This window comes from Rhinolophus hipposideros (genome assembly GCF_964194185.1).
Source record: "Rhinolophus hipposideros genome assembly, chromosome: 2".
Taxonomy (NCBI): domain Eukaryota; kingdom Metazoa; phylum Chordata; class Mammalia; order Chiroptera; family Rhinolophidae; genus Rhinolophus; species Rhinolophus hipposideros.
The window spans coordinates 46,822,062-46,883,476 of record NC_138048.1 but is presented as its reverse complement, the minus strand read 5'-3'; the positions used below and the strand labels follow the sequence as shown (position 1 = coordinate 46,883,476).

The 61,415-nt window shown below is 39.7% G+C and overlaps 1 protein-coding gene across 1 annotated transcript; it reads left to right on the top strand.

Annotated features, from left to right (window-relative positions):
- The first annotated feature begins 14,127 nt into the window (after positions 1-14,127).
- On the top strand, positions 14,128-33,895 carry LRRC58 (leucine rich repeat containing 58). Its single transcript, XM_081063183.1, has 4 exons — positions 14,128-16,299; positions 24,229-24,357; positions 24,993-25,270; positions 28,132-33,895. The coding sequence occupies exons 1-4, from the start codon at positions 15,800-15,802 to the stop codon at positions 28,338-28,340; spliced, it is 1,116 nt and encodes a 371-aa protein (XP_080919309.1). The 5' UTR covers positions 14,128-15,799; the 3' UTR covers positions 28,341-33,895.
- Positions 33,896-61,415: the final 27,520 nt, after the last annotated feature.

Sequence of the window (61,415 nt, the reverse complement as noted above, 5' to 3'; positions counted from 1 at the left end):
ATATGCACATCGTAAAAACATCCAATTGTATCAAAGAAAATACAATGAAAAAAATGTACCCTCTTAGAGGGTTGTACATTTATAAATTTGCTTGTAATTGCCAACTGTCCTTCAAAGGTTGCACCCAGTTACATTTGAACCAAAATTACATAAACTGAGCATGTCTATTTTCCTACATATTTTACAAGCACTGTGTCTTCAAACTTGGGGGCCTCTGATAGAGAAAATAATTAGACAGTTACATTTAGGACAGTGGTTGTTACATTTAGGACAGTGTAGGACAGCCATCTAAGATTTACCCTGCCCTGCAACGCTGGGCTTTTTCTTAATATGGGCTTAATAAAGCAACGCTCATTGCTTTATTTTTAATTATCTCATTCCTTTTGTAAAATTGAGCATCTTTCCATGAAAATGTCCTTGTTGTTTTCTTTCATTCTCTTTGCTCATTTTTCTATTGGTTATTGGCCTTTTCCTTATTGGTTTCTAATAGTTTTGTAACCCTGTAAAAAGATATTTTACATATAAGGAACATACAGTTCATAAAGTTTAAGGAACTTGTCTAAAACCACACAACTAGCAAGGAACAGAGTCAGGATTCAAACCTGGGTCTCTCTCAAACTCATTCTACTTTGCCACAATATTTCCCTTTACTTAAAGGTCATCAATGTGAACTATTAATTCCTAATTAGTGTTCTCTATTATGTAATTGCTGATCACATATAAATAATTCATAAGTTTCTTCATTTAGTTCTAATAACAAATTGCATGTCCTCTTGCTTGGGTTTCTTTTAAGTAGATGTGTGAATGAAGTTCAGGTCAGGCCTCTGAAGTTCCCTGAAATGTGATCCCCAGTCCAACTTGTTCTCCCCAGAGATGATACATCCAGGAATCATGCCAGTCAGTCTGGGTCCCCCAGCCACCTCAAGCATACACCTCAAAGGTTTAGCCTGGTGAAAACTTACCTTCGGAATGCACATGCCAAATCTGTACAACTGCAAAAATCTCCTGGTGTGCCTTCTTCCTGTGTCATCCTATGAGGAAGTTTTAGAAAAAGACATATGTCCTATTTCCATGGAAATTATTTTATTACCTAAATCCTGTGATTCAAAAAATTTTGGTTTTGAGCCAATTAAAATCTCTGGTTCCTGGGCAGTTTTCTGTCTTTTCTCTTACGTGCCTTTTCTCCTCTCTCCAAGAACCTAAGCTTGATTCCGACAAGGCCCAGCCGCCAGGAAAGACATTGCCCTGCTCCCATATCTCCTTGCTTTTTGTATAGAACAAAGGAGGAGAATCTGTACAAAAAGCGTGGAGAAAGGAGAGATTTGGAAGGTGGAGTTTAGGAATAACAAAGACCCTGAAATCAACTGGGCAAATCAGAAAATTTCAAAAGTTAGTCTCACCTTTATATTTCCAAGATGTCAAGCGTTTGTCCAATAATGCCCAGAGAAGGCTTTTACAAACACAATAATCCCATAATCATTTTTAGGGATGTCTCTTTCTCAAGTTTTCCTATGTGTCAGCAAAGTGCCCGTGTGAACATTGTTACCAGAACCCAAAAATTCTGGCGTAGCGAAAACCTGCTCTGTCCTGAACTCTCCAAGTTGTCTGCCACTGAAGCACCACATCAGGAAAATATACACAAAGTAGATAGCTCATCAGCCCTTTAACTGTCTTTCATTTTGCAGTGAAGTTTTTTTTTTAATTTTTATTGGGGAATATTGGGGAACAGTGTGTTTCTCCAGGGCCACCAGCTCCAAGTTGTTGTACTTCAATCTAGTTGTGGAGGGCACAGCTCAGCTCCAAGTCCAGTCACCATTTTCAATCTTTAGTTGCAGCAGGCACAGCCCACCATCCCATGCGGGAATTGAACCAGCAACCTTGTTAAGAGCTCACGCTCTAACCAACTGAGCCATCTGGCCACACCCACAGTGAAGTTTTTAGTTTACCAGTGAACTTAACATGTGAGAGGCATAGGCCAACTAAAAGTGAATTGTATAATTAAACAGAATTAGAGAGAAAGAAACAAGACTTCAACATAAGACTTAAGACAGACAAAATAGGGGAGCTCCTATAATTTTAGTCAACATCCAGCACACTGGTCCTGTTACCCCCTTACTACTTTTCTGTTTATGGCAGATAGGCACCTAGGACAAGAAGGATTTCATCCACAAGAGAAAGCCAGGAGCTCCGGGCAAGACAGTGGTTCTTGAGCGGATGTGATTTAAATCTCTTAATAGCAGTCAGATGTAGAAGGATACTTTCTCACTGCAAAAAAGAAAGAAAACATAGCAGGCTGGAAGTTTGTATCAGAGACAAACCCTGCATTCAGCTACAGTATATTTCTGAAAACTACACAGGAAAGAAAAGTGAAAAAATGAATTCGCTCTGCTCCTCCTAAGGGCAGCAGCCCTTAAATAACTCATTCACCTCTAGCAGTCCTCCAGTTGCCAGGCAAAATCCTGATTTACTCATTCATTAATTTAACAATACCGTTTGGGGAACAATTAGAGAAGTCAAAAGAGAAAAGGGATGTGAATGGGCTATTTCCTATCAACTATCAGAGAGAGAAGGGAAACAGAAAGAAAATGGGCCCAGGGCCTTGGAATCTGTTAGGTTTATGGGGCTGAGACACAGGTAAGTGCAGCTGATGTCATCAGTCAGCAAATCGCACCACTTTCCAGTACACTCTGGAAGGAACTCATCCCAGGCCAAGGGATGACTGCAGTCTGCTTAGTAGCTTGGGAACCCGCCCCGGAGGAGAATGCCGGGGAATGCTCCTGATGTATCCTGAGAAAAGGAATAAAGACGTCCTGCGTTTCCATTTCAAGCTTCCAAGTTATTTTGCATCTCTGAGGCCATGATGATAAACTCAGGAATTAAGAGCTAACAACACCTATTCGAAGGTCCTACTGTATGTCAGGAGTCAGAAGAGAGAGATAGGGGAGCATGGTTTCTGCTTGTGAGGGATTCGCTGTCTTGTGACAAGATGAATAATAATGAATTTCAGCAATGCAATAAGTTTGCAAATACAGTATGTTTGAGGTGCTATCCAGGACAGTCACCTGCACTCCTCCAGGGGTGCCAGTCACATTAGTCTACGTATGTGCAGAGCCAGAAGCACCCTGGGATTGTAATATGCATAACCTGAGCTACAGCACGTGGCTGTCTTGCTTCTTTCTCCGGCTTTTACACCATCACTCAAAAGAATCTGAAGGGAGACCCAGATTTCCTCGAGCTCCAGATAAGTCCGCTCCACCCTGGCCTTCACACCTCCATCGCAGAGTGAAGGGAGGACGTCAGAACTCTGTGTGCTCCTGACAACCCCCTCACCATCTCTCCTCCCACATTTATGACTCTGCCAGCAGGGTCTGCCTTGAGACCACATCTAATCTCATTAAGCCTTTTTCCCTACTCAGGTTTTACCCCACAAGAAGCCTAAGACCTCCAGTATATCCTTCATCCCATGGACACTGAGTCCCACAGGCTCTGTACCTTCCTTTTTCTGACTGCATTTCCGACCCATTCCCAACTTTCTGAACTCTTCTACGGTTCCCTCTGGAACTTGCTATCATTCATCAGCAAACTCCTTCTAGTCTCAACTTCTTCTGTTAATCCCTTCCTTAGCCCCTTGCTCAGACTGAAGTCTAGCTCTCCTCTGAGGACACTTCCCCTCGAGCACTGTCACATGGTGCAGGTTTTCTTTCCAACATTCTTCCTACACTTGGGGTAGATGACTTCTTTACTTCTCATTACAGCTTCCAGATCATTTTCCTTCCCTCCTCTCTACAAACCTCTAGCTTAAAATCTCACGTCATTCAACTTTTCCGTGCACTACCCTTCTACGTAACAGTCTTCTAGTCTCCCCACTACCATTCTTTGATTTTTAGCTGCTGGCTCTGTGCAACTGTACATTACTTCTGTCATACTTCTTGGTGTCACTATCTCATACTCGTATTTAACCTCTTGGATGCCTCATATAGGCATGTGACAATAAGAACAATTACCTTGCAGCGTTGAGGCAAGGAATTAAAATGAAATACATAGAATGTCAGGCACGTGGTGAGAGGCTGATAAATGGCAACTATAACTATTGGGCCTGTTACATCATAAGGCTGATGTCCTTAACAAAGGAACAAAAGCCTCATCAATAGTAACAATCACATCAATCAGGGTGAAAGCTGTCAGTCTCTGAAGTGTGTGGTATCTTTTAAAACCCAAAGAGAATCCACCTCACTAACTTCTCCTGCCCTAGGTTACAAGCTTATGTTCCCCGATGTTTCTTTAAATCTCCAAAGTGCCTGATACATTTGGCATTCAGTCAATATTAGTGAGTGATGACTTCTCTGCAGTGAAATACACCCTGCTTTTATTCACTCACTTGGGTATTTGTGGATGATTCTGAAGGCCTGGTAGTTCATGTCTGTCTGTTATGCGGCAGACGTATTTCTCATTCAACTTGACAGGGTATTTTCGGACAGAGAAGACCTTGTAGAAGCCATTCATCTGCTCATGTAGGACCCCACGCACTGTCGTTACTTGGGTCCCTCTCTGCCGGGCCCAGCCACATCACATTGGGTATGAGGTGCCAGCCCTTGAAGACGCATGGGACCATGTCTTCATCACCAATCCTACCAAACTACCTGGGGCATTTCAGAGTCTGGTTGAAAATAAATAACAAAACAATTGGTTCCTTTTTTATTTCAGCCCCAGGAGGATGGGCCTATCAGACCTCTTGCCCCCCTGAATTTTTACATTATCTCTTAAGTAGACAACACTTCTTGAAGTTCACTGTAGTTAAAATTTTGAAGCAGGCACGGTGAGAGAAAATCAGGAGACAGGTATGCTCCTGCCCTCCAGGTCTCACCTACCACTGTTGTGTTTACTTTTTGAATCTTCCCCTTTGGCAGATTCATTTCAAACTCTCTGATGACCTCAGATACCCTGCTGAGAATCACGGAAGATAACAAATGATTCTCACCCTCATCTTCCAATCTGTTCTAATTCCTTCTCTGGAGGCATTCTGCCATGCCTGCCTCCACCCCCATGAGATCTCTGGTGGGAAGAAGTCCACTCTCTGTGTAATTCTGAAAAAGGCAAGGATCCCTGGGGCACTGTGGAGATCCACTGGTCCAGTCCAATCCTGTATTTTAATAGTGAGAAAATGAAGCCTAGAAAAGCTAAATGAGTTGTCCAGATTTATCCACAATTAGCACTGGGCCTCCTGAATCCCAGTGCAGAGCTCTTCTCACTGAATTACACATCATATCTCAGAGTTTTGATGTAGGGATATTGTTATTTAACATTTTGGTTTTTCACTGTTAATATTTACTTGGTGAATTTGGGATAAGTCCGGTGGGTTTTTGTTTTGTTTTGTTTTTTATGTGTTGTTTGCTTGTTGGAATGATAAGTACAGATATAGCAACTTTGGTTCAGAGCAATATTTTTAGCTAAGATGAACAGACATTCCAAATACCTGACTCTCATTATGGAAATGAGAAGAGCCTATAATAATTTGAGTAGATGAGAAAAGGTGAGAATATCAGAAGAGAAAACTTACAAAGCATCCCTATGAATAGACACAGAGCTTTAAACCAAGTTCATCCAATAAATTTCCTTACCTTCTACTATTAGCTTAATTGTACTTTCGCCTCTTCCATGTGGTGTGCTGGCTGAGCACTGGTAGATAGCTTCATCCATAAAATCCACGTTTCTTAGTAAAAGTGATGGAGTTCCCTCAGAAATTTCAGCCTGATCCATGGAGACTCTTCCCTCATAGAAGGAGTTTTAGTTCTCGAGTTGGTCTGTGTCATTGAGAAACTAGTAAACCAACTTAGAGAAAACTTCAAAAAAATCATAGTGCCTAAAGAAGTGGTAATATTCTTTACCATTTTCTACCTCACATTCCTCTTGGATGTGTTATCTTTCCCAAGAAAAGTCAAGATTTCCTGTGCCCTCCACAAAGGAGAAATGGCAGGAGAGGGTAACATCAGTGAGAGGGTGGGCCCCCAACTCTTCTATCAACACTGAGAAGGTGAAAAAAGAAATGAAGTTAGTAAAGTACTTATAAAGATCAGTAAACACTGTATCAGGTAGGGTTTAAAGGTAAAAGATACAGATAAAAAGAAACCACTGTAGCTGTTTTTAGCGGATAAGAATTGAGTACAGGGACTTCGACATTACAAAATCACTGGAAGACTGGAGGTATGAGCCCAAAAATGGCCATTGCAGGTGAGACTTGCAATGTGTGTGTTCTGTCCTTCCTGTATTATGCTAGGCTCAGAACAATGCTGTTTCCTAGTTCCTACTTCAATATAAAGATTAAATGAATGAATTCAGGAAAAGCTCTTAGAATATGTCTAGCACATTGAAAACAATAAGTGTTACCTGATATATTAGTCAGGGTTCTCCAGAGAAACAGAACAAACAAAATCTGTACAAAGAGATCATGTGATTATGAAGGTAGAAGGCCCAAGACCTGCAGTGGTCAAGCTGGAGACCCAGGAATGCGATGGTATCTTTCCAGCCTAAGTTTGAAGGCTCAAAACTAAGAAAAGCCTGTGTTGCGTTTTGAGTCTTGCTCAAATTGTTGCCATTTGTCTGCTATGGTTTAATCAAGAAGCAGTAGATTACAGTTATAAACAAATCTTAGTCTGAAGATGTGTAAATCCAAGTTCTAGTTCTAAGTCCCTCCCACTAGTTATTTGACATGAGGCAAGTCACTTAATCTCTCTGAGTTAGTTTCCTTCTGTGTAATTAGGATAAGAACATCTGCTCCAGGGTTATGAAATACCTTGGGATTGTAGGGACTATTTTTATAATGACATGGTTCATTTTTCCAGAGGGAGAGAAGTAGTAGATCAGATAAGTGGAGCCTTACTTAGTAAGCTGCCCCTATTCCCAATTTCTCATAGTATGTAGCTTACTCATGAGGAGTCCTTGATTCTAGCTTTTCGGGTTATAGTCAGGAGGTCTTGCTGCAGCTATACCCTTTCTGGCCCCAACGGAAAGGGTCTCAGACTCAGGAATCCAAAGACTTTAGCCAGCATATCATGAAACATGATCTACTGATGACGTAATTCGTAATGTAAGAGCCAACTTCTGACTGATGTATCTGCAGATGGTCCTACTTGAATCTGAATAGCTCGTTTATCTCAAGCTGTATTATTTCTAGACCATTTGTGTCTTTAGCTTCCCAAAGCCTAGAAGCCAAGGCAAAAGTTCAGCAAAAGCTAATAATGTGGGAAAACACTGTGAAAACTGTAGAAAGATACTATCTCTAAAGCACCTACTGTAGTACCTAGCACATAGTATTAGGTTATCAATATTGCCATAAAATGTCAGATATTAGAACTAACACACCTTTCTCTTTCTCACCTACATAGACACTCATTCCTTTATTTGGTTGGGCTGTTCCTATGAGTGAATTGCCATCTCACTTTGTCCTACTGCTCCCCTCTACACACACACACACACACACACACACACACACACACACACACACACACACACACACCCCTAACCAAGCATCAAAAAAAGCCAGTAAACGTAATCTGGGTGGACCTTGCACTAACTCCTGAGTACATCCTGAGCCTGAGGTTGCCTTCAAGCTGCTGCTGCTACCTTTAAATGACTAGCAGAGCTGCCGGAGGTCCCTGAGAGATGGCATATGCCTGGAAACTATAAATGCGTGGGATCACTTTGTAGAGTAGTTATATTGCACATTTTGGATACATTTTTTAAAAGAAATTTTTGCATATACTTTGGGTTAGCTGAATTACATTAACATTTTCAACATCTATGTACTGTTCATGCCAACATTTTTGAAGAATTGAGTACAGGGTTATAAAAACCCTGTGTTGACTGCCCATTCAGATTTTTCAGAACAGGCCTGATTTCAAATATTCTGTGCTATTATACTCTAAATCAGCATTTGTCAGAGTCACTTAAAGTTGGGGTGTGGGGGCGTCTAGATTTTGTTGCTGTTGTTGTTAGGGGAGTTCACATTATAGGTGTGAATAAGTGTATATCCAGATAGGGCCTCAAATGGAAAAATAAATTGGTGGGGGCAGGCTTTTCTCATTAAAAAAATAAAAATAGAGTCAACAATAGTAGCTTACAATTTGTATCTGTTATATCTTCCCATCTCTTTTTCACCATTTCCTGAGAAACAAATACAGCATTGTTATTCCCATCAAACAAATGAAGAGACTGAGGTTCAGAGAGATTAAGTCACTTGATTTTTATTAAAATCTCCAATTCACAATTTTTCATCACTATTTCCAAAGCTGTTTCAGAAATACCCACAAAGTTTTTTTTTTGAAAAGTGACTCACCTGCATCATGAACAAAAAGTATGTTGACAGTAACCTAAAAGAAAGACATTCTGTAAGGCACAAAGAGAAAGGTAGAAAACTTGCCTTGGCCAAGAAAGAGTATGGGCCAGCATACCCCAGCCCCGACCCTGCTGACTCTGAGAAGACCCCCACAGATACCACCTCCAGACTCCACCCCCACCAGATGTACCCTCAGAAGACAGAGACTTCCAGCAGCTCAGCATTCCATGTGGGATGTCTACTGAGTCAAGTTCACTCAGGCTGATCCTATGCAGGCGCATTTGACTTGCCATATGAACCTGGAACTCTGTTTCTCTAATATGTAAACCTGCTTCTCTAGGTGAGTCACATTTGAATTAATTTGGCTCAGAGTCTGCCCTGAGACGATATTTGAGGGATCAGTGACAAGTTTTGAGGGGTTAGTGACAAGTTCACAAGCAACTGTCACTGGCCTTTCCAGATGTGGCTGGGGGCACGTCAACAGTGGAGGAGGCATAACTAGTACATACCCAGGTGTCTCTGGGAAGTCATGGAGCGGTGCTTCCCAAATGGATAAAAATAACTGTGGGGAAGGAAAAATCATTTTCCTTCTATGCTTCTAATTTCTTCTGGCTGGTCTAATAATCAAATTGACATGAGACAGATTAACAAGGGAAAATAACCAAATTTATTATATATGTACATATGGGGGGTTCCATAAGAACACGGAACCCAAGGACAAATCAGGCAGTTTGTAGTCACACAGCAACCTAGCAGTCTGTCCCCTCCAATCTTTCCTTAGGGAAAGGTGACCCTGCGGGATTGTCCCTCATTGGAGTTGAGTTTATGCTACTCTAAGTCTCCATGTTTGGTCCTTGTAAGCAGGGTCTGCAGTCAAAGACGGGTAAGATTTCTCACGGGAGAAACAACCTAAGCCAGACGGGACCCCCCTAGGACCCCCATGAGCTAATGTAAAGTTAGGAGGTAGCTGTGCCCCTCCTTCTGAGAAGCTGCTGACACATGCCTCAACTATTGTCCTTTACCCTCAGGTGTAATGGACCCATTAGAACAATAGCATCTAGCCCCTCCTGTTTGGCTCATGGGATAATCTTATCTTGTGAGACTTGTTCCCCCAGGGATTGTATGCACCACACCTTGGTCATTTGGGGGATGGTATGCATAGGTTGCTTTGGGACAATTATGGGATTTGGAATGAATGATTATTGTGTGGTGTAAGAGTTTCGCAGACCCTGCCCCTAATCATGTGATCTCTATTGTAAAAAATCAATAAATACCCACGGTGACCGATTGGGGGCTCCAGTCCCTTGAGGCTGTGAGTCCCTTGGTCCTCTGTGATTTAACTATATTTGAGTCTCTATTTATAATAGTTTAACCCTCGCCGCCTCCCTCGCCTTCCCACGGCTTGTGTTGTGCAGGAGGCAACAGCAGTTGACATTTATCTGCCATCTTGAGCTAAGGAAGAGAAAGGAGAAGTTTGGGACTTCAAATGGGAGGAAGGCAATTCACATGAAAATAGAAAAGCAAATGTTGCATAAATAAATGTTTGCTGGGCCATCTTTAACAATGGGACACAGATCCTATGCAGAGGATTTTCATCAAAGGAGCTTGCTCGGTTCCTCTGTTTATTGAATACTAGTTCATATGAAACAATAGTCATCTATGACAACAGCTCCTCTCCTGGAACAGGTCCCCTAACTAAGTTTTTTTAGGTAGTTAGGGGGAAGGTCAAAGGTTCTTCCTCTTTTGTTTCTTAAAAATAATCAGCTTAAAATAATCAATATCCTAAAAAAGGCATATTTTAGGGTGGCAGTTCTGCTCCCCCTTCCAACTGAGAGGCAGTACTAAACAAGTCAGCCCAGCCAGTGTTGCACTTTAATGGGAATTAAATTAACAAGCCTGGAAGGGGTGGGAGAAAAAGCTCGGGGAACACTCAGTCCCTTTAAGAAGCTGGGATCCAAATGTACATCTATACACAGGTAAAAGCAATCTTACTCATGGGCTGGACCCACTCTCCCTGTCTGGTCTCATCTCTCACTACTCCTCCCACACTTCAGTTTCCAAGGTACCATCCCTAAGGAGCGTTTGGATGCTGTCCAAACGCTCCTTGACTGGCATGTCCCCCATCACCACCACCCTCAATACCCCCACTACTCACTTATCATTCAAAATTCTGCCCAAGTAGCACTTCTTCTCAAAGCCTCCCCTGCTCCATGTCCAGTTCATCACTCCCCTCTCTACATCTTGAAGATAGTTTTGTCGTTGCATGAATCACATTGTACAGCAATTATTTCTTTACATGTTCTTTTGTCCCTTATTATTTCAAAGAAAGAAAGAAAGGTAAGATTATCATATCTTCCAGCATATTTTCCTGCCTCCTCTTCTTCCTATAATCTATTACAGAGAAAAAAGAATTCACCACAATCCTCCAGGCCTATTATACGTCATAATAATAACAACTACATGAGGTGTGATCACAAAATATGGTGAATGTTTAAATAAAAAAACATATTACAGCAAAAGAAAAGACACATTGCCACTAATCCCCCTCAAAATACTCCCTTTGCTTTGAACACACATATCCCATCCTTCTTGCCACATGCTGAAGCAATTCTGGAAGTCCTCTTTTGTGAGTGTCTCTAATTGTGCTGTTGTGGCTGCCTCAAGGTCCTGAATTGATTCAAAACATTTACCTTAAGTAAATTTACCTTAAGTGGTCATTTTACCTTTAGTGGTCATTTTGAACATTTACCTTAAGTGGTCATTTTACCTTTATGGTCATTTTGAAGAGTCAGAACTCTCATGGTGCCAGATCCGGTGAATAAGGTGGATGAGGACACACCGTAATGTTTTTATTTGACAGAAATTGCCGTACTAGAGCCATATGTGACACGGAGCCTTTCTTCCACTGTGATCAGAAAATACAGTGAATACTGCTGCCAAGTGCCACCCAACGGAAAGGCAGGGATCTTCAATATGGGAAGCAGCACGTTGAACCTTAGTAACAGTGTGAGGCAAGTTTCAACTTGTTCGGTGCAGTCAGTCAGGTGTGAGCTATGGTTGAGAAAAGGTGTGTTTTACAGTGTACCATAAATCATCCTCAGTCATGACAATGCTCCGTGTCACACATCGCTTCTGGTATATGGTAATTTCTGTCAAATAAAACACTATGGTGTGTCCTCATCCACCTTATTCACTGGATCTGGCACCGTGCGACTTCTGGCTCTTCCCAAGTCAAAATGATTCAGGACATCGAGGCAGCCATGACAGCACAGCTAAAGACACTCACGAAAGAGGACTTCCAGAACTGCTTCAGAAAGTGGTAAGAACGATAGGATAAGTGTGTTCAAAGTGAGGGGGAATATTTTGAGGGGGATTAATGGCAATGTGTCTTTTACTGTACTAAATTTTATTTAAACATTCACCGTATTGTTTGATCACACCTCATATATCAAATGCTTATGAATGCCAAATTTAATCTTCAAAATAAGCCTATGAAGGAGGTACTATTATTATCTCCATTTTATAAGTGAGGAAACTGAGGCATAGAGAGGGTAAATGATTTATCCAACGTTACACAGAGCCAAGACTCTCACCTTTCAGATTAGCTGAAGCCTGTGCATGCCATCTAAAGTCTGTCCTGACAAACCTTTGCAACTTCACCACACAACATGGAAAATTTCATCACCCAGGGCATCCAGTAAGAGAACAGGAAGCACATGGGCTAATGAGGTAGATGGCTTGTGGAATATTATAATAAGTCTCTTTCCTAGAGGCGTTTTAGACAATGGAGAATATGTGTTCGTGGGTTGAACATTAACAGATACAGAAGACTTCAGAAGAATATGAGGATAAAGAGCAGCCCTTGCCAGTCAATGATAAAATAAAGCCTTTCTAGGGTCAGTGGGACAAGTGGAAAGATTTTTTTGTCAAATCTATCTACTCTAACTAGGAATATGACTAGTGATTGACAACTACTATTGATTTAGGAAATAGCTCCAATGGTATGTATAGTAAAAACGTGTCTAATATGATATAAAATTTAAAAGGTAATATGCCAGCAAGCAGCTACTAGAGCTATAGTTGAGAGAGAGACTGAATGAAAGACAGAGACACTCTGTAGTCAAATGTCATAAAGAAAAGAAGTTGTAGGAATATGCCTTTTCAACTCAATAAAATTTCATTATCTACTTCCAAGATACAAAGTTTTGCATCATTATGAAAGACAGAAATCCTAAAGCTGTCCCAATTCCCCACACGTCAGATATAATCTTTGCTCCTCTGTACTTCCACTGTAGTTTGTACTTTTTTATAGTACTCATTCATTTAATAAAGCTTATTTTTATTCTAACACAGACTGATCATTAAAAATTTTTTGAAAAAATAGAAAAGAATAAAGAAGAATAACAATCACTTTTTAGTCCATCACCCAGACAACCTCTGTTACCACTTTGGAGTATTCTCTTTCAGTCTTTACATGTGTACTTTTTAAGAGAACTCAACTTGTACATATAGTTTAGTGTCCATTTTAATTTTCCTCATGATACTGTTTTGTAAGCATGTTTCCATCATTAAAAAAATTTTTATAACCTGGTCTACTTACTTTTATAGTCTTTTGCATGCAAACCTTATCATCCCTACTAGATCGCAAGATCCTTAAGGGCAGGGCTAGGTCCTCTTTGTCTTCTCACGTCCATCATGGTGTTCCATGTGTCATAAACACCCAATAAGTGTTTATCGCATTAAATGAATTAAATTGAATCTAGTGGAATATTTTTACAACATTTTACTATATGACGGGAAAAATAAAAAAATAAAACATAAAAAAGAAATTCCTATATTACTAAAGATGAGTATCAGCTATGCTAAAACAGACAATTCCAGCAGTGCATGCAGATGTTGCCTCCAGGGCTTGTGCCCTTTCCACCCCGTTTTACAGAAAAGCTATGAGAAGTTATGACCTAGCTCTATGTAGACATGTAAGTGTAAAGGGACCAGATAAAGTTTGGAGTAGATACTTAACCACTTCAGTCATTATCCGTCATTTGGATCTCCAATTCACAATTATGGCCAACAGTTTCTACCAAATAAATGGACTCTATTGAAAGAGTTTACCTGTTATCACAGCTGGTCCCTCTCATCAGCCAGGTGAAAAGCAAGTGAGGTGGAGTCAGGCATGGCTTGGAAGGCACTGTTGTGTGGCAGTCCCCAGGGAGAAGGCTCTGTGATACTGTTATTACCAATCTGTTGCAGCAAAAGCTCAGCAAGAAGCTCCATGAGACTTAATATTCATAATGGCTATATTTGTTGGCTGCCTCCCCACACAAAAAAAGTGTTTGCAAGGAAACCTAGACAGGGTGGCTGAAGGAGAAAGTACCCTTCATTTGGTCTCCCTTCTTTTTTTAATAACATTCGAGTCATAAGACTTATCCTAAAATACAGTCAATGTGACCCAAGAATAACCTAATGGTGAAGTTTTGATAAATGGACAAATATGCCATGCACTTTCCCAATTCCTTGAAATTCATCACTTCCTGTAGAAAATGCATGATGTTCCTTGTTTTACCCTTTGTACTCTCCAGGGCCCCCACTGCCTATCTCGCACTTTCTTCTGCTAACCATAAGACAGACCTCATCATTGTGAAGGTCCACAGCCCAGCAAAGCTCCTTCACCTCCCAGAAGGTTTTCAGAACTCTTCAGCCTGACTGGATAGTTGCAAGGCCCACTTTAGTGGTGGGGGATTCTGCTTAATTTAGACCCATGTGGCCACAAGGAAGAGAGATGTATCCATGGTAGCTGAAATAGAGAGGGTTTTATTATAATAAACAGTAAGGGGATTCTCCCATTAATCTAAACATTTCTTCAAAACCTTCTATGAGATAATTCCTTTTCCATTATTGAGGCTATTTCCATCTTTCCCCATTAATTTCTATAATTTGTCATCTTAATTGTATTTCTAAATCACATTTGAATTCTTTCTTTTTCACATTTTACATAACATTCCTGTCACTTTCTCTTTATCAGATACATTTTTTTAACCATAAAACTCTTATTTTAAATATTTGTGATTTTCACATATTAGGGTTCCTGCCAGAATGTGATCTTGATCCAAAACAAGGCCTAATTTTTTAAAAGGACCCTTTCAAAATAGGTTTCAAAAGCAGGACACTCTATCAGTTTTAAAAATATTCTATCTCTGGTTTAAACTGACAAAGCGTATCCTCCCACAACTATAACTCAACCTGAAATCAAAGTTTGGCCGCAGGTAAGAGGCATAAAGCTTCTCACACAAAAGACTGGCAAGAAAAACGTCATTCTCCTTTTTAGAAGGAAAGCAATTTAATATCATTGATTACACACAATCTCTTAACATTTTTATGCATCTTTAAAAAAAAGCTAAATATTTCTCACATATCTATTCATGACTTCAAAATTATAAAAAAAGTAATTTCAGAAAAGACAAGAGTTTAAGGCAAAACAGAAAATATGTTAATTGAAAGTGCTACATTAAAACCAGAGCCAGGATTTTTCCAGTTCAATTGTAGTTTTAACGTGCCGTAAAATCTCAAGACTTTGTGAGTTCTGAAACTGATCAATTGGTTTGAGCTATCTCAAATTAACAAACCTCCTCGATGGCTCCCAAATTCATTTCCAGCCACTACAATTTAAACTAAAAAACACCCAAGTGCTTCTATAGCTAAAATGGCGAAACGTCCCTACATAATATACGTGACTTTTGTCACGCTTAAAACAAATCCGGTAGGGCAAGCGGGTCAAGAATTATCCGTATTTTATGGATAATAATTTCTTGCTTTTATGGATAAAAAGTCCTTGTTCAAGGACATGAGTCTGTTTAACAGCAGAATTCGAGGTAAGAGCCAGGGGGTTGTAACTTATAGTCGGCATTTTCGCACTTCGAAGTGAGCTTCGTTCCTCTCCAGACTTGAAATTCCTGGGGCTCGCTGTCACGGGCCGGATCACCACGCAACTGCAGTGTCCTCGTGGGTCAGCGCAGACCTGAGGCCGCACTCCTAACCAGGGATTAAGCGGCCGTTGCACCGTGACGCGCGAAAACCCTAATGGCCGGAAAAACAAGCAATCCTCGGGCTGTTTACCGAGGCGACCAAGGACTCCGGCGACAGGTCACAAAACTCCAGGGGCTATAAAGCGCGGCAGCCCAAACCCCGTGGGGTTCAGAGAGCACCTTGACCGCCGCTGCGTCTACGGCCCAGCCCCGCGCCCGAACCCCGCGCTGAACGCCACGTGACACAACGCCCGTCCCCGGAGCGGCGCGCGCACCCGCCGCAGCGCGTCGCGGGCCTCGGCGGGGGCGCGCGAGGTGAGCGTCAGCCCTCGCAACTTCCGACGCGGCCCCGGGTTCAGGTTCCGGGGCGCCGCGGGTCTCCCGGCCTGTGAGTCGCAGGCGGCGCTCTCCGGGCTCCGGGGCCGCGGGCCCTGCGGCTGCCGGAATGGAGGAGGCCGGAGTGGCCGTGACCACGGCCGGGGAGGCTGAACTGAACTTGTCCCGCCTCAGCGTGTCCGCCGAGACGCTGGAGTCGGAGCTGGAGTCGCGCGGCGAGGAGCGGCGCGGCGCGCGGGAGGCGCTGCTGCGTCTGCTGCTGCCGCACAACCGTCTGGTGTCCCTGCCGCGGGCGCTGGGCAACGGCTTTCCGTACCTCCAGCTGTTGGACGTGAGCGGCAACGCGTTGACCGCGTTGGGGCCCGAGCTGCTCGCGCTGCGCGGCCTGCGCACGCTGCTGGCTAAGAACAACAGGCTCGGCGGGCCCGGCTCGCTGCCCAAGGGTCTGGCCCAGTCGCCTCTCGCGCGCAGCCTCCAGGTGCTCAACCTCAGCGGCAACTGCTTCCAAGAGGTGCCTGCCTCCGTGCTGGAGCTGCGCGCGCTGCAGACCCTGAGCCTGGGCGGCAACCAGCTGCAGAGCATCCCGGCCGAGATCGAGAACTTGCGGAGGTGAGCGGGTCTCTGCCGAGGCGGAGGGGCGCCCGGGCGGGGGTCTGGGCGCCTCGGGGCGACAGGCCTGTTCCCGGCGCCGTTCAGTTGTTCCTTTAACTCTTTGGCAGTGAATACTACCCGGGCGTTTCGGGGACTCGAATACGATCTTGTGTGGCAGCGTTTGGTGTGTCGTGTTTGCCCTGTGCAGATTTTCGAGGCAATTTTTCTGTCTTTCTTGGGTCTGAGGGAGTGATCCCAACTGAAGAGCGTCATACACAAACGTAAATCTGAGTTGTCGCTTCCTTGCTCCAAAGTCTGGAGTGGTTTTCCACTCCTGTAGCTCTAACCCTTGCTTTCCACTACTTCCATTTACTGCTCCCTATTCCCTGTAGCCATACCAGCAATGCCGTAGCCCCCCGTTATGGGGGATGGAAGGGGTGATGTTTCCAGGCCCCCAGGGGAGACCTGAAATCTCAGGTAGTGCTGAACTGTGTATACTATGCGTTTTTGTATGTATACGTACTGTGATCAAGTCCAGTCTATAAGCTAGGCACAGCGAGAAATTAACAACAATAATTAAAATAGAACAGTTATCACAATATACTGTAATATAAGCTGTGTGAATGTGGGCTTTTTCTGTTCGCGTCTTCCACCCACAGATTTAATGCCCTTTTCATCTTAACTAAATTAATTAGTTAAGATCTTAACTAGCTAATTAGTTAAGATCTTAACTAAGTTGATTAGTTAAGATCTTAACTAAGTTAACTACATCTTAACTAAGCACTTACCAAGCACTGTGGCCATACCTTATGCAGTTTGAGGTGGGACTGCAAAGCTGGCATGAATTTCTTTTTCCTTCACAATTTCGTAGATGGAAGATTCATTCTTGCCTTAGGTCTTAGCAGTCTTGAGCATATGATTTTTACTTTTCTTTTTAAATAGAGAACTTCCACCTTTTCACTTAAAGGAAGGATTTTACGACTTCTCTTTGGCATATCTGAATTGCCAGCATCACCACTTTTGCACTTTGGAGCCATTATTAAGTAAAATAAAGATTTACTTGAACATAAGCCCTGTGGTACCATGGCAGTTGATCTGATAACTGAGCCGGCTACTAAGTGACTAACTGGTCGGTAGAGTATGTAGCATATATATGCTGAACAAGGGGATGATTCACAACCCAGGTGGGATGGAGCAAGATGGCGTGAGATTGCATCATATAGTGCAGAATGGCTTACAATTTAAAACTTATGAATTGTTTGTTTCTGCAATTTTCCATTTAATATTTTCGAACTGTGGTTGATCACAGATAAGTGCAAATGTGAAAAACAACCACAGAAGAAGGGGACTACTGTACTATTTGTAGAATTCAGTGAGCCATGCAGTTTTTATCAGCACGTGTGGGTGTTCACTAATTATGTGTTCTACATGACCTGTTCCCTTTGCCTGGAGTGTTGCCTACACCTAGAAAACCCTTATTCGTCCTTCATAACCCATCTTGAGGGCCATCTCTTTCTTTCTTTAGTGCTTCTGGACAACTAATTTATTACCTATACTGTGCTTCCTCTGTACTTAATTCATGCCAATATTGAATTTACCCTATTGATTATAATTCCTTGTTTACAGGTCTGCCTCACTTACTAGATTACTCAGTAAATGTGTGTTGATTTAAATGGAAGGAAGAAGCAGAGACACAGGTAGCAAAAGTTCCCTAAAGGTTCTCTGCAGGGGAGTGAAATAAAGCACAAGAGAAAGTGTATTGTCCAAAGTGAAAAAAAAGTGTCTTCCATCTAAAATATTTTCACATCCTTTACTGAATTTTGTGAGATAACAGAATGTTAGAACTGGAAGGGACCTCAGAGTGGTGAAAAGAACATGGGACTGAGAATAAGAACTCGTGGTGTCCCAGCCTTAGGCAAGTCACTTGAACATATTCTGACTACAGCCTCCTAAGCTACAAAAAGGCATTTGGACAAGATGTCTTTTCATTTACTCATCAACAGATATTTATTTAGAACCTACCATGTGTCAGGTGATGAGGATACGGTGTGAACATGATCCTGCCTCATGGAGCTAACATAACTACAAGAGACATTAAACCTCCTTATTTAATTACAACTGTTGTAAGTCCTATTCACATGTACAGAGTGCCTTGAAATGAAATAACAGAGGGACCTGACTTAGTTTGGTTCTTGTGTTTGGTTCTCTAACATTTGAATTGAGGTTTTAAAGGAAGAGTAAGAATGAACTATGAGAGGGTGGGGTGAGCTCAGTCCAGGTAGAAGGAATAGCACATGTGAACCCAGAGGAAAGGAGGACATTGTACTAGAGTATAGTGAGAAAATGGGCAGGAGGGAAAGTGGCAAATAATTATTTGGACCAGACCCCAGGTCATGTCAGATCTTGAAAGACCTGGTAAAGTTTTGTTTTTATTCTAAGTACACTGAGTTTTAAGCACACGTCTCTAGTTGATGTGTAAGAATGGAGTGGGGAGAGGGTGGAGAGATGTGATTTGAGGATTGGTTAGAAGGAGGTCATTCTAGTAGAATGAGAGGTGATGGTGGCTTCTACCAGGGTGATGCTAGGAGAGATAGAAGGGTTTGAGAGAAATTTAGATGCAAAATTGACAGGCCTTGCTAACTTTTAATTTTGGTGTTACACAATTCCACCCTTCTCATTTGAATTTTCTCAATATACTAAGAAAAAATCCAGAGCCAGCATTATTTCCATCACATGGGGAAAGGTGTAGGCAAAAATCCCACTTATTGAATACGTGCAGTAGGCTCTGTTGTAGTGTTTTGAATATGTTTTTTATTTCTCACCATGTCTCTGAGACAAGAGGAAGAAACTGAGGCTCTAAGAGGTTGTCATAAGATCACAAAGCCAGTGAGTGGTGGAACTGGATTTTACCTCTGGGATCTCTAGTTGGATCTCGAGTCCAAACTCGAATTTTCCACAGTGACAGAGCAGGGCTAGAATCTAATCTTTCTGACTTCTCTTCTGTTGCACATGTAATCAAGAGGGTTGGGCAAAGCCGTTGCCTGATTGACCTGATTTTCTGGGCTAATAACAGTTTTTTGGTCGTTGTGCCTTTGCCTGTAATCGTGTGGGATCTTTTATGTCATTTTTTAGTTGTATGCTACATTTCTCTTTACTGATAAGAATCAGTAAAGTTTTAGGCCATGCTCCAAATACAAACTGGTTGAATGTAGGCTAAGAGGGTCATGTCGAAATTTACTCCTAGAAGTAGAAACAGCCTAGGCAGTGGCCTGATTTACCTTATTCTCTTTACAGATGAGGAAACTGAGATTTAGTATCAGTGACTTCCTTGAGACCAGATAGTGACAGTGAGATTCGTGTGATTCAGCCCTCAAAGGCTGCTTACTGCTCATTGCTAAAATAGTGCATTAAAGATTCAAAAGTGTAGAAGTGGAGATTCAGTCACTTAAACCCTAAGGCACTTGTCCAAGAAAACAGTCTTCTCTTAAAATATATATGAACTCCGTAAACCTCATAGGTAACCGTGATGTATATTGTATACTGTGCCATGTTGCTTTTAAAACCAGATCAGGTGTTTTTGGACATTAGGAAGTTATCTACCCTATTTAACAACAATTTTTAAAATACTGCAGAGTATATTATCCATGTAAAGGTTTCCTTTCTCCCCGGCCTTCATTTCAGGACATCTTAACTTTTACTCTCAATTAGCTCAGACATTAACTGAGGAAGGACTTAATAACTAATCAGTCAGTGGGTAACAGACTTTAAGAAAACGAAAGCTTTGGGGCTCTTTTATACCCAGGGTGCTAGACACTGGAAGACTAGGTTTGAGTGCAAGTGAGTTTCTTTGATACCATTTCCCAGTCTTCTCAAGTAATGCCTTCTTTGCTCATGATTCTCCTCTCACCGTTTGCTTGATGTGGTTTTAGAAATTAAAGATGATTGTGATAGAAACAAAGCTAAGTATTAATGCCCTGGAATGTTTGGATGCTAGTGTGTAGTAAGTTGATATCTTATAGGAGAGGTGACTGGACCAGATAACAAATAGGATGTGATAAAGTTTAAATAAAAACACTTTTCCCCATCTAGAGTCACATACTGAGTTTTCCTCTGGCTCTCAGCTTCTTCCCTCCAACTTCTTTCTTTTATTGCCTTAGTTTGGGGCAAGTACCAAATGATGATTTCTCCATTTGTGCTTCTACTTTTGAACATATGTACTTTAAAAGCCTGTGGTGAGTGATGGTATTTGAAAGTGATTCAATATGGGAATTCTGTCTCAAGAAAACTCTTTATCCACAAATGGATGGGTCTTGTCTTTCTGTGTTTCTTTTTCTGTTTTCTGCCTCTGTATACAAACCTCTCTCACTTTAATTTCATCTCCCTTTAACCATGTATATTTTTGTTATATTTAATGTCATTTTTATTTGGGTAGAGAAGCAAAACATTTTCTGTTTATATCTGTGGTTAAAGTTGATTGGCACTAAGAGACCCTAGTGTATTTTTTCAATGAGTCATTGGCCCTTGCTAGAGAAGAGACACCTACTTCAGTATTCCTAAATATTGAAGAAGTGAAACGTTCCAAGAAACAAATTTAATGTTAGTCTGTTAACACTAGACAGGAAGAAAAGGAAGAATTCTTCTCTAAATTTTGTGAATGATTTTCTTGCTTTCTATGCAGAGGGTGCCAAAAAAATGTATACACATTTTAAAAAAGGAAAACTGTATTAAAATTGTAATACTCAATATATACCGATAACAAAAGATGAATACAAGTCATGTTTGACTTCTGTAATTATAAGAAGTGATCAAAGTGGTTACCATCAGCATCCAGACACTTCTGATTACAGCGAACTACTGCTTGAGCAACGTTGACCAAAGTGTCCCCTTATATACATTTTTTTGATACCACCGGTATTTGTCAAACATTGAAAGAATTGTTCCAAGCCTGATTAATAGGCGCAATGCTGACAAACATAAGAACTTTTAAATACTAACAGTTTTGCTTTAAATTGAACAATAGTTGAATGCATTTTTTGAAACAGTGGAGTGTGTTTTAGAAATTTAATTCTCACAAATCATTTAAAGGCTTTTAAGTCCCTAGAACTTTGGAAATTCTTTGTTTCAAAGGGAGAAATAAGCCTGACAGTGTGAATTTAATATGCTGGTTGTGTAATCTGATGAATGATACCCATCAGTTGCAAAAGGGAATTTATATAATTTCGAAATCATGGGCTTGGTTATATTTTAGAACGTCAGATCCTTCTTTGCCAAAGTCATAGTAACTACTAAGGTTTGGCATCCTTTCTGTCTATATGCCTCCCAACCCACTCCAGAGCATTGAGAGAAAAAGATATTGAGTAGTAACTGACCACCAGACACTAATTTCTCTTGGTTCCTGACTTAAATAGAAAGAACAATACTTAAATTTGCTCTCTGACTCACTCTTCCTTTCTTCACTTTTTCTTTTCTCCCTCAGTAGACACTATTGCAAGTTGTTATTTAACTATTGAATCTTTTATAAAAGGACTTCTAAGGTTGCTGATATTTTCCCCCAGGTAGTTTTCTCATTAAAATAATTCTTTTTCCAGGATAGTTTCTGTTTTGGGGGCTCCAAATATTCTATTCTATTCTATTCTATTCTAGTAGCTCTCATCATTGAAAAATAGACATTTCTGAGTAACTGAGCATTAACTTACACCGTTTTTGGTAGGACCAAAAAAGACCTGCCTAGGAAGTTTTTTCACCAGTGCTTAAACATTTACATGTAGAGGAATTCAGTCTTGTATCCAGACAGTTGATTTTTGCTACAAGGTAATATTTGATAGACAGAAAAATAACATTGGAATTAAAGTTGTCTGCTTTTACTAAGCATCATAAATCTAAAAGATTTACACAATCAGAAATAGAAAAAGAGTATCATTAATATATTTTTAAAATGACAAAACTTCGGATTTAAGTTGACTTTTTGAATCATCGCACTTCAAGTAAGGCTGAGATTATGAAATACAGATAAGAAATTCAACAAATGGAAGAAATTATATCAGAAAATACATGTAATAAAGCAATCTGTAAAGGACTTTAAAATAAGTATGTTTCCTAATTTCAGAGAGGTAAAGGAGGGACCTTCATCAATGAAACAAGAATAAGTTTAAAAATTGACAATTATAAAACCGCAATTAGAATTCCTAGAAATGAAAAAAATGTAATTATGAATTCAGGGGGACAAATGGTAGACTGAAGGTAAGCTGATGAGTGAGTCAGTAAGCTGAAAGATCTTACAGGCATTCTCCTGAATGTAGTACAAAAAGATAAAGAAATGGAAAGTATGTAAGAAATATTAAGAGACTTGGAGAATTGATTCTGAAATTCAACCGCTCTTTGGTGGGAATTCTAGAAAGAATAACATGTAGAAAAGGCAATGTGTGAAATAACAGTGTCTGAGACTTTCTCACTGTTAGAGCAGTCTAAATTGATTATCTTGACATATCATAATAAAACTTCAGAACAATAGTATAAATAAAGAAAAAATATCCTAAAAGCTAATAATAATTTAAAAAAAAACAGATTACCTACAAAGGCACAATAGTAATACTGGCTGAAATAAGATAATGGAACAATATCTCCCTAGTGCTAAGGAAAAGTAACTGTCAACCTAGACTTTTATGCCCAGCCAAGCTATTTATTATTCATGAGTGAGGGGGGGAAATATCAGACAAAGGACTCTAAGATTAACAACCATGTTGTGTTCTTGTTGAAAGAACTTCTAAAGGATATACTTGAGTCACACTCTAGAAAGATCATTTTGGCTGTTTTGTGGAAAATAGCTGCTGAAGTGGGAGAAGAGGAGAGTGTGATGGAAAGAGTGGAAGCAGGAAGACCAGACTGGAGCCTAATGTAGTAGTCCAGATGTGAAATCACAGAGATTTGCTTGGTACATCTTTTTCTGTCCCTTTACTTTTAATGTATTGGGTTATTTCTGTTGTAGGTGTAACTCTTAAAGACAGCACACTACTCGATAAAATACAGAATCCTTACTAAGGTCCAAAGGGCCCTCTGATCTGACCTTCCAGGCTACCTTTCTGACCTGTTTAACTATTGCTTGCCTGCCTGTCACCCTGATTTACCCACGCAGGCTGTGTTGCTTTTTCACAACACAAGCATTTTTCCACCTTGGATTTGTACTCAAATCATTTCACTCAGATCTCCATTGAAATGTCATTTATGAGAAAACTTTTATGACCATCCTATCTAGAATGTCACTTCCATCACCATCTAATTTCGTCCCTTTTTCTTTATAGCACTTACAGCTATCTGGAAAAATATACAAATTCATTGATTTATTTTCTGTGTTTCTCACTAAATGGTAAGCTACTTCAGGTGAAAAACTTGGTCTTGGCGTGGCCAGTTAGCTCATTTGGTTAGAGCGTGGTGCTAATGACACCAAGGTTGCCGGTTCAATCCCCACATGAGCTTCTGTGAGCTGCACCCTCATTAAAAAATAAAAAAAAAAGGAACTTGGTCTTATTTCCTCTATATTCCCTAGAGTGGTACCTAGTACATGGTAGGTGTCTGTCTGGTTCACATTTGTTGACTGGGCACTTTACATGATATATAATAATATTCCATTTTAAAGAAGAGGAAACTAGGGCACAGCGAGATTAGTTCTCACACTGGTAAGTGGTGGAGCTGGGATTAAATGAAATAAATACTAACAAAAATAAAACCAGTAGGCATTATTGATAATATTGTCCAATATTGGTGTGTCTTGCCTGCTTACCTACAAGCTCCCTAAGGATTGCATTATTTCTCTACTGACTGTACAGCATATAGCAAATCCCAAGTAAAACATTTGCTGAATAGATGAAATATGTTCACTGTAATAAAGACAATAGGTTATCTTGTCCAGCTTTTGTTTACTCTTTTTTTGTTGTTCATTTATCTTTGCAGCTTAGAGTGTTTATATCTTGGAGGAAACTTCATCAAAGAAATCCCACCAGAATTAGCAAATCTGCCTTCTCTAAATTACTTGGTATTATGTGACAACAAAATCCAAAGTGTGCCTCCTCAGCTGTCACAGTGAGTAGTTTTAGGCAGTTAATATATACAGTAGGGTTTATATGTAGTAAAGAACTTCATGTTTTCAAAGTAAATGATAACATGAGAATTACAGTTCTGAGGTTTGCTGTGAATTGGGTTATTTATTTTTAATGTTACTTTTAAATGCTCTGGTTTACTCCTCAAAATATTTGTGTAGCCTGTTTTCTGCAGTCAAAAACAGAATATTGTTTTGGCACAGATTTCCCAAGTTTTATGGGATTTTGTGGATTTTATATTTGATATGAAACATTTCTGTCCTAATGAGATAAATGTAAAGGATCTTGATTCTGGTTGCATTTAAAGTCATTCCTTTTTTGGGTATCTGAATGATAAAACATTCCAAAAACAATCTTTAAAGCTAGCATTTATATTTCATCTATCACATCAGAATACTCATTCTAAATTCTCTAAGATTCCATGGGCAAAAGTCCTTCATAACATTTATAAATCTGCACTCTGATCTAGTTTCAGCACCAGTTTATTTTATTTCCATCGACCTTAATCTTAATTGCTCATGCTTATGGGGAAATCAAGTACTTCACTTAACTTTCTTGTACTCTTGCTTCAAGTACTCTTGCTTACCGCCGTTGGGTTTTGTGCTGCATTCATTCTAGGTTGCATTCGCTTCGTTCCCTCAGTCTTCACAATAACTTGCTGACATACCTGCCTCGAGAAATCCTCAACCTTATTCATTTGGAAGAATTGAGTTTGCGAGGAAATCCGTTGGTTGTTCGTTTTGTTAGAGATTTAATCTATGACCCTCCGACTCTCCTGGAATTAGCTGCACGGACCATTAAAATTCGAAATATTTCCTACACTCCTTGTGATCTTCCTGGGAATCTTCTTAGATACTTGAGTTTAGCCAGCAATTGCCCAAACCCAAAGTGTGGAGGTAAGTTATATCAGTTTCCTTGTTTCCCATTCATTTAGCTATTTTTAAAATTGATGATCCAAGTTGTTGTTTTTTTTTTCATTAGCTGTCTTATTTCAGAGAAAGTTAGTTAGTCTCTGGTTGCCTCATCCTTTCACCCTTTTACCAGAAAGACATTTCACCCTGTCTGAATTAATTTCTTTCTTTCTCTTTCTTTCTTTCTCTCTCTCTCTCTCTCTCTCTCTCTCTCTCTCTCTCTCTCTCTCTCTCTTTCTTTCTCTTTCTTTCTCCTTCCTTCCTTCCTTCCTTCCTTCTTTCCTTCCTTCCTTCCTTCCTATTCTTTTCATAGTACTTTACGATTCATACACAAGGAAAAGACCTCGAAAGTCTCATCCTGTCTTAGAACTGTCATAAGATGGTAAACACTTTCTTTGAAAAGAAGCACAAAGGAAGCATAAGTCGTCCTAATAGCTTAAAAAGTCTTTCTAAAATGTGTAGCCACCTTTCATATTTATTTGAAGGACATGTGCTTAGAGTCACCATTCTGAGTATCAGGTAGCTTTACAGAGGATGATTCAAGATATATGAGAATGGACTGAATGTGTGCCGATTTCGGAGTGTATCCTGGAATTTTATATTCTTTTAAATTCATGGTTCACAATTTATTGAGTTAAGACATTTGGAGAGAATTAAACAAATGTTACAATGTAAGGCAGAGAAGTAGGAATTCAGTGTACTATTGGAAATCAAAAAAGGGAGAGAGTACATTTAATTACATCTGGAAAACATGAGACGATTCTTAAAGTATGAGTTGGATTTTCATAGGGTAAGATTGAGGATAAGAAACTTTCCAGATGGAGAGTAAAATTGGAGATGAAACAGTATGGGGCAGAATGTTGGATGAGTAATAATTTTGCTTAAATGTACAGTTAGGGTAGTAATGAAAGGAAAGAATAAAAGATACTTGAAGCCAGGTTATCAAAGGGCCTGGAGTGCCAGGGGGTGTGGGTGGGAGTTGGTGACGGAAGGCGGGTCATTCTATTTTGTCTCATGAAAGACTACTACTAAAATAATCCAATCTGATGGGGGTGCAGAAATTTTTTACTGTTGTATGATAAATGTAGGTGCTGAGGAAATGCTACATAATGATGATCAGAGCCATGTGAGATTTTCCCTGGAAGTCCCATCATGTCTTGAAATTATTATAAGGTTAAAAAGGAAAAAAAATGATTTAAGTTCCTGAAAGAATATTAGAAAAAAGACACAATTGGTATAAAAAAGACAATACTCTGAGCCATTTCCGGCCACTCACTCTTAAAAGTAGAGGTTGCTGTGCTGTGCCAGAGCTACTCTCTGTGGTTTTCTTTCCTAAGTTGGCTTTAACAGTGGCAAGGGACAAGATTCACACCAGGCCTTCAGGCTTAATAGGCTGTAGCTAATCTCTTCTTTAAGTCTGTCTTTCCCGGAAGTGGCCCTGTATAAGAATTCTCTTTTTTCTCTTAAGTGGTTTCTTAATCTCTTCAATATACTGATGTCATTTATCGTACAAACAAAAATAAATTAAAAATTAAAAATTTGAGACAATATATAAAATGAACCATTGACGTTTTCTCCTTCAGACTCATTACTGTTATTGAACTCTATACAAAAGTAGTTTTATATTTTGTGAGACACTTTCTTTGTATAGTCTGAGATCTTACAAATGACGGTATTGTACTATTTTAGCTCATGGTAATTCTGTAATGTTTTATTTTGTTACTTCATCTGTTTTCAAGAAGCTAGCACATTTTGGAGGAGGTTTATTATCAATATTGATTGACCAGTTTATTGAATTTATCTACTTTCCTAAATTGTTCAAAGTGAATTTCCCTTTTTAGAAGCTATGAGTTATACTTAATTTATAGGATTAGAAAATTAGAAAGTTAATGGGGAAGTGTTAGGAAAAAAGTAAGTAGAAATCATTATTTCTCCTTTGCTTGGACCCCATCAGATTTTGCCCCTTATGTGCTACACACAGAGTAGTTGGTGTCAGAGGAAACTTAGGTAAGGCATAGAAGTTGAGATTCCTCTCCAGAGAGGTGATGGGACCCAGAATTCTAGATGTTCTGGTTATTCTATAACTATTGTGAGAGCCTTCATGGGTTAGAGATGTGCAGTATCTTTAAGGAGCAGCTGGAACCCTGAGACACAGCAACCTCTGCTTTCTGCTTAGCTCTAGCCATATTTTTACGTACTTAGAGGGCCACAGTTCAGGAGCACTAAATTAGGAATCAGAAGAGCTGATTACTAGTTTCAGTCTACGTAATATTATATAATTGTGTGAAAATCAAGTGAGGCCATTAGTGAAACAGCTTTGAAGCCTATAGATTTAGAGCCTGTGGAAATGTAAGATAGCATTTTGATTCTTTTAATTTTGCTTCCCAATAATAAGAATGGGTACCAAAAGTCGTCTCCTTTCTGCAAATTTAGTGTATAACAACTAATTCTTGATTATTATTAAAGAAGCTTTGTGGGATTTTTTAAGTTTCTTGACTGTGGAGTAGTATCAAGGAGTGGCTTGGTTGACAGAGGAAGGGTACTTTAGGTGTCCTGTCATCTCTATAAGCCGGTGTCCACCCAGTCACCCAGAGAAAACAAAATAAATAAACAGTGCCAGCTCCCTTTAAGATAAATCTCCTGGCCTTCTCCTAGCAGCTAAAATGCCACCCCTGAAGCCTCCCAATATTTCTACAAACAGCTATGGAAACATCTAGTTCTGCTGAAGATTCACAAAAGAGAAGACTGTATGTGACATTTCTACAGAATGCAGGAAAAACGGTTGAAAAAGAAATTGGCTTTTGCTTTATAATGATTACTTTGTACTTCTTCCTTCTTCTCTCCAGGAGTCTACTTTGACTGCTGTGTCAGACAAATAAAATTTGTGGACTTCTGTGGGAAGTACCGCCTGCCCCTGATGCACTACCTGTGTTCGCCGGAGTGCTCTTCCCCTTGCAGTTCTGCCTCTCACAGCTCCACATCCCAGAGCGAATCGGACTCGGAGGACGAAGCTAGCGTTGCTGCACACAGGATGCAGAAAGTCCTTCTGGGCTGAGAACAGTGCTGGGAAACACTTAAAAGACTGAGCAAAGGTGGTTAGAAAAGAAAATAGACTTTGAAGTTATCTAGAAACCATATCTTCATCTTGAATGTCCATAAAAGAGTCGGGGGTGATGTGAAATATTTTGTTTTCGTCCACCCATTCAGCAGGAATGAATCCAGTTCCGTGTTTGGATTCCTTGAATGTAATTCACTCTGAATGGCAGTTTCAGATTTGGCTGACTGCCTGCAATTTTCACTCCAGTTTTGCATGACTCACATAGCAGACTAAAATATTCTGAAGAGCAGTGCTATAATAGACCATGAGTGGTGTAACTTGTGACAGTTGAGACTAAGAAAGAAATGATAAAAGCTGTAATTATTACCAGAGTTGTCGTTGGGGTTAGGTTGAACACTATACCATGATAGAAGTAGCCCTCCTTTGATGTATTGCCCATATGTTGAGATTACAGAGCTATTCAGATAAGCTCACAGATGGTTACATAGGACCCAAACCTTTCTGACCTACTAACTGGTAAAGTGGGGGATATAACCTTATGTGGGATTTTAAAACTCTTCAGTTCTGCTTCTTCATTCTATATGACTTGTTACCTTTAGGTAATCCAGCAATGACTGTGATAGTGCCTTAAGAAATATGCTTTAACAGAACTAGGGAAACAACTGTTTAACATCTGAGCTCATGGCCACCTAACTTCATTTTTTGTTTAAACATGAAGTAATCCCCTATAAATCACTTTTACACTTAATGGGAGGCCATTCTCTTGATCATTCTGTTCATCATAACACAGAATAATAGTTTTTGATTGAAAAATCCGATTTCTTTTGACAGAAAAGAGATGTAAGCTAGTAAAGCTTCTTTATATACGAGTGGAAAACTGATTTAAAAATTTTTAACAATCAGGTATGACTCCATTGCCTGTGTGTATTGAACTGTAACTTTTTCTACATTTTAAAGAAACACTAGAAAAATATTACAAGCCAAATAAAATTGGGGCCAACAATTATTGTGTTTGTACACAATAGAACAATTTCCAAAACCAGTTTAGCCATGGAATATTTTTTGAAAATAATGTATTGATAATATATTTAAAAAATAGATTATACTGCTATACTTTAAGGATATAACTACATTATATCCTTAAAGTATAGCAGAAAAATGACTTCACAGATTAATTGCTATTAGAAATGACCAAATTTTTAATTAATTTTAAATGCAATAAAAATTGAATAATAGTCCAATTATAGGTTAATATTATAAAATAAAATAAAATACAAAACACATACTAGCAATCATTAGATCATTAAACCCATAACATGATGGTTTGTTGGTAAATGTTACCTGTACAGTAATATGCATGTCAGAAATACATTGGAACATGAGACGATCTCCCCTCTGACTTGCTGACATTCATGACTGGGCACGCAATTTCTTAAAAGCAGATTGTTGTACAATAATGATATGTACGTACATATATTAGGTTTTTGTCATACATATTTTATTTTAGAAGAAAATATATTGTAGGATAGTTCAGGGTTTGTTTATTATATGTTAATTCATGAAACAGTTTCATGACTGCAGGTGTGAAACGCTGCTATAGTGAATTCCTTCTTCCCTCTTGTTATAACGTAAGATTCTTTTTTCCTTATGATTCAGAAATTTTCTATACTATATAAGTAATCTAGTATGTTTCTACTGCCTAGCAAAGTAGTACATGGGTGATTATACCATACCATGGAAGTAATGAGAAGTCTGTACTTCTCCATTTAAGCCACAGCAAGCTGCATATTACAAAATTAGGAATGATAAAGATGACTTACGCAGTGTCTAGTGGCAAGCCCCAAATGTTTTGTAAGTAAGTGACTTAGTTTAGATACATAAAATATTTTCATAGAAAATAGTGTATTCATAGTAAAATAGTCAAATTAATAGGACCAAAATTTTCTGGCTTAAATGCCTCAGTTTACTTCCTAATTCATTACCAACTTGACCTAAGAGCTTGGGTAATCTTCTGAAAGTTAGTCTTTGTAAAATAAATGGGTAGGTATGTAAATATGGTATTTAACCTTACATAACTCTTTCCAGCTTCCTAGAAAGAAGATACACTGATTGAGCTTTTACAGATGTAAATAGGTCTACCCAGGAATAGTTTCTAGCCTTTGCTGTATAATGTGGATGTATACTATAGTATACAACAAAACACCTTTCAACAAAATGTTTGTTATGTTTCTCTGTATGTACATTTGAAAATCTAAGGTAAGTGTCTACTGCCTTTGGTTACTTTTACTGAAATCTACATTATAGCTGTTAGTTTTATCTTTTTTTTTTAAAGTCTTTGACCTAAACTTTACAAGAGAGGCTCATAATTTCTAAGATTTTTCCTGTGTTTCCCCCTACCTTCCCTTTTTTCATAACTGATGAGCTGATTAACCAGAGCTGAGATCAAGGGACTTGATATACTAGAAACGAGATACTCAGCTCCTGAGTCATATAGCTGACTATTTAAAATTACAAAATGATAATCTTTATTTCTTAAGTCACATGTTTGTGTTTAAACTATAGTTAGTAAACTTTAACTGTATTTTTTGAGATTTATAGAATCTGCACTAATTTCCATAGTGAAATAAGTTTTTATATTGCTACACTTGTACAATTTTGGTCACTTAGTGACCAAAACTTAGGTGGATAAAACTACTTAACCAAAGCATTAATGTGTTCAGAATGAAATTCTTCAGTGCTAGTATTTGAAACTAAAATGGGTACATCAAACATTCTTAGTAATCTTTATTCCTTAGAATTCAGTTGTCATTGTCACCAAACTGAGTTGTGAAATAATCCTAGGTTTTAGGAAATAGTAAGATTAACTGATATGCTACGAACGTTTCGTGGTGCCAGAGAATGGCTGACCTAAGAACAAGCTAGTCAGGGTTCTCAGTATTCCCTGTATTTGAATGGTGGAGGTAGGTCTGAGGGTTACTGTTCATATTTAACTTCTAAATGTGTGCGAGAGGAGTCTTTTCTAAAATTCTTATGTTTGAAACTTTTTAAATTACCAAATTTAAAAGTAAAGACTTGCGTTGTAAACTGTATCTCAAATTCGAGAAATTTGTTTTGATGTAAATAAAAGTTAAAAGCATTTCACACTAGTGCATTGTAATACTGCAGACCAGTTCCACCAAACATTGTAAATATTAATTTTAAACAAAAGGAGAGAAGGCAAAGGCTCATTGCTGGAGTGTGAAATAAAAGGAGTCTTTTAAAGCAGCAAAGGGCAGGGAAAAAGAAATCACCAAGAATATCCCTGAGCCAAGAAAGTCCTTTAAAGTAGTAGTGAATTGTTTTAAAATTAAGTGGTCCACTAACTACCATCTGAAAGCCTTTATCACTAATTTCTTTAGTTTCTGCTATTGGGAAGATTGTCCACCTCCCTCCATAATGAAGGGCCAAGAAGTAATAGGATTTTCTTAGAGCCAGCCTTGCTCTTTCCAAAGGGAGAACGTAGTATCTCATTAACCTGGAATTTGTGGTACAACCTTGGTTAGTGTTTACCTTTTCACTGTGTAAAAAAGAAAAAACACTAAACATAATTACTGCAAATAAAGTTTGATCTTTTAAACATTTTATATAAAAAGTTATTCCTAAATAATGAGATCCTTTGCAGGCAAAACTATCAGTTATAGTATGTGTATGTAAAATTAGTTAAGCTGCATTTGTTTAGAAATACCTAGTTTTTAGGTTAATCACCCCCTTCTTATCCCAAAATTGAGATTTTATTATGGCAATATAAATATTTAGTCCCATTTAGTCAAAAATAGTGAGCTTTTGATAGTAAGCTATTTGTATAGGTTTTTAGGCAACATGATCTGTAATGCATAGTTCTGTTCCCTCTATAAAAAAGTACTTGACCTTCACTGTTTCTGCATTAGGCACTATACTCGGTAACATTAATGTGATGAATTTAATAGCATTCGATTTTGTATTATCTTTAGAGTCATGATCTTTTTAAAGGTAGCAGTGTCTTCAGTTGTACTCAGAAAGTATGTACCTTAAATCCTCCATTCTAGACCCAAAGTTTGGGGAACTATGTCATTTAATAAGTTGTGACAGTGTTGTCATCCTTTGCATTTGACTTGAGGAGAAAAACTGGGATCCTTCAGGGAATTAATGTCTATGAGTCTTTGAGTCTAATGTCTATGAGTCTAGGTCTTCTGGAGAGGAAACCCCAATCATGCATACTGTCAGAGGAGGCCAAAGCCATAAGGAAAGGACCCTGGAATAAAATCATTGAATGGGTATGTTCTCTTTCATATTATTTCATAAAGAAAATTCATCTGCTACCACTAAAGGATGACAACAGTTCCTAATCATATTGTTAACAACATTATACCTATAAAGACACTGCCATGAGGCCTAGCATGTTTTGTGAGTGGCTTCTTTGTAATACTAGGTTGAAGGGGAGGGTTTTTTTTAGTATCTCTGCATGTAAATATCTTCATTCTTTTTCTCTCTCCTTGGTCCATATTGCCAAGAATTGATGTAGAAAATAACAGCTCATTAACAACACATTATACATTATTGAACACTCACAGGGTAATATTGATTGGGTGCTACTAGACTTTTACCTAGCATTGATTTGTCTCTGTTTATCATAAGAGACAGTATTCAATCCAGTAAATATTAAAATGTATTAGTTTAATGAAGGTTATTTATATACCATCATGCCAGAAGGCCATGATTAGAAAAACCATCTGTATTCACCAGAACTTATTTTCTTCCTTTGGCTGTGAATAAATGGGATAAAATTCCAGTTGGGGAAGAAACTAGGATAAGATTGATATCACTATTGTTAGTAGTACAAAAACATTACTAAATTGGTTAATTCTTCTGTCTACAATTGATGTTTTAAGAGAATCCTTTCAGTAACACATGGATAACATTGATGTGTTACTGGGAAGGAATATTAAACTCAACAGCCACTTTACAACAATCATGGAGAGACCTGTGTACCTGCGACTGGTGTTTGTGGCATTTCTGAGCCCACTTTGTATTCATGAAAAACAAAAACATAATAGGAGGAATATTTTAAATCAGTATTTTAAGTTTTTTACAGTTTGAGACTTTAAAGTATCAACAAAGGGTATTGAAAATATATGTACTTTTACTTTCGTCAAATTGCTTTTTATCTGATTTTTAAATTCTCTGTATTTGAAGTCTTGTGGATTAGGAATATCTATATCTGGATATATAGATATTTAAAACTTAATGGTACCAATAAATGTAATTCAATTCGATTCAATAATTTTTGCATCAAATTTGTATATTATCTTGTAATGGTAAGTGCTCTAAAAAGACTGCTCAAGCCACTTGGATTCTATATCTCCTTTATTCCCCCCCGGACACACAAAAAATATGATCTTATATTAACTAACCCTCTGTGTGACTTTTGCTGTATCAAACATTGTGCCATATAGTATTAAAAGTGTTTAGTTGAAATTGATTCTATTCTGTAAAAGTAACAGTATTTTAGTTTTACTTGATAAACATTTATTTACAAAAACTAAAATTATAATGTTCGTATTTGCCTGGTTACTTACTATACTGTTTCTCACCTGTTTATTGAATTTTTCAATACATGAATATACACATTAAACATATATTAGCATTTACTCTGTGCTAGATGCAAGGAATAAAAGATAAATTAGACCAGGTCCCTTTCTACTAGAGTTCTTTCTGCTTCCACAGTTTTAACAGACTTATGAGTGCATGTCTAGTAATAAACTGGTGAGAACAATTTGCTAAGGTCAGTTACGTCTTGCATTTAGTCCAGAATCAATCTTAGCACAAAGTAGTATAGTACCAACTGAGCAACATTAATATTACAGTATTTAGTATTCTTTAGTGCCATTATTTTGGTGACTCTAGAAACCTGACCTTTTTCTAGATTCCAGAATGTGGAAGAATATTGTGGTTGGTTATAAACTGAGGTAAACAGAGAAAGATATACTTTTTCCAACACAGCTAATATTTCAAATTTGCTGAGATTGAAAAAACTCAGCACTTCCCTGGTTATTATATAGGGAAGCTTCTTGGTAAAGATAGGCTCAGAAATTTGAGGGCACAAGAGAAAAAACATTGGGTATAACTGATCTCTTTTTTTTTCTTTTCTCCTGAGGATAAAACTGTTCCCTAACCTGCCTAGTTAGGGATGTTATCAGAACAGTGTCAGCAGAACATTTTCTTCTTGAACTGTGTCATGTGGGGTCTCAGCTCCCGCTCCCCACAGAAGAACGCAGGACATGGTGAGGCCAAAAAGGAACACCCACAGAGCCCTAAATAGGGGAGTCATACCACTATAGTCTCGGTGGTGGCTGGGTTGGAGACACAGGAGACAGGAGCCACACCATCTACAAACCTCCATCCACTTTTCTGCCTGCCCACCAACCAACTAACCAACGCAGTCACGGCAGTTATATCAGTGGCCAGTTGGCCAACTGGTTACAGCCAACGACCATCCAATCACAGTTGATGGTCATTTTACTACCAGAGCCAGCACCTTTCCAGTGAGGCCGAGAGCCTAGAAACTGCACTCTTGGCTCTGTCCCCACAACTGCTTATCTAACTGTAGATACCAAATAGGCTACCAGAATGTTTCAGAGCATATGAGTGATTTGGATGCGTCTCCCCACATCCTCACGGCCAGCTTCATGAGCAAGTCCACCAGCCTTCCCTAGAATGTTAGAACTAGAAGAAACTAAAGGTCTGAAATTGACTCACTCACTTGAGAGGTGGAAAAATTTAAGTAGGGAGACTTGTCCAAGACTTCACATGGTTGAATCTTGAATCCAAGCCTCTGGACTCACTTCAATGCTGTTTCCACTATAGTATGCTGCTTTCTTTAATACTCTATTCTATGACAGGAAACCAGTAACAGTATTGGTGCTGCATTGTAACAAGTCAGCTGGCGTCAAAGCGATGCTGTCTGCTCTGCATCTCAGTGTGTGCACATCTGGTGGGAACTCTTAGGTAAGAGTACACATCTGGGTAGCTCATTACTGTGTACAAAGCACATTCAAAAACCTGCCTTACTTAATCCTCTGACGCTGAGGTAAGACCAGATTTGGTGAAGCGTGTCGGTGTGGTTTATCACACCCTTTCCCTCCTCTGATTGAAACAAAGAAATTGATAATAGACTTGAGAAAGGGATCTAAATATCAGCTTTATCAAATCAGAATTGAGCTGATAGTCTCCTTCAGTTGAATGTAACCAAGCAAATCACACACTCCCCTACAGGGGCTATCTACCCCTCGGTAGCATTCTGCAGGCTGACCAGAGCATACCACAGATCCAAAGGATGGCAGGTCAAATCTTAAACCCTACAGTGCTCCCCAATAGAGAAACTTGGAACAAGTATCATTAGACTTTGGCCATCTAAGCAGACTTGGGCCATAGGAAGTGAAAAGGTGCTAGAAGGGTTTCTTCTGGAAAGCTGTTCTTCACGCTACTTGAGCATTAGAATCACCATGGGAGTTTTCAAAATACTGAAATACCTGGGTCCTAGCCCCAGACAACTGAAACCTGATCCCTAGAAGTAGAGTCTCGGCAGCACCAGTTGTAGAAACTCCCTTGTGTGACTCAGTTGCCCAGCAAGGGAGGTAATTCCTTAGTGAAAGTCCCCTCCTGGTAACTTGATGTCAGTGGACTAGGGTTTTAACGAATGAAGAAATGGGCCTGAAGTGATGAAGCGACTTGTCCAAGTTCTCTTAGATAAAGAGTGACAGAGTTGGGTTTAGAATCCATTCATCTATTTAAAAAAGTTTTTTTTTTAATTGAATGCCTACTTAGGACCAGGCCCTGATGGCTAATGCAATGTTCTTCCCCATGTCAGTCACCTTTTTTTCTGAACTGAAAGTGTTTTGAGAATGTAAGATGGTCAAGTGGATTGGCAGTATTGAAACCAACTGCAGCTAAGTCAGAGTATCGGCTGAATTGAACGCAACAGCAGCAAAGAGATCAACCTGAGCAGACACAAGCATGAAAGGATAGCTTGGTCAAATATTTCAGGTTGTAGCCACAAGGCAGGAGATAGCCTTTCCACAGGTGAGGAAGACTTTCTCAAGTCATTCACTGGTTCTTTTGACCACAGATAAACACATGGCTAACATTAGCAAGAAAGATAAGTGTGGGGACAGAGTCCCAGAGAGCAGTTTCCAGCCTCTCGAGCTCACGTGGAAAGGTGCTGGCTCCGGTAGTAGATGGCCATCAGTTGTGACTAGTTGGCCATCAGTTGTTACTGGTTAGCCCTTGGCCACTGATATGACTGCCGTGGCTGAGCTAGCAGACGTGGATTGCAGTTAGCAAGGGGTTGTTTGGTTGACAGAGAAGCGGACGGCAGGTTGCGGATCGTGTGGTCCTGCCTCCTGTGTCTCCAACCCAGCCGCCAGCGAGACTATAGTGTTATGACTTCCCTATTTATGGCTCCGTGGGTGTTCCTTTTTGGTCTCACCATATCCTGCGTTCTTATGTGGAAAGCGGGATCAGAGTCCCTGCATGACAATAAGGAAATGTAGATTTAAAAAAACTCCCTAGAAGAAAACACTATAGTTAATCCATAAACATATTCCCTTGATAAGAAACAGGAAAGTTCAATGCAACTACACATTTTTATGAGCAATAGGCATAACATCTACCCAAGTGTCTTTTAGATATAGCTCAGACTACATGATTATTTTACTGCTTAAATCTGAATAATCACTTAAGACCTCTAAATATATGGAAGATTTAATGGAAAAATAAACTTGTTCAAGATGCTGTGGAAATTCATGGGAAAGAAAGTATTCTTAAAATGTTACTGTGAATATTTCTTCCTACAAATAAAGACTGGATTTAAAATGTTGCTTTGGGGTTTTAACAGCTGAACGAAATAAAGATATGTGAAGTAAGTTTAACTTCTTGGAAATTAAGCTTATGTTACAGCTAGAAAGCTACCATTTTAGAATTGGGTCCTTATTTTAGCCTTTGTAACGTTGACAATGACGTCTGAGGCTCCTCTTAACTTTAAGAGCCTACAATTATCTGTGCTCACCACTCCTTTCTATTTTTGTAGCTCTCAAACATCTGCAAGCTCTGACATCACACCACACCTTTGTCGTCATCGCTGAGTGGGTCTTTTAACTTGCCCCCTACACGAATGCACATGCAGCCAGGGGCAGCGTTAGTGGAGCAGTGAGAACTTTGCAATCGGCCATTAAAATTCTACTCTTCCTATCACTTCCCAGGGTTTGTTGTAGTGGATGACATGTGAATGGGCGGCTTCGAAACAATCTGTGTTCTTATTTCTGCTGAGGACAGCTTCTCATAAAAGAAAGGCATGTGTGTAATTGAGCAATGGATAAGAATGAATCAGATGACTACTAGATGCCTATGAAGTAAGCTGTGGTGTAGTTGGAAGAACATTTTTAACCCTGGCCTGCTGTAGGAATTTTGCTCTAGTTCTAAGTGATCTCAGAATCAAAGAGTTTGAGAAGTCACCATCCCATCACTTCACACAAGAGGACAAGTCAACCATCAGGGTGAGACTTATCCTATTATTTTTAAAATCCTCACAGATTTTATTTCAGCAATTCTGAAGTTTAACAATTGTCACTAGAGGAAGTATTTCTTAAAGTTCTTGTGATTTGTGCAAGCCAGATTAGATATGGAGGCAACTTTAAATGATTTGTCAGCAGAGAGGCACCATGACACGAGTAAAACAAAGTATATGGTGTGTGAGTTTGTGTGTGCATGTACCCATGCACATGTGCGCTACTCATCATGTGGTTTTGGCACCTGTGTCTGGCTCCAAAGTTTTGCTGCTCCCTTCCTCTCAGTACTTTTGCTGTCCTTTTTCCCAATCCAAAACTCCTCCCACTGCTATAAAAACCAATGCATGCAGGAGTCACACTTCAACAGTTTCTACCCTGTGTTTGTGCAACACTTATTAGGAGGAGAAAAATGAGAGAACAACAGGATCACAGTTCTATGCATGTGAGACACAAAGCCAATAACAAAAGAACTAGACATCAAGCTGTGATAAGTTGAGAAAAGAGAATTCTTTTTTTTTTTTTTTTTTTTTGGAGACGCTTTGGTTTATTCCATACTTGCACAGCCAGGTTCTTTTTTTTTTTTTTTTTTTTTAAATTTATTGGGGTGACAATTGTTAGTAAATTACATAGATTTCGGGTGTACAATTCTGTATTACGTCATCTATAAATCCCATTATGTGTTCACCACCCAGTCAGTTCTCCTTCCATCACCATATATTTGATCCCCCTTACCCTCTGGCAACCACTAAACTATTGTCTGTGTCTATGAGTTGAGAAAAGAGAATTCTTGACAGTGAAGCTTTCAACCTTGACACTGAGAAGCAGACAGGCAAGTGGAGATAGAGGAGGTGATGTATCCAGGAGGAGGAAAGAAGGACAAGGTGCTTCCTTAGCCACTCTTGGCTGATTGATGGGTGCCCCAGTGAGGAAGGTTGGTGATTGAAACCTGAGTCACAGTGAAGTTAAATATGCATATTATTTGTAAATTGCCATATACATGTATGTACATGTTAATTGTAAACCAATCCCAAAGGGAAGATTCACTCTTTTACTTGTTTTTGGTTATCCTTATGTTCTCTCAGGTCAGATGGTCTCTTCAAGGTACTGTTAAGGAGAGGAACTTGAATTGAGTCAAATCAGTATTTACATTCAGATAAGCCCAAATCCTTATGCAATCCTACATATTCATCCACACACCAATATCCATGCAAACATACACATATCTCCCCAAAGACTGCAGTTTGAGCATTGGGCACAGACAGCAGAATGTGCCTGTTACCTTCACTGGACCATGTGGCCCAAAGAGGAATAAATGAGCTTCTAGGTGACACTGCAGGAAGCGCAGAGCTCACTATGGCAGGATAGATTGTTTTTCTCCCTTGAGAGATGCAGAGCCAAAGCTATCTTAGAGCATCTTATATTAATTGTTCTGACATAAAGCAGATGTCTCTTTTCTCAAATCAAGGTTTGGAGGGATCTGCTTGTCATTAATAAGCCTATTAACCCTGATGAGGGTGATTTTCCTATATGTACCCCTTAGCCCCAGGTATCCAGATCCAATCTCTTTACTTTGTGCAACCATAAGCACCAAGACAAGATTAGGCAATCATTGATGCACTAACAGAACCAGAAATACAGGCCCCATGGGTGCATACCCTCATAAAATTAGGCAGTGAGAAAGAAGGTGAGAAGTTCATGTTAGACACAGATGCTGATTTAAGGAAATTCCTTGGTATTAAAAAAAAAAACAAAAGACAAGTGCTTCGCTGAAGACTTCTGTCACTGACATCCTGCTTTCCTTCCCTATCTCTCCTTTTCTTTCTCTTTCTTCTTCTCCACCTTTATTATAATAATGATGTGTGAAGGTCACAGAATTAGATGTGGGGGATACAGAAACAGTCATGTCTTCCAAGGGCTTAGTAAGGTAGTTGAGAACTAGAACACTGAGAAGATGGCAATTTCAATACAGTTGCCGTCTCACCAACTAGCAACTCCAATCTTCTCTCAAATGGCAGTTAAAGCCTATGGATGTATGAATGAAAGTGAGGCTGTGGGCTCTGTATGAGTCCTGGAAGAAAGAAAGGGTGCCAGAACCCCCTTACCAAGGACTACAAGAGACACCATCATTGGAAATGCCCATGACAAGAGCAAACAAACAAACAAACAAATCCAGGGAAAACTTGGCTCTCAGAGATCTTACGAATCCTAAGAGTAAAGGCTGATTTCCACCCTACATGAATGTGTGGCTTTTTTCTGGTCCCAAGGAGACAAGAAGGAACTGAATGGTGGGCCATGTCCTCCCTGCCTCTGAGGCTGAAGCAATCTACAAACACCATTGCTTTATATATCTATAAAGCAATGGGGAGCAGGATCTTCCTCCCTGCTTCAGTAGCAATGTTGTGGACAGCCTATCTCCATACAATGAGCTCAAAGAGGAGATCACTTGCCTTCCGCCTGTCTGTGACTATGACAGCCTCTTAGGACACTCTATAGGCAGCCCTGAGCCTCTCTGAGTCAACAAAGGGATTATCCAAAGGGGCTCAGTAGCGGAGGGGAAGATCAATCAGAAAAGATAAAACATATGCCAAGAAGACACAAGTGCAGGAAAAAATGACCTCTGCAGCCAAGAAGAAAGAATGGAAGAAAGGTTGGGAAGGATGGAGGGAGGGAGCAAGAGAAGGAGGGAGAAAAAGGGAAGAAAAAAGATTCTCCAATTTAATTCTGTGCATGAATGAAAGGACAGAATGATTGCTGTTAAGACCTAAATTAGTGGGCTAGAAGATCAAATGGAGAAAATAAAGTACAGAGCGAAGATGTTAAGCAATTGAAATCATGCAAGAAAAGTAGAGGCGTGAGGATACATCCAAGAGGCTTAGCATACAATATTAGGATCTCTGGATAAAGAAAAAGGCATATAGGAAGGAGAGACAATAATTAAGCATATAAAAGGGGGAATTTTTCTTGGATCAAGAAATACCTGAGTCTACAGATCAAATGGGCTCTCCAAATTTCAAGCTGAATCAATGAACACACACACACACACACACACTTAGGAATATCCTGGTAAGAGTCCTGAACTCTAAGGAAAAAAAGAAATTTTCCCAAGCTTCCACATAGAAAGAACAATTGCTTTATTATTATATATACACACACACACACACATATATATACACAGAATTAGACCTCTTATCTGTAGCCCCAGCAACTAGAAGTTACTGGAATAATATTTGCAGACTTCTGAGAGAAAAGGACTTCTACTCAAGAATTCTCTAACTAGCCAAGGCATCATTCAGCTGTCAGAGGAAAGAAAGATACTTGCAGATATGTAAGAAGTCAGAGACTAATACCTATGTATTCCCATTAAAGAAAATACTTCAGAAGAGGCTCTAGCTAAACAACAGATTTACCATAACAGGGAGTGCGAGATGATAAAGAAGAAAAAAATAGTGGTAGTAAATAGATTGATATAAAGATAGAGATATAGAGATAAAATATAGAGATCATTATAGACTGACAATGTGTATATGTATATACCAAACAACATAACAGCTAAATATATAAGGTAAAAATTATACTAATAATTTGACAGTGTAATTATTATAGGGGAAGACTAATACTTCACAATTGGATAAATCTGGTATATAACAAATATTGGATGACAGAGGCATTGAATAATACAGTCAATAAACTTGATGTAATAGTTATGTATAGAATCTAATATCTGTCAAACAAACAACAACAAAACAGTTTTTTGGTTCCCATAGAATATTTACAAAAATTAGTCACATTTGACAAGAAAACCCTAACAGATTCTAAAAACCACATTCTCTGATCTGCATCCAATAAAGTTAAAAATAATGTAAAGATGTCCAAAACACATGCACAGAAGACATCAAAACAAAATTATATCTATAAAGCAATGAAAAAAACCACACTTTTTACCAAAACCCAAATGTCACAGTGGAAACTGTACTCAGAAGGAAATATATACCTTAAATGTTTTCATTGGTAAAGAAAATAATATCAAAAATAAAGTTAGCTTTTACCTTAAAAAATTAGAAAAAAGAGCAACAAAGTAAATTGAAATAAATTAGGAAAAGGGAATTAATCAAAATTAAAGCTAAAATGAATGTAATAGAAAAGAAGTAGAAAGTACAAATAAATACAAAAGCCCTCCTTTGAAAAAAAGTACTAAAATCTGGCTGGATTAACAAAAAAACAAGCAGACGAGGATAAAATTATGAATTCTGTAGAAAACTACAGGTGGAGGAAAAATTAAAAGTATAAGAAGAACCTATGGCAACAAACTTGAATCCTAAAGAAAATGGGTGGTTTCCTAGTAAAAATACAAATTACTCAAATGAATCCTGAAATAAGGAAAATACAAATAGACCAATTAGCATAAAAAACTTGAAATGGTACTTAAAAACCTTGCATTGGCAAAGTCCCCAAGATGACATGGGTTCACAGCTGAGTGTTAGTTGATCTTTAGTTAATTGCGATGTTATTTTAAATAACATCTCTAGCTCAAAGCCTAGAGAAAAAAATGGGCTCTCTTCATTTGAACGTTTAATAAAGCTTGATATATAGTTGACATATTTCATCTAAGATACCAATCATTGTAAAATTCACATTATTTTATGTACATTACAAAAATACTTCCTTAGCACTTAGAATTTTTATTTTAAATTTAGCGAAGGCACTGCTTTAGGCTTATTTTAAAAGATTACTTATCTTCTGTCACCATTGTACATTCATTTAAAAAAAAGACATCTTCATACGCATTCTCAAGTGTTTCTGAATCACTTTTCAAGTGAACGCTGCTGATGTCTGTATTTTTCCATACAATATTGTCCTCTGTGATCTCACTTACATGTGGAATCTAAAAAACAAAATAAATGAACAAACAAACAGAAAACAGACTCATAGATACAGAGAACATTTTGATGGTTACCAGATAAGAGGGGATTGGAGAGATGGGTATAAAGGGGGAAGGGCAATAAGTACAAATTGCCAGTTATAAAAATAGTCACAGAGATGTAAAGTACAGCACAAGGAATATAGTCAATCATATTGTAATAACTATGTATGGTGTTAGATGGAAACTAGACTTATCAGTGGGATGACTTTGTGAGGTATATAAATGTCTAAGCATTATGCTCTATACCTGAAACTAATATAATATTATATGTTAAGTGTAATTGAAAATTTTTTTAATTTTTAAAAAAGCATTGATAACACTGCCTTTCCCAGAAGGAGGGCCCATTATGGTCTCTGGGATTTCTTTTTCCAAACTGCTGACATTCACTTGGCAAACTTTGGTGCCATAGCATAGCTTTCTTACTCTTGCTACAGGTGTCCGTGGACAGTTTCAGACAAATTCATACAGGCAGAGACAGCTATGTCGGGACTCAGGCCTGGCCGACAGCAATTGTCAGCCGCATCCTGACTTCAGAGCTACTAAAACATGAAAAAATATGTATCTCCAAATGTGAAAAATAGTAACACAAAAACAAAACTATAATCTCACATATGGAATACAGGTGCAAACATTCTAGGTAAGGTATTAGCAACCAGAATCCTGCAATGGATCAAAAACATAATGACCAAACACCAATTCTCAGGAGCAGTTGGACAATGAACAGGAAGAGAGATTGAGTGAAGATAGTCAAATCCTGACTAGAAAAGTGCTGGTATCACTATTTTAGAAAAACAGTACTTGACCAGCGGCCCAGAGAGCCGAGTTACAATCCTACTTCAATCTTTTAGTACCCTGTGACTTGGACCAGTACATGTCACTCCTGGGTCTCAGTGTCCTCAAGGAAAAGGAAGGCACAGCCAACGTCCTTTACAGCTCAGATATCCTGGGGTCTAGTATGAGTCTATGGCAGTGGCTCATCCACTAAGAATCCAGCCCAGGTTTTGTACAGGACTTTGCACAAATCAAACCTTGGGTTACTCAGGTAGAAAACTGGTCACACTGCCTAATAAATCTGTCTGCTCTTTAATTTCACACAACAGTGTGGAGTCTAATCACAACTCGAATGGAAACTTTAAAATTACCAGGTTCCCCTCCCCAACTTACTCCAGACAAATATGCATGTCCTGGCTCCCTTCTGAACCCCCCATAAAAGCCCCAGGAGGCCTCCTGTGCAGTAGTCTTCAGAGAGAGTCACAAGACAAGGCATTCAACTTGTTTTTACTGCCACCACAGAGCTTTCTCACACACTCACTCCATATTCTTCCCACAGCTCAGTATTCTTCCCTTGATACTTTCATTTAAAATGAAGTTACATACACAAGGCCTGACAATTAAGTTTGAGAACTTATTGCAATGATGTTTTTAACCTTTTTTTCATATCAGAGGGATGATTCATTATGAATTTGTACCAACTGGGCAAATAGTTAACCAAGTTTACTTTTTGGAAGTGCTGAAAAGGCTGCATGAAAAAGTTAGACGACCTGAACTTTTTGTCAACAATTCATGGCTCTTGCATCACGACAATGCACCAGCTCACACGGCACTGTCTGTGAGGGAGTTTTTAGCCAGTAAACAAATAACTGTATTGGAACACCCTCCCTACTCACCTGACCTGGCCCCAGTGACTTCTTTCTTTACAGGAAGTGAAAGGAAATATTGAAAGGAAGACATTGTGATGACATCAAGTGTAATACGACGACAGCTGTGATGGCCATTCCAGAAAGAGTTCCAAAATTGCTTTGAAGGGTGGACTAGGCGCTGGCATCAGTGCATAGCTTCCCAAGGGGAGTACTTTGAAGGTGACCGTAGTGATATTCAGCAATGAGGTGTGTAGCACTTTCTCTAGGATGAGTTCGTGAACTTAATTGTCCGACCTCATATTTACTTGTTCATTGTGGAAAACTATACATAGCATTAAAATTACCATTTTAACCATTTTTAAGTGTACAGTTGAGTAGCATTATGTACATTCACATTGTTGCACAAACTACTTTTTTACTTATTTTGATTTGTATCCTCTTGCTATAATAAAACGGTCATTGTAAGTATAGCACTTTCTTGAATCCTGTCATTCTAGAATAGTATATTATCAAACCTGAGAGAACAATGGGAACCCCTGAATTTGTAGTCAGCGGGTTAAACAGTGGCCTGGAAATCCCAGAACTTGCAGCTGGTGTCTGAGTGAGGGCAGTCTTGTGGAGAACTGTGCCCTTAACCTGTGAAATGTGGCCTAACTCTGGATAGGTGGCATCAAAACTCATTATAGCGAGGGAGAATCTCCAGGCAGAAGTTGGAACTGTGAGGTATAGTCACCCCGACCCTTAAGGAGAATCCATGACAGAAAGAGTTAAGAAAATTAATATCCATCTATGTTCATTACTAAATAATCAAACAGCCTTGCGGCTTAGCAAATAGGTGGCTTCCACCTAAAATGTCCTTTCCTATCTCTTCTCTAAAGACTTGACCCAATGGGCTACTTCTACAGGTCAAGGGAGAGAATAGTAGATTCATCAGAGACCATAAATTATTCAACCTTTTGTCCCACTCTGAAAACCTACAACAGTGTTTCCCTATGATGATAGATACTCAAAATAGTAGTAGTAGTAGTTAGTAGTAGTAGTAGTAATTTAATGAAACTCGGCTAGATCCGCATATGGTAGCCAAAGGGCTTGAGAATTATTCATCTTAAGGGTTAAAAAAGAAGAGACCTGGCCAAAACAATGAAGGCTGAAAGAAGATGTGAGAAAAGTTTATGAAATCTTGAAAGGTGTGGGTGAGGTAACCAGAGAGTGCTTACTCTCCATTAAATTGTACAGTATTTAAATCGTAAAGCAGAAAAATTTAACACAGGCAGTATACACAGTCGGTAATGGACTGAGACAATCTATTATTCAATGAAATAGTGCAAGTTGAAAATCAAAAGGGTTTAGAGAAAACTCAAGAGGAACTAACCAAAATAGATAATTTCTTAAGGAAAAATAAAAATTTATGGGATTTATCATAACTTTCTGAGTTTACAAGGTAGCGCCAAACATTCACATAATATGTGCTTACGTTTCACTCCAAAAGTAGAGCCCTCAGCTGAGTGGATAATGGAGATGACTCAGTCTCACCTCTGAAAGGGAAGGGGAGACCCATTATATCAGATCCTGCTTAGGACTCTCGGGCTCATTCAGCTGTCCAGTCACGCAGCAACCTTTCTCCTGCCCTCAGATATCAGTTTATACACCTCAAAAGAAATCATTTCAGTCTTCCCTATTGGGTCCCTAACAAACTTCCATTTCTACTGGCACTCTCGCATACTCTGGTGGGAAGGGATACTGTACGAGTTTTGACGATTTGTCATTATTTATTGAGGAGTCCAGCTCCAGGCCAAAATCCTATGTGCAATATCTCAGACTCAATCGTAAGAAAGTACAAAGCTTTGCCTGGCAAAGGCATCATGGGGAAAAGCTACCCTTTCCATACCAGACTTGATGTACTGCCAATGCAGTGCAGTTTCCTGGAGGGAGTTAGTGAAGAACTTAGTTCTGCTTCTCCCCACCCCAACCGGCCATGCTCATCCACATACCTACATTCTTAGGTATGAGATGCCTCCATTCAGATCCCTCCTTACTGGGGGCGTTGGCCGACGCACTGCTCTGCTTTCACTCAGTACCTTTCCACTACTAACCCCTCTTCCTCCCTCCCCGTGGCCCACAAGTCCATAAAGAGACAAGATCATTTTGTTCAGGGCTTCTTGACAGTGGAGATAATTTCCCCTGTATGTACTGCATTCACCTGAAAAGTTTTCAAAACGTGTACATTAACAGCCTAAATGCCCAGCAATAAGGATTGTGAAAATAAATTTTGGTGTATCTATGATAGAATAATATGTAGATATTAAAAATGATAATGGAGATAAATGACAAGATGCTTATTATAGGCGGTTCAAAGCAGTAAGGATTCTGTATTTGCATTCATGTAAAAAAAAGTATGTAGACAGAATAGTTACCAATGGTTACCTCCACAACATTACCAATGGTTATCTGTGGGTGGGGAGGTTATGCATGTTTGATTTTCTTGCCTATCTGTATTTTCTGATCTAGGATGACCATGTATTATTTCTTTAATAAGAAAAAACCATGAAAGGTATTATTTTTAATGTGCCTATTCCTTGAATGAGCAATTCTATATCTAGAAACTCATCTTAAAATTTTAAGCATGCATGAAAAGATTTAGCTAAAATGATGTTTATTGAAAAGTTGTTTATAATAGTAAAAATCTAGAAATAATTCAATTTCTAGTGTTAGGAGATTGGGAAAATAAATTTTAATACTTTCATAGATTATAATTTTAGGTAGCTATTTTAAATATTTAACCTAAAAAGAGGTTCATGATATATTAATAGGTTTAAAAATAAAAGGCAGGTTACAAAACAGTGTACTTCCAATATCCTTTGATCCAGAAACTCAACTTCTAGGAAATACTAGCACAAAGAAACAAGTATAAATATCTCGATTGTGTCATTTCAGTGAAAAATTAGAAGCTACATTAATGTTATCAATGGAGAATGCTAAAAAAAAACAATACTGGTACAATCATATAGGCTACTAAGCAACTGTTTAAAAATAAGAAATAAATTCCTATGAGCTAGCAGGATAAATTTCATGATATATTCTTAAGACACACCTGTATGAAGGGATTGTAAAATACATTCTGAATTTTACATTTCTATACTGTTTCAATAGCTTTACAATAAGCATCTATAACTTTTATAAACAGAAAAAAAGGTTTCAAGAAACATATTTAGTATGAAATATGTGTATGTGAGGATATAATGTGCATAGCAAAAAGTCTGGAAAAATATTTATCAAAATGTTAACAGTGGTTATTTTTGGGTGGTGAGATTACAGCTGATTTTTATTGTTATTTTTGTTATTCAATATTCTTGTGACTCTTATGGTAAATACATTATTTTATAATAAGAAAAATTAAAACTGCTTAAATTTTAGGACTTTCGTTTCATTCCTAATAATCCCAAATGCCCTCCCCAGGGCTTTCCCAGAGCTCCTAGGTTTCTCTTAGGCAGTGGAGCTTAGTTAAAAGCAAAAAGGCAAAGAAGCCCATTCACAAAAGACCACATATTTTATGATTCTATTTCTGTGGAAGCCTCGAATAGGGAAATCTACATATAGAGAAAGCAAATTAGTGGTTGCTTAGAGCTGAAGAGATGAGGACTAGGGAATGACCGCTAAAGAGTATGAGGGTTCCTTTTTATTTTCACTTACGTATTTTCTTTATGCCATTTTATGTTGGAGAATAGATGCTAAAGTGGTTTAACAGAATTTTATTTTATGTATGTATGTATGTATGTATGAATGTATGCATGTATTTATTAGTTTCAGGTGTACAAAGCAATGTAATAGACATTTACACCCCTCACAAAGTGATAACCAATCCCCCTCCCCCAGTCAACTACCCCTCTGACATCGCATATAGCTGTTACAAAAGATTTTTAGATTTCAAGAAAGCTCCACAACTATCAGAGCCATGCTACTTTATTATTCCCATTTTCAAGATGAGGAAACAAGTTAGAGAACGAGGGAGTGTTGGTCACACAGCTCGCAAGTGGAGACAAGACTCCTGTCTGCCTCCGCAGTCCACACCCTTTCTGCACCTTTAGTTGTGTCGGAAACCGTCTAGAAAGGATCTTACTTCCCAGGGGCCTCTTTATGATACTTCCTCTTCTAAAAAAAACTGTGGTAAAATATACATAACCCAATTGACTAATTCAACCATTATTAAGTGTACAGTTCTGTAGCTTTAAGCACATTGACATTTTTGTGCAACCATCACCACCACCCCTCTCCAGAATTTTTCATCATCATCCCAAACTGACAGTCATTAAAAAATAACTCCCCATTTTCCCCTCCCCTCCTCCCAACCCCTGGCCACCACCATTCTACTTCTATCGCTATGAATTTGACTCCTCTGGGTATCTCGTATAAGTGGAATCATACAGTATTTGTCATTTTGTGACTGGCTTATTTTACTTCGCATAATGTTTTCAAGGTTGATCCATGTTGTAGCATGCGTCAGACTTTCATTCCTTTTTAAGGCTGAATAATATTCCATTGTATATATAAACCATATTTTGTTTATCCATTCATCCGGTAATGGACACTTTGGTTGCTTCCACCTTTTACCTGTTGTGAATAATGCTGATATCAACACAAGTATACAAATATCTGTTCGAGCTCCTGCTTTCAATACTTTAGGGTATATATACAATATTTAAATTGCTGGATTACATATAATTCTACATTTCATGCTCACCAGCTGGGGTTTCTTTTTGAGGAAATAAAAATTACTTTAAAATTGACTGTGGTGATGCTTGCAGATGTCTGTGAATGTACTAAAAACTACTGAACTGTAAAAGTTAAATGAGTGAATTGTATATGCTACTTGAATAAATAAGCCTAGTTTTGTAAAAAGAAAGACATTTGCCTAAAAGCACTACAGGCTGACCCCTTCTCAACTTTCATCCCCAAGAAGGTCTGGACGACCAGCCAGCTTCCCAACCTCAAAGGACTGGCAGTTTGCGTCAACTGTGTTGGATTCTGGACATCTAGTTTCGGGGAGTCTAGTGCTCATTAAAACTCTCCCTCTGGCCACAGTGCATTAAACATTTGGTGACGAAAGTGGGTTGGAGAATGTCTATTTTATTAATTTAATTATTCTTAATATAATGTTTACTTCTGTTTCCCACAGGTGTTCCCCTCTGTATCTTGTTCCTGCCTGTCCCATGGAACTCGCTGTCTGGCAAGTGAGGCCTAGAAGGCAGATTCCCTGCTAAGACTCATAATGGCAACACTTTCCAATGGCCTCCCATCGTCCGCGAAAGCACCAACAAAAGATGTCTCTTACCTTTTAAAGGCGTGCTGGGGGTTGGAAACGTAACCTTAGAGTCATTTAGGTGCATGACTGTAACATGAAAAAGAAAAAATAACCTAACAATAATCTACTAATTGGTGTGACTCAGCCCCTCCGGTTCATAAAGACCACTGTCCACACATGTAAGGACCAGAAATCTTCCCACTCACTTTATAAGAAAGTATTTAATTTGTGTTCCTGAAACAGTTCTTCCCCATTGTGTTATTGGAATTCTGGAGGACATGCCCCTTCTCATTCAAAGATGACGCTGTTGCTGCTTTTATTTCTTGGGATGGATTTCTCACATTGACAGCACCTTTAAGTCTTCCAGGGATGCTCCTAGTGTTCATATGAAAATTCACTTTCATCCCTAAGAGCTTCTTTCTTCATTTGGAAAAGGAGAACATTAAAGTAGATTATCTCTAAGGTCTTTGACAGTTTTGATATTCTATAATTATATACTGAGTAAATTAGAAAGGAAAGTATTTATTTGAGGGACATTTTCCTTCTCTTAAGGAGTTTAGCCTCTATAAGGACCCTTTTTTCCTACCCAGGGCCACTGACGTGGAGCCATTAGGCTCTACTACCTCTGATTAGGCCAGCAACCAAGAAACCACACCATCTAGTTCCAGCCCACCTGTCGTGTTATCTCCCATTGCGCTCCTAAAAGATCCTTCCAGTTCTATCAGCATGGACGGCTTGCCTTGATCCTTGCCTCCAAGCTTATGCTCACACTATTTCCTCTTCCTGGAATATCTTTCCTATCCCTGCCCTTTGAAATCCTCCCCTTCTTGGACTAGGTCAAGTTCCCCTTTCTCTGTGACGATTTCTCTATATGGTCCTTAAGAGCAGAAACCACAACTTGTTTCCGTATACTCAACTTCTGTCATAAAACCTTAAGCCAAAAAATGATTTCAAAATAGTTGATAATATCCTCATTTGAATTATTGGAAATGTCCTCTCTCCACTACAAAACAAACTTCTTGAGGGCAGAGACCACGTACATAGTTCTTTAACTTCCTCACTGTTCTAGCAATATATTGCACACAATGAACACCAAAAAACTGTAGTTCGACAGAATGAGAATCATATCCCTATTGCCTCTGAGTTCTGAACACAGAAACATCAATCCAAGAATCGGACAATAATCTAAATACCAGCTTTTTACAGTAAGGCTAGATTGGAGAACACAGCCTCACAGCCTGTATTAGAAGTCAAACCAAGGTTCATACTCCTTCTTCCCAAATTGAACGTAACTGCGCAAGCCCAGGCAGAATATGTACAACCACAGGCCATCTATCGAAGCAGTGTCTGCCCCAGCTAGTCTACCATACAAAGAAGGGAGGAATGCACATCTCCTGCGGGCAGCATCATTCCAAAAGAAAGCTCAGGAGGGACACGACCAAAGGCATGCAATGATCCTTTTTCTAAAACAATAATATAAACCATTCTACCTTCCACAAGAAACAAGTGGGAGGTAAAAGTAAAAAGGAATGCAACTTTCTCCCTAACATTTCTGAGAAAGCAGAAAAACTACACTTTGGACCAAGGTAAGAAAACAGGGAAGGAAGAGGTTGGTACCCCCTATACTTGATACATTTTTGTTGAATAATAAAAACAAGAACCAATGCCATTCTGAGAACAGTCCATTGTTAGGATGTACCATTCACAAACTACCCGCAGCCTTCTAGGCACCAGGAGAAGTTGGAGCCAGTCTTTGGAGGTCAATTTGAGGCCACGCAGGCAGCGTCTGTTATCTAAGGTGGGTGCTGAGGCTCAATGTCTGATGCTACTAGTTGGTTAAAGAGGGTGAGACCTTGGGATTGTAGTGGCTTTCAGGGCAATTTCCAGGTAAAAATTCTAGTCCAAGTGGAACAAAATGAACAAGATGAGGAGCCAAAAGGACTATTCTATGCACTGTTTATAAAGAGCATACCAGTTCTGACAACAGTTATAAAACTGTTGATGGGCTTATTATGTATAAATAGTAATATTCATGTGAAAACGAGGGAGGAGGAAATAGATCTATATTGAAGCAAAATTTTTGTATGCTATGAAATTAAGTTGGTATTACTTAAAATTAGATTATTTTAAGTTCAGATGTTAATTACAATGTCCAGAGCGACCTCTGAGAAAATAACTAAATATGTGAAATTAAAAACAACAGGGTAGATCTGAAGTTTTCAGTGGCTGGGAGTAAAACAATCATTTACGACATTGCCAACCTAAAATTCAAGATTCAAATTCCTGGGAGAGAAATTTGTCCTAGTGTGGGTCATACACCGTCTTGTGTTTAAAAGAGTGGGGTTCCAAGACTGGCAGATCTCTGGAATTGTATGGGAGAGACAGCAGGTGGCATATTCCCAAAGGAAGAGATGTGGGGCAGAAAAAAAAAATGATGACCACTAAATGTGTTAACATTTTGTTAACCAGAATTTTGATTCCTCAAAATGATCTATTTAACGTGACTGCCAGATAATAATATATAGAAAATTTGTACTATATTATAAACACAAGTATGTTTGAGAATGGGGCAATGTAGATTAATAGGGAATAGGATGGTATGTCAAATTCTGGAACAAGTTGTGAAATACTGAAATAGAAGGTTTCCCAAGGAAATTTGAAACCGCTAAATCTATTTTAGTTTCCTAAGTGCTATGTTGACTCTCATTATAAGGCATGTGAAATTAACTTGATGTCAATCTGAGTAAAACTGTAATTGGTTTAAAAAACAAAGTTGAAAGATAAATGAGAGATTAGGGAAAGTACTTGCAACAGATACAGCATACTCAAGGGTTACTATCTATCACATAAAGAAATTTTTACACTTTCAAAAGAAAAAGACCAGTAATTCAAAAAGAAAAATGAACTAAGTATATGAATGAGCAATTTACAGAACAGAACAGAACATCCAAAGGAGAAAAAGAGAAAACATGAGCAGCCTCACTAGTAGTCAGTGAAATACAAATTAAAGGAACAACAAACGACTATTCACTTATCAGAATGGTTAAAATTATGCAGAGCAAACTGTTACAGACTTTTAGAAAGGTGTCTATTAACATTTTAAATAGACCAATCTCATATCTAGGAATCCATCTTTCAGTAATTAAAGTACCAGGGCATTTGAATACACATATAAGGATATTTACTGAAACATTAATGGCAGTGGCATTTTTTTTTAAAGAATCTGTATGCCATAAATAGGGGAAACATTGAATAAATTTTGGTACAACCAAAACACTAGGCAGCCTCTAAAATAAAAGAATGAATTAGAGCAGTATCAGTTAAATTGGAAGAATGTTTATGACTTATTACTTAATGAGAAATGCGAAAAGCAGAGAAGTGTATTTACTGACTCCTCATTTTGTAAAATAAATAAGAACAAAAATATACATATGTGTGTATATATATACATATATATGAAGTTATATCAGCATGCTTAACTTTTTAAATAGTTGAGAGTGAGGGAGAGTAGTGAGGGGGAGAGTCAGGTAAGAAAAGACTAAAAAGAGAGGTCTGAAGAAAATACAGCATACAACAATTGCATGAGTGCACATATGGATGGATATGTGCATGAAGAGATACGTGAACATATCGTCACCAAAACATTTACAGTGGTTATTTCAGAGTGTGTGTGGGGGGGTTATTTCCTCCCTTATACTTTGATGTATTTGAATTTTTACAGTAAGTACACAGTTTAAATACAACCAAAGAATGGTTACATATTTTAAAATGTGTGTGTGGCTAATAATTGCTGTGAGGGATGAGGATGAGTCAGAACCATAGCCTGCCTTGCAGGCCCTGACAGTTAGTGGGAAGACAAGAGGACACAGCCAGCTGAAACCTAAAGCCAAATTTACTGAGTGTAGTAACAAGCACAGAGTGTTGGGAAAGAGACATTAATTGATCTCACAGATCTGACTAGGAAGATGTGGAAGGAATTCGTTAAAGGAGAAGGTATTTGAGTTGGATCCTGAAGGCTTGGGAGATACTCAACTGGTAAAGATGGGGATAAAGAGAAATCCAGGCTAAGGGACCAGAGTGAGCAAAATAAACAGGGGCATTAGAAAACCAGGGGTGTATTCAAAGACTGGCAAGGGGCCTGGCTCAGTATAAATGGAACATAGGTGTTGAGTGGAAAGACGCTTGGAAAGAAAGGTAAGCTGCTTCCAAATTGTGTAAGTGGTCGAGAGGGTATTCCAATCGCAGAGGGAAGCTCTGCAGGTGTGTGTGTGTAAGGGGTGGGGGCAATGTTTTGTTTGTTTGGCCAGGGGAGTGACATTCTTAGGTCTGTGTTGGGGGTGGGGAGACACAAGAGGCAAGAAAACCAGTTAGAAAACTATTAAAATTATTCAGCCCAAGGTAATCAAAGTATAACAAGAGCAGCAACGTGGGAATGCAGAGGAGGGGGAAAACTCCAGAATCGTTTCTGAGGTAAATAGAGCAGGCCTTGGTGGAAGATGAAAAACCTTCTGTGCCTGGCAACTGAGGGGATGGGATACTCCAATCTGAGAGAGAACACTGGGATTAGAAGTGGGAACCACATGCAAAGAAAGAGCTTGCAGAATATAGAGGGGATAGTGAGAACAAAGAGCCCATTGAGAAATGCGGAGGGATGAGACCATCACGGAGACCAGAAGAACAACTAACTTCTCAATCTAGAACGACAGAACAGAAGATTTGAGTCTGGTCTCTGAAGTCAGCTGCCCACAAGCCTTCTTAACTAGAGTAGCTCCCGCGGAGGATTAAATCCATCGCTCTCAGTTTGCGCACATACCAAATTAAAGGGTCTCGCTACACAGCACGAGAGCTCTGGAAAGAGTCTTGGGTAAAATCTCAGACATAACTCGTACTCTTGGGAAATCCAGCGTTTTGCTCACTGCCTTGAGGCCACCCTTGGCTATCCTTCTTACGTCTCATTTTTCTCCGCAGTAGAACCTCTCTGTGAAACGAATTCTTTGGGGGTAACCTCGTGCCTACGACATCTAAGAAGGCCACTGCCGTCCTGTTGGGAGTGGGGGCCGGCCCCACCTGTCTCTCCTCCCTTACCCCTTCGCCAGCCAAGGGGTTCCTCAAGGCAGTGGGGAACATGTGGGCGTTTCCAACCAGCATAAATACGTCTGAGATTTTTAAATAAATGAAAATATGAAAAGTCTAAATAGATTCCCAAGACCCTTTCCAGATCTCTCACCCGGTAGCTTCTTCGGGGTGTCTTAAACAAAAAGCTCACACATATTTTTAATGGGTGGGCATCTAGTTTGGGGCTTCCTTGTAGCACGCCGGGGCAAAAGTAACGTCCTTGTCTTTCTTTTTTTTTTTATTTATTTATTTATTTATTTTTTTAAAATTAATTTTATTGGGGTGACAATTGTTAGTAAATTTACATAGATTTCAGGTGTCGTCCTTGTCTTTCTGATTATAAATGAAGTACAAACTCAACGTAAAGAATTGGGAAAATCCAGAGAGTCTGAAATAAGAATACTGATTGGTAACTTCACCCCAGAAATTAAAAAATGACCATTTGCACAGAATCCATACAGTCTCGCCACTGGCCTGTTGGGGACCCCAACCTAAGGCTCCCTCCGCGGCCCCGGGTCCAGCTGGTGGCGCAGCCGCTGGCCTGAAGCCCGGGAAGCACCCACCGCGGGAGGGTGGGAGCAGGGCGCCCGGAGGCGGGGCCGCCCCTGGGGACTCCGCGGCGGAGCGCGGGGACAGACGCGCGCGGCGGGCCGAGCGCCGGGTCCGGGCGCGCCACGCAAGGCGCTTCCTCCCCCACGGGCACCGCACGCCCGCGCAGACCGCACAGGCCGGCGCCGGCGGCCCCCGCTTCCACGCCCCGCTGCCGGCGCGGCGATGGGCGCGGCTCCCGGCCCCCGCCCCGCCCCCGCCCCGCCGCGTCCCACCCAGTCCCGCGCACCCGCGAGAGACCCAGGCGTCACGGGCGTCCCGCCTACAGCCGCGGGCTTGGCGATTCCCGGCGGTCGGGGACCTGGTGAGGTGAGCAGCGCGCCCTTGAACTTGTCCCCAATCTGCCTTTCAGGGGAAAGTGCACCCTCCCGTGCAGGGTGGCGGGTAGGGTTGGCTCCTCACCGGAACAGTGAAGTCCTGAAGGCAGAAAGTTTCATTGCGCTGCGGGCTGTGGAACTGCCTTGTTCTGGGCTGAGGAAAGTCGCCCCGGAGCTGCAGCATCCTCGTCCCCTGCCTGGCAAGCGTCCGTTTGCACCTGAGCGCTCAGACGCGCGGGGCCACTTGTCAGAACTCGGTGTTTGAATGGTGCCTGTGCAGGTTTCCTGGCGCTCCTGCAGAATACCAACCTTGAGGTTTTTCTTTAGAATCGAGTTTGGTTGTTAACATTTCAGAATAGAAATCTGTGGGGAGAGAAGTCATGACCCGATGCTCTCACTCTTCCCTTTGTTGGTTTTCTAGGTAAATGCGTGCACGAGTAATAAATAGGCAAATTATGTCCTCGCCTGTAATGAAATGTCTTTCCTGGTGTAGTCCTGTAAACCAGGAGATGGAAGATAACGTTAAATTATTGCACCCCTACGGGAAAGTGAAAGATGTTCAGGTAGGAATTAAAAGCTGGAAAAAATGTTGATATAGTTGCTTTAGGCAGCAAGGCCTGCAAAGGAAAACAAATGTTTCTTTGCCAATGGTGAAATTGCAGCATAAAAGGTCCCCTTTCAGCATGCATTGGCGGCCAGGCTTGCAAAACAGTAATTTCTTCCTTGGCTGCAGTTGAAGCAAAGGAGTGTGGAGATAAATGGCTGTGGAAGTAATTGTACAGAGTGTAAGGCAGTTTGAGTCTAAAGCATACAATGCCTTGGAAGACTTTGCTTGAATTAGGGATCTCTTGGGAGGGGGGCCATGGACCTCTGGTCCCCATTTTGCCAGTCTAATTCCACTTCAGGGCCACTACTGTCTCTGGAGTGCTGCCTGTATTTCCCTTTTCTCTTCTGCCACCAGCCTTTAGCTTCTCTCTGTTCCTCAGGAAAGTCTAGAGTTGAGCCTGGTCAGAGGCAGAGTTATGGTAGCCCGGGGATAGAGAACTTCAAATCTAGTGAAAGCAGAATTGTGATCTAGGAGAGACCCAGGGGGTAGGGGGGATGAAGCCACTGACTTCCAGCCTAGAAGGCTCCCTAAAGAGTGGGAGAATAATGATTGAGGGAAAGAAATTCTCTGGGAAGGACCATAGGTGCTTAACAGTTTGTTTCTTGCTGAGAGTTTTTATATTTTGTTGTTGTTTAACCACAAGGGCATTTCCAGATGGGGTTGGGGGAGGGAGTATGAGGACTTCTCTGAAAAGTGTCCCCCTGACCCCCATTCACATTTTATTCTATTCCCTTAGAAGTTTCCAAAGAGTAATTGGGGGCAGGGGGAGAGAGTAAAGAAGCACAGAGGCTCTGACATGCCATAGAGAACATGGGAAGTGGACAGTTTTGGGCAGCGAAGTTGGATTTGAAAGTTAAAAGGAATGTTCTACCTTTAGTTAAAAATCAGAGCCTTTATTTTGCAGAAAGCTGTTGAGAACTGCAACATTAATATTTAGTTGCTGATGACTTTTGCTTGATAAATATGTCAATCCCTACCTTTTTTTGCTCCAACATTTTATTATGAAAAATTTCAGACATACAGAAAAGTTACCTACCTCTCTTTTTATGAACTTATAACTATCTTGAGACATAAACTTGTTAATAAAATATCAGAGTTTGGAATCCAGACCTATGTGATCTGGACCGGGACAGAACTTGAATCAGAAGGTAGTTAAGAAATATTAGATGTGTGAAGGATATTAAGCTCTTGAGGGAAAAAAATAGGGATCTATTCTTCTGACTCTTCCCAAAGAATCTTAGGCAAAGCTCGTAATTGCTTCCTTTTTCCCATCCTTAAAACTTCAGTTGGATTATATCACTCCCCTCTTTAACACTCTCCACTGGTTTCCCTTCACACTTTGAATAAAATCCTACTCTCTTCCAGGGCTTTTTCAAGCCCTGTATGTTGTGGCCTGTTTGACCTCATATGCTATCAAGCTCCCCTCCTTTGCTCTTCCCTCTGCCTAAACACTCTTCCCTCAGGTACTTGCACTGCTTCTTTACTCAATTTATTTAGGTCTCTTTTCAAATGTGACCTCTTTGATCAGGTGTCCCCTGACTATCAGATCCAATACAGCCCTTTGTCACTCCCTGTTCTCTGACTCTGCTTCATTTCTTCATTGCACTTATCATTACCGAGCATTATATATAGTATATATGTTTATTTGTTAATTGTCTCTATATATCCCCCATTCGAATGTAAGCTCCATAAGGACAAGAAATTTTTGTTGTATTCATGACTGTGTTTCCGTTTGGCATATTGTAAACAATTAATAAATAATGGTTGAATTAATTAGATAAATGACACAAACAAGGCATTGATTTCCATAAGGGTTGCAGAACCCTTGGCAAAATACTAGAAGTCCTTTTAGGTAATTCAAATCAATCAATATTTTATAGGTAAATGATGATCCTGGAGACCAGTGTCCTCTTTTATCCTCACAGCGCTTCAAAGCTGAATCCTGTGTTAGAAGCTGGGCCAGTTTTGGCAAATTCACATCCTAAACAAGATATTAAAAATGTCAACCTCAGAAATTTCCCTATGCCCCTTTCTGGTCACCCCCACCATCCAGAAGCAACTTTTGTCGTAATTTCTGTTATCATAGATTAATTTTACTTTCCCGAGCATCATATAAATGAATTCATATGGTATGTACTTTTATGTATGGTTTCTTTTTGCTCAGCATAATGTCTGTGAGATTCATCCATGTTATGAAGTATAACAGTTGTTCATTTCTTTTTATTCTAAGATAGTATTCCATTATGTGAATCTCTACCATGTGTTTATCGATTCTCTTACTGATGGATACTTGCATTGTTTCCAGTGTGGGGCTGTTTTCAATAAACCTTCCATGAACATTGTTATGCCTCACTTTGAGTCCTATGTACTTTATTTAAAAATCTTTTTTGTGTCCCAGTGCTGAGAGAGGTATGGCAAGGTTGGGAGGGTTGTGACTGGTGTGGCAGCCTGCCTGCAGCCCAGCGAGCACTTGCCCCAGACAGCTCCACTGGGCCCTGACTGCCTCCCACTGCAGAGAGAGCACGTGGAAAATGAGTGTCCGTGCAAACTGGAAAGCCCTAAAGTATACTTTCCGTGTTTTTAGATCCTTAAAAGAGATTCTATAGAATGCCGGCTGTCTTTGCTGTTGTGTTCCCCTCCTCCTCTTAGCTGCCCACCCCTGTACAAGTTGACTCTTATCAGCCACTGAGCATTATGCTATCGAGGAGTTTAAATATTTATGAGCGAGAGTCTTGTTCATAGCCTGATAAAATATTTATGTGTTTCCACGGGCACGGGTTTCCATCTAGATTTCTCAAGGAGTTTTTCTGAACACTTGTCATAATCATGAGTTCCCCAGACATAGATCGATGATAGGGCCAGAGAACATCCCATATTATTGAACCCCAGCTTGCAGAGCACCCTGCTTTCTAGGGCTGGGGGAAAATGAGCACACAGAAGAGTGGGCATTAATAGTGTCTGGATCAGGAGAAATACTGCATGTGCTGATGAAAATGGATTGGAAAAAGAAAGGCCTGTTAATATAGTACCCCTAAAGGTGTGAATCCAGTAGGGATAGTGAGAAAGAACTTGTTGAAGTGAAGAGCGATTAATTAAGATGGAATGTGTTCATTCCAAATAGAAGAATGAAGGAATCAGCCTTGTAAAAGACACATACAGTTCCTTTGACACGGAGTAGACAAGGCCTATAGCAGACGACTATGTTGAGTGCTATAATTATCACACCTGCTATGAAAATATGGGCGAAGCGGTGGAGGCTAGCCAAGGTTTCTAAGTGTGGGGTACAGAACTAGTTATTTCAAGAGGAATTATTATTTTCCTTTAAGGAAGAAGTGCCTTTTGAGTGGAGTTCTGAAGGAGGTGTGGCTCTTTGATTGGCAGCTGTGGTGTGGTGGGCAGTTCCTGGAAGAGAAGAACTTGAGCCGATATTTGAGGCATGGCCAAAGTGCTTCTGTGGCTTGAGTAAGCCGGGAGGGCCAGATCAGGACAGGTTTGCCATAAAATAAAACAGGAGACCTAAAGGCCAGCTTGTCAAGGACACCAGAGTGTTGACTTTGGTCTGTTTGTTGTGGGAAACCACGTAACTTTTGACCAGAGATTGGGTCAGATTTTGAGCAATTCTTGGGAGGTGCATCTAGCCCAGGCAAGGCCTTGAGGTCTGTTTATATTTGAGGCACTTCCAGAATATTCTCCGTTACCAGTCCAGTCTAGAGACTTTGTCCAGTCTAGTCTAAAGTAGGTAAACAAGAGGGGATCAGATTCATTCAGGATACTCCTCGGACTGACCAGAAACAGGTCTTACCAACCACCTTCCTGTCCCCCATAACAATTAATGTGACTCGGAATGCTCTGAGTCAAACTGAATTCATAGGAAATATGCTACATCCTCTGATCTCCTTCATAGCCACTTTGCCTCAGTGAAGAGAGTTGAGGGGGTCTAAGTACCCCTCTATCACCTGAACCCAAATCTGGGTCAGTGTACTTCAGACTTGGGTTGCTAGGCAACAGAGTACTAAGAGATGAGGCTGGCAGACCATCCCTGCAGAACTTGGGCCTGCTATGACCAGGCTACTGGGCAGTGACTAGAGAGGGTTGAGGTCATGCAGATTGATAACCCATAGACAAGACTGCCCAGCCACCTTCCACATATGTGCTCCCTTCAGATTACAGGTTCCTATTCAAAAGTACCCCCAGGATATTTGTTCATTCGTTCATTTATGTTTAACTCCTAATGAAAATAGGAAGGGAGGTTGGGAGGGATATTAAACCTATCGGTCATCTATATTTCATGATGTTTGTGCTAAAAGATAATTGTAGAAGTGATGACTCTGGGGAAGTCCGTCTTCAGTGAGGAGCTTTACATGTACATAGATTAGCCAGAAAGCACTGGAGTTCTGATGGGGACAAGGGATTTCTTGGTATGAGGACAAGAAAGGGCATGGGAAGTCCTCTTAGAGAAACCATGATTCTGCCCAGGGCCTTGCCAGTTGGAATTGCTCTCTTATAGCCGAGGATACTTGGTCCAGAGTGATATTGGGAACACCCAGGAATAAATACTCTGGGCCTTCCTGTTGCCATTTGTCTATCCTGAGAAGTCAAACTATCAGTTGGCACTGCCAGCTCTCCATCCTGATTTTCCACGGGTAGCTGGGGAGACCTGGAGAGACAAGGCAAAAGCAAATGTCTTAACTAGGGAAATGGTAAGGGCTTAAAGGTTTGGTCTGGACGGAAGGGGTGGTGAGACCGAAAGTGTCGGTCTGGCTGGACTCCAGACCAGTGCGGTCCTTCTTGGCTCTAATCTAAGATAGTCCTGATTTTCTGTGTGGAGTGGAGTCTCCCAGGGGCCACATTAGCTGTAATTTTCCCTCCGGAGAGGTGAACAGAATGCATGCCTCAATGAGCACCTTTTCCAAGTGGACATTTCAATGATGATTGTGCCCAGGCTGATGATGGCCACCTGCTGTTAGGATAAACCCAGAAGAT

Excerpts from the sequence above, each read along its gene's own strand:
- LRRC58 (XM_081063183.1), top strand. The coding sequence starts at position 15,800 with ATGGAGGAGGCCGGAGTGGCCGTGACCACGGCCGGGGAGGCTGAACTG. Across the intron at positions 16,300-24,228 it reads GAGATCGAGAACTTGCGGAG|CTTAGAGTGTTTATATCTTG; the intron begins GTGAGCGGGTCT and ends TTATCTTTGCAG. Across the intron at positions 24,358-24,992 it reads GTGCCTCCTCAGCTGTCACA|GTTGCATTCGCTTCGTTCCC; the intron begins GTGAGTAGTTTT and ends CATTCATTCTAG.